The sequence below is a fragment of the Mytilus californianus genome, unplaced genomic scaffold, assembly GCF_021869535.1.
Source record: "Mytilus californianus isolate M0D057914Y unplaced genomic scaffold, xbMytCali1.0.p SCAF_4, whole genome shotgun sequence".
In the NCBI taxonomy this organism is placed as follows: Eukaryota; Metazoa; Mollusca; class Bivalvia; order Mytilida; family Mytilidae; genus Mytilus; species Mytilus californianus.
Window position 1 is genome coordinate 103,222,418 of NW_026262690.1, and position 72,089 is coordinate 103,294,506.

At 32.0% G+C, this 72,089-nt stretch overlaps 2 protein-coding genes and 1 long non-coding RNA gene across 5 annotated transcripts in view; 1 reads left to right on the forward strand and 2 right to left on the reverse strand.

Moving 5' to 3' along the window:
* Positions 1–594: 594 nt before the first annotated feature.
* LOC127738948 (uncharacterized) lies at positions 595–2,776 on the reverse strand. The gene is made up of 3 exons (XR_008000223.1): positions 2,630–2,776; positions 1,969–2,041; positions 595–724 (listed from the first exon to the last, which is right to left on the reverse strand). It is a non-coding gene; the product is annotated as an uncharacterized LOC127738948 (long non-coding RNA).
* A 187-nt stretch (positions 2,777–2,963) lies between these two features.
* LOC127738934 (eukaryotic translation initiation factor 2A-like) lies at positions 2,964–37,301 on the forward strand. 2 transcript variants are annotated; one of them, XM_052250432.1, is made up of 17 exons: positions 2,964–3,001; positions 16,016–16,085; positions 18,608–18,682; positions 20,119–20,237; positions 22,078–22,177; positions 23,748–23,830; positions 25,380–25,480; positions 26,436–26,664; positions 27,265–27,333; positions 28,419–28,520; positions 29,203–29,377; positions 31,099–31,265; positions 31,955–32,062; positions 33,401–33,474; positions 34,498–34,614; positions 35,271–35,336; positions 36,313–37,301. In XM_052250432.1, exons 2-17 carry the CDS (start codon positions 16,039–16,041, stop codon positions 36,373–36,375), a joined length of 1,695 nt encoding a protein of 564 aa, XP_052106392.1. In that variant the 5' UTR covers positions 2,964–3,001; positions 16,016–16,038; the 3' UTR covers positions 36,376–37,301. The 2 variants fall into 2 exon arrangements, with proteins under 2 accessions (XP_052106392.1, XP_052106391.1); XM_052250431.1 differs by lacking the exon at positions 2,964–3,001 and adding an exon at positions 14,662–14,902.
* A 30,965-nt stretch (positions 37,302–68,266) lies between these two features.
* LOC127738947 (mitochondrial import inner membrane translocase subunit TIM14-like) overlaps positions 68,267–72,089 on the reverse strand; it is an 8,155-nt gene continuing 4,332 nt past the window's right edge. For both annotated transcript variants that reach the window (XM_052250451.1, XM_052250449.1), the window contains exons 3-6: positions 71,726–71,793; positions 70,458–70,534; positions 69,328–69,398; positions 68,267–68,524 (exon numbers count right to left, since the gene is read on the reverse strand). In XM_052250451.1, coding sequence (XP_052106411.1) covers positions 68,457–68,524; positions 69,328–69,398; positions 70,458–70,534; positions 71,726–71,793 — 284 coding nt within the window. In that variant the 3' untranslated portion in view covers positions 68,267–68,456. The remainder of the gene's footprint in view (positions 68,525–69,327; positions 69,399–70,457; positions 70,535–71,725; positions 71,794–72,089) is intronic.

The following is a 72,089-nucleotide window of genomic DNA, read 5'->3' on the forward strand; positions in this document are numbered from 1 at the left end:
TCTATTAAACCAATACTAATACCAAAAATCTAAGCATATATTTGACACTGCCTTATCAAATATATGAATATAAAGCAGAGAAAGGCTAATAAATACCAAAGACTGTGTATAGTGGATAGTCGCACGACACAACAACGCCGATTCTATATTTAATACAAAGTAAACATTATTCAAACACATATCTGCATATATATTATATAATTCAAACATCGGTATCAAACAAAAAACTCTTTACATAAAAAACTGAATAACCTTTGGCCACTATCAAGAAAATTTCAACTGTTCAGATTGACGGTGTCGTGCTGAATGATAACATAGGAAATAAAAGATCGGGAATATAATTTTGAAGCTGGAAAACCTAGCACCATATATGCTACATGTGATGAAAACACTTTTGTGAGTTCTTTTATATGTTTTTGTGTGGCTTCTTTGCTTGTGTTTTGTTTGTGTTTTTGAAAGCAATGTTTTGTTTTGTTTTTTTCTTTGGTTGTCGTTTCTCCAGCCTTCCCCATTTGATTACAATGTTCATTCTTACATATAGAGGATGACTCTGTTATTATGGATTAATTTGGAAATGAGTCTGCAAACACTGTATCGGTGTTGTAAACGTTTAATTCATCAGTCGTATATTACAAAATAACGATAAAAAAGTTCTTCGAAAATACGTTTTCATTCCAACTCTTTCTTTATCATCTCAGGAAATGTTCTAAAATTTCGAAAACAGCTGAAAAGAATGCATATATTAAGTATACATATCGATATATATGATTCAATGTGATAGGATAATGTAATATGTCTTATTAAATTGATGCGAGTTAGACAAAAAAAACCGATTCTTTTTTGTTTCAAGTATATTAATAAAAGCGGAATTTGAAATAATATTTTGTTATAAGCAGTCAGTTTGGCCCAAATTTGTAAAAATAAGCTCAAAAACATCGCTAATGGATTATTGACTTGCAAGTCAATAATTTAGCCTCTTTGAATCCGTATTCATGTGACCTTCAATTTAACCCCTCAGCTGGAGATGGGTTACGCATGTCCTAGGCGTGTGTTCAGCTATTAAAAGGACAGGAATGTCAACATTGAATGTGAAACAAGAGTGAACCATTTCGTTGACCGATTCGATCCACAAAAGAAATCCTTCTTATACAGGTTAAAACGATGATTAACATATTTTAACCTATTACATGAAATCAAACAGACCTAGAAAAATCCAATTGCACGTGTTTTTTATCTATTCATATTTCTAATTTTTTTTTATGTTTATATCGGGTTATATAAACGCCGGCAGTCTTCAGAGGTCATCTCGATCGTTAATTAAATGGCGTCTAGACTAAAGTACACACGAAATGCTGATATATATTATCGAAAGTTCGATATCGAGTCCATGCATTGTTGATTGTTTATTTTAGACTTTTTGAAATTTGGACATACGTTTTAGTATGTTTTATATCAAATATGGTAATTTGAATCAAATCGATGAACATGAATTGGATATTTAATGCCCCTTTAACTATACTTGAGTGTACTACAAACACATGTGATATGAATGCACACATATGTTCCCTAAAATCGTTGAGTTTTTAAGAGAGGAAAGATTGAAGGGAAGAAATGTATATATGTATAGATATTTCATTTCTAGGCATTTTGATATGTTCTTGTTCACTGATTGTCTTTTCCTTAAATTCAATATTATATAGCATTGTCGGGAAATAGACAGTATCATTTGTTACATTAATTCACCAGCTATAATGCAATCGCAAATGTCTACTAGTCCCGATCATAAATGTAAGAGTTCAGAGAGTTATAAATGTCAACTTGTGGTCCCTTAAAAACTTGTTGAATAAGTATGGGCGATGCCTTCCTTTGTCAATGAACACCTAAAGTTGTTTTAAATGAAAAACTAGAAATAAAATAACATTATTGTAATCATATATACTTTTTGTGTTTGGTATTCTGTTTACTTACCTGAACCACAGACAACAAAAATAAATAGAGCTAATAAATATGGTCCAACTTGATATTGTTCTTCAAATGATTTCTGAAAATAAAATGTTAGCACTTATTTTGAGTTGCTGAATTTCTGCAGCACCGTACATGTTTACGTTTTTCGTTCATTAGCATAAAGGTTTTAAAATCTTGTCTTAAAATTTAAGAAATAATTCTTTAATGATCTATAGATATAAGAAGATGTGGTATGAGTGCCAATGAGACAACTCTCCATCCAAGTCACAATTTGTAAAAGTAAACCATTTATATGCTTATTTAAAAATCGGTAGGCATTATATTTGTCAATATCTCTTCACTGAGCGTTAGCGAATAAAAAATTTTGACAATTATAATGCCTACACATGTTAAATTAAGCATAAAGCATGCCATGAAAAAATTATTTCGATTTTTTCTTCGAAGCGGACATAAAACACATGTTCGAATGGCATCTATATTGGTTTCATAAAGATTGCATTCTGTAACTTGTTAAGATGCGCCGCCGCTTGACAAACTACAGAATACTAGTAACCAAAATATAAATAAAACGGTCAATTCCATTTACATGGCTATAAATTATAAATTCTTTTTTCGAAATTAGGACTTAGATGAAGAAATAGTTTTGTTATAAAACAATACTTACTAATGTTCTAGGTACATTTCCTCTAATGTTTACATTGTCCCGATGTTTTTTGTTAGCTATCTTCATTTTTTGTTTAGTTGCAGGCATGGTGTTAGAATATATATTTTTCTCGCTCAAATCGAAAAAAAAAACACCTGCGTTCTCTCTCCTTTATTGTCGCAAAAGAATGTAATAATATAATTTCCATCTGTTGCATATGTAAAGTTATGTTTACAATTGTTATCGAATAGTCAAGTAGAAAAATTACGTCGTTCATACAAAGAAACTTCTTTTGTTACCATGTAAAACTGAATTCTTCAGGCAGCAAGTATAAAATTTGCATCTTATATAGAAATAAGTTTCCAGAATGGTTCTACAAGTGTTTGTCTTTCCGTAAGTTAGTAGTTATTTGCTGATCTTTCATTCATGTGGTCCAAGGTGTCAGTTCAGTTGGAATCCGTCGTCAGACCGTTCACGTTTTAAATCTTTTTTTCTGTCTTTGGAAACCAAAGTGGACAGCGAGCGGTGTTGTGACGAGTAACATCATATTATTTACTGACACAGAAAAGAAATTATTTTTCTACCCAGTAAGACTTTTTTTTAATTTAACTGTAGTTACCTTTTGAAAGCACTCAATCATTATTTTATATTTATTTCATAACCGCGACTGTCATTCGGTATATCAAGAAAACTGATTGCGATAGAATATAAACGTTGGTCAAGCATTGCGATTGGATCGTTCAAGATTTGGTATGATCGGACCGTGAATGTAGTTAATTAAAATCCAACTTCAAAATCTGTGAAAAAAATCCGTTTTGTTATCAAATGATAAGTGAAAAATCAGAAAAAAAGAAATATGTATTTCCAAATGGTTCAACTTTTTCAATAATACTGTGCACTAAGGTAAAGAACAAATGCACTTACTTATTTTCTATCAACAAATGTTTTTCTCCTCGAAAATTTGATACTGGGGATCAATTTCAAATTTAATCTTTTACCTTAAAATAAATTGAGGTTGAAATCCTGGCACATAAAAATGAAAATAATAATTTGTTATTTTTTTAATAGATAACAAATTATTATTTTCTTTTTTATGTTTTACGACATTGATATGTTGAAGAACATGCTGCCTTTTGAACAACTGTTTTGGTTCTTATACATCCGCTGCTTTCAAATATTCGGCTTTGAACGTTCCTGATGAAGGTAAATCAGGAAAAGAACCTCAAACGCACGAAATCCATAAAGTGTTCATTTACTATAGCACTAGGTCAATATCACTGTTTGTCACGGGACTGTCAGTCCCAAAGGTTCCAATTCCCTCACCATAAGATGACCTTGGATGAATCTGGCTATTCTTACTAGGTACCTTTTTTCATATAGCTCCTAACGTTTCTGTGTATTCATACATCCCATGCTTTCAAATGTTTGGGTTTCAGCGTTCTTGATGAAGATAAATCCAGAAAAACGGGGTCACCAAACATACTTTTTTAACAAGACATCCTAATAATGATTGTGGCCAAGTTTGGTTAAATTTGGCATAGTAGATTCAGAGAAGATTTTTGTAAAAAAATAACAGAATACGGACGCCAAGTGATGAGAAAATCTCACCTTTTGGCCAGATGAGCTAAAAAAAAAGGTGTTGCCTTTCATCCTTACCGCATATTCTCTGTCGCATCTTGTAGTGTCACCGTATCAAAATATACGGACATCATTACACATGACCTTTTTAATTTTAAAACCATAGCAGATTTTTTTTTCAAATACTATTAATGTAGCCACTATGAACCAAACAACAGCAACAACAAAAATCAAACAAATCAACAAAAACAAAAACAATTAAAAAAATAAATAACACGTAAAAAAACTATTTGGCGTGCATCAGCGTCTTTATAGCATACGGTTATTTCTCTTGGGTACTTGGGGATAGGACAAAATTGTTTTGCTCTCCAAAAATCCGTTATTTACTTGAGGACTGGATAATGTTTTCCCCCCAAAAAAATCCGTTATTTTCTTGAGGACATGACAATGTTTTCTCCTCACCCTTTAAAAAAAAATCCGTTGTTTTTTATTTATTTTAATTTCATTTATTTTCGTGTTTTTCTGTGTTAGACTTACATTAATATACTTGAAACAACATTGTTTACTATTTACTATCAATTGCTAGTTTACTAAGTACAGCGGTAACTGATAATATATATATATATATATGTATCCATTTTGTTAGATCTGGTGATCAATTTATTTGGCAATCGCCAATGGCAGTCAGCAGGGTTTAAGAACATCATTTGTTCGACCTGTTAGTCAAATGCGTTTTGTTAAAATAGACTTTTTCACTTTATTTTTTTGTTTTTTGGAAATTGTTGTTTGTGCTGTATTTAGACCCCTCTACCAAGAAATTTGTTTTGCATGCACACGTATAAAAATTGCGGTTTTTATCCAACGCAATCATAGGTTTGAACGTTGTTTTCAATTTAGACTTTTTATATTTTTTCGTTTGGGCTTGTATTATATTTTCCTTCGGGTTTATATGATCCGTTCATCCTATTTCGACTCTTTAAAATTCAAGAGTCTATCCTAAATTGAGGTAAATCATATGGCCTTCCAAATACCGTTTCGATCCCTAACATCACTGAAGAGACATTTATTGTCGAAATCCGGATATGGTGTACAAATTTTTGCACCTCATGTTTGTGGTATACCATCTTTTCCACAAGTTTATTGTTTTCTGTTTGGTATTTAATTAATATTAAGATCCATTTTGTTAGATCTGGTGATCAATTTATTTGGCAATCGCCAATGGCAGTCAGCAGGGTTTAAGAACATCAGTTGTTCGACCTGTTAGTCAAATGCGTTTTGTTAAAATAGACTTTTTCACTTTTTTTTTTGTTTTTTGGAAATTGTTGTTTGTGCTGTATTTAGACCCCTCTACCAAGAAATTTGTTTTGCATGCACACGTATAAAAATTGCGGTTTTTATCCAACGCAATCATAGGTTTGAACGTTGTTTTCAATTTAGACTTTTTATATTTTTTCGTTTGGGCTTGTATTATATTTTCCTTCGGGTTTATATGATCCGTTCATCCTATTTCGACTCTTTAAAATTCAAGAGTATATCCTTAATTGAGGTAAATCATATGGCCTTCCAAATACCGTTTCGATCCCTAACATCACTGAAGAGACATTTATTGTCGAAATCCGGATATGGTGTACAAATTTTTGCACCTCATGTTTGTGGTATACCATCTTTTCCACAAGTTTATTGTTTTCTGTTTGGTATTTAATTAATATTAAGATCCATTTTGTTAGATCTGGTGATCAATTTATTTGGCAATCGCCAATGGCAGTCAGCAGGGTTTAAGAACATCAGTTGTTCGACCTGTTAGTCAAATGCGTTTTGTTAAAATAGACTTTTTCACTTTTTTTTTGTTTTTTGGAAATTGTTGTTTGTGCTGTATTTAGACCCCTCTACCATGAAATTTGTTTTGCATGCACACGTATAAAAATTGCGGTTTTTATCCAACGCAATCATAGGTTTGAACGTTGTTTTCAATTTAGACTTTATATATATATATATATATAGAGAGAGAGAGAGAGAGAGAGAGAGAGAGAGAGAGAGAGAGAGCTCTTATAATCAAAACAGATGGCACTCATTAAATACCCATAACTACATTCGAACAGATGGGCGCCTGAAGTCCAGCGGCAGTTATAACATAAACATGCAGGGTGAAAGCATATTTGTGTGATATGTATGCATTCAGCTTTTACAAGACGAACACGCAAAATCGGATTTTAACATGATACGTACTTAATGTAGCAGTCCATATATAGACAGAGCACTTGGCGCACTCGGCGGACTGATGATTATTCTGACTCCAAGCGACTAGTACTAGTAGTTGGTCTTACTCTTAAATGCTGCGTGTCTAGCTGAGAAACAGTATAAAGCAGATACCAATATCAAAGAATTTGATTTGATCCGAATGGAATCGAATCCGCAAACTCCCACACCCGAGCCGAGCAAAACATTGCAAAACCATTGATTCAGTATTTAACCTACCGTACCAATACTTAATCGTCATGCAATCGATAAAAAAACTGTAGATGATCGTTCAAAATCTATGTTCAATTATTCGATTTTGCGACATGGATGGAGATAGTAAGAAACCTTAAACCAAATACAAAATATGTAACCAATTTTGAGGGAATATACGTATTGAACCATTTGGTTGATTGATTATTGCTTAATATTTTCATACTGATGAATAAAATACGATATGTAGTGATATGAATGTGAACTTCTTTTTATTAGAACGGTACATTGCGTCATTTTTTTCAAATAGAAGCTCACAAGGTTATAATGGTCGGCATGTTACTCCACCTTACCACATTATTCGGCTCACTGCGAGTTGGTAAACTAGTTTTCACTGCACAGTAACTCCTAAATGCCGGGCGTTTTATCAAGCAAAACTCTGGGGTGAAAGTGTAGGACAAAAACAATAATGGAACGAGAGTAAACCATCCAGCCTTGTATTTCCTTCAGTCAAAAATAAACCAACTTGAATTCGAAATTCGTTGTTACCGTTTGGATAATTATGAAAATAACACATAGTTCTGCATAAATGAATTATCTAAAACGCTTAGCTTCTGTAAGAGATTTTTTTCTAATGACTTGTGTAAAACCTCGTAAATTTCGGAATACTGACATCTTTCACTCATGTGATGTCCTATTTGTTTAAAGAAAAACAACAAGTTTGAATGCAAACTTTTGTTGTCAGAAAAGACATTTTCAAGAAAACCCACTTTCCTTTCAAGAGTACGGGGAATACAGTTTATTTAAAATCAGATATTAAAATAGTATGTCTTCAAATAGTCATCCTCTTCTTTAAATATTTTTTTCTGTAATTAAACTGTATGAATAAATTTGTTTCGTTCTTCTTTAATTATTTAAGAATTTACATCCATACGTAACATACATACATACATAATAAGTCTTATTACTTCTCTATGTATGTAAATTTTATTAATTAATTATCTGTATACATTTGAGAATTACATATATTTAGTCTCCGCTTAGATCCGTCTGTCTCTTGTTTTATTCTTTAAACAAACTTTTACAAAATTTTCATTTCGTTTCGTTTTGTCATATTCCCTTTTGGCAAATTTCGTTTCGTTTCGTTCTTTTCCGTTTCGCACTTTACAGGCACCCGATAACACCACGGATAGGGTTTTAAAAGAAGTATGAACACAGTTATTACGGTCCAATAGAGACTTCAATCGTAACTACTCGGTCCTTCTCGCTACGCCTAAAAATTTTGTCACATGAATTGTAAAATAGTGCAATTTATCCATCACCTGCATACGAGGTTATTGTAGGCGTAGCGGGAATGGCAAAGTAGTTGCGATTGACAGAGACGTATAATAAGACTGGAAACAAACAAATAAAGCACCAGCATTTAAAAAAGCTGAAAATTATAGACCCATCTCGATATTATGTATATATACAGCAAAATTATAATGGAACACACAATCTAACTAAAATTCGGATCTATCGTCACTCGCTTATTCGTCGAAGCTCTTATGAGCATAACGATGCGGAGATTCTTTTTCATAAGAAAGTTACAAATGGATTATTTTTCCTTATACAATAACACAGTCGAACATGCTACCACAAGTCGTTGTAGCAAGCCTACCATCCTACAGAAAACAGATGTCGCAAACTGTTCTGTACAACACAATCAAGCTGTATAAATATCAATGTACATAGTTTTAATCATTTATTTTCTTGTTCATGAACACGTATAATTTAAGGCAGTTCTTAGGTGCTATTTTACTAGTTCCTTTGAAGGCTCCGGAAAAATAGCGATGTATATAGAGTTTTGCTATTTTGCCGGTCTTATTTAAGATTTTTTTCTACATGAAATATTTTTTTATTGAAATCAGTGATGTTCAAAAATGGGAGACTACACTTCGTTGTAAAAAAAAACTTGAAATAAATGCCAAGTTCGACTCATAAGAAGAGCTAGTAAAGCAGGTTTTGCAGCACTTTGAAAAGGACAACTGTGTGCAACTGTGGTATAAAATTCATAATGCAATAAATGGCCGTGTAATTCTGATGGATATCCATTTTGTGGGAGAAATAGTGGCATGGGGGTAAAGTGGCTATATGTATGGACGTATTGTCAATTTTCAGCGGGGGGAGAATGGAAATGATCCAAAATTTCCCCGGGGAAAAACTGGCATGTGGGGGAAAATGGCTTAAGAAACTATTTTGCCGGTGGCGGTACAATAGCACCCCAGGCTATTTTGCTAATGTACAATCCACGCGCATGCAAACAGAACGTAATATTCGATCAGAGGCGGATTTAGGGGGCCCAGGTACCCTCTTTTGTTGATTATTTAGGGACCACTGAAGCATGACTGGAGCGGGTGCCACTCTTATGGCAGTCAGTGGGCCCCCTTTAGAAAATTTCTGGATCCGCCACTGTCGATGTTATGAAGTTGTAACTGTATACTAAAACAAGATATCAATCTTCTCGTTTGTTTTTCTAGAGTTTACACATCAATAAACTCTTAAAAATGTATACCTACAAGTTTATCATGGCTCGTTTACCATTTCAATAATTTCAATAATATGTATATGTACTAAAATGTAACCTTGACCTTCAAGTTATGTCTTTGGTGGTTAAGGTTGACGCAACCTTTGGTTATAAGCATCGTACGACATCTATCTAAGTAGGTAATTGAATTAAATAGATTTTTCATTTTTGACATTTTAAGAGGATTAATCATGCACATGCAGAAGTTCATGCAAGACTTATAACTTGAATTTCTAAGTAGGCATTACAAACTTCATATTTGTTTTTAAATATGAGATTGACAAAATATTTCTTTGATCTTGAAAACCATTTGATTAATCGATTAGCGGATTCACCATCCGTATCCTTTTTATTCCAGAAATGAATTCCAGTTACTAAAACCTCTATAATGTCAGTATTAAAGGTCAATAAATGTAAACGATACAAACTCGTCCTAATGTTGTTTCTCATATTTAACAGTGGTAATAAGACTTTTGAAGTGAAGTTTGATACTTTAAAATTCAGCCAACTCACAGACTTCCGAGTGTGTAAATAAACAGAGCTCACAAATCCATAACTGCGCTCCTTCATTTGTGCTAGTTGATTTTGCTGTGTAAAAAACCTAAAATTATTTAAATTATTTTACTCTAAAAAATATTCTATTATTAAATGTTTCATTGAAATATGGGTTGCAGATAAAAAAAAATATATCTACCGGTACTTGAAGATCTGCCAAATAGTCATGTTTTGCTATGTACCCTTTTTTATCCTCCATAAAAATAGTATATAGCCCTTCAAAAATCAATCAATAGCCAGCATATCTGAATAGTTTGTATACTAGAAATGAGATGGAATTATTCAGTATCTGTCCTGATTCACATGCCTTGTCAGGGTGGCATTTAGATTGCTTTTAGGTAGACCAGTCATTCTTGTCAATATTGTGAAATTGTTTCCATATGAAGCTGTTAGCACTTATTAACTATGTTTCAAATATAATTGGAAGGAAAAGGGTTACAGTATCAAACCAACACCCTCCTTGAAAATGTATTGCTTCTGTGAAACTAATACAATTGAGATAAAATGGTTCCTTGAAGTAATGCAGACAATTCATAAAAGGTCTTTTTTGCTAGGTTTTCAGCAGTCCATTGAACAGACTACTAATGATTATTTACTGTTGCATGTTTGGCCTTTTAAATCAAATATTAAACAATAAGGGAGATACAGTTCTGTAATTGATTGGATATGATAGAAGAACACAATAGATGGATGGCTAAAACTATGTATGTGGGGTTTTCTTTTCAAGATGTCCCTATACCAAGTCGGACTATCAGGACCATATATTTGATGATTTTGTCATTATTTGTATGTCTTTTTTCTATAAGAAGTCCCCCAAAGGGTGACTTGGGAATATTGTCACTCCAGTGGTCTTCTTCTGACCTGCTGGAAACCCCAATACACCCTAATTTTCCAGTGACAGTCCAAATTTCCATGATCTTCCTTCTGCACGGCCTTTCATACAGGACCTACCTATTGTATTTATTGTTAATTTGTTCTCGTCCTGAACATGTATGAAATATCTGTTAATGGAAGTTGAGCAACCAACAATCAATCTTGTAGTCTTGCACTGTTCAGTATGTTTGGTTATTCAATTCTGTTATCCCTTATATTTACATAAATTATTATTCAATTTCATGTTTGTCTAAAGTGACACATATACAAAGGTAACATTAGTTGTAAATTTTTACGTTACAATCCAAACCTTTACTTGCATGATTATTAATTGTAATTTTCATGCTAAAAATGTAAATAATACTTTGTATCATTCTTTTCTGCAAAACATGAATAATTCAAAACTATTTAAATGTCAAATTAATTATCGCAACACTGTTTTTAAAAATTGTGTATTGTACAATACATGCATTTAGATACATTACATCATTTACAATCAGTTCTTGTTTTATAATATATGCATGAACAATTCTATTGGTAAGATAATCAACTAATGCTTAAGACAACAAAGCCTCACGATTATTAAAACATTTTAATTACATTAAATAAAATATCTTGACGTAGATTGCATTCTTTGATATTGACACAACAATGAAAAGTGATCACTCATTCATACATGAACAAATGTATTTTATAAGATTCAGCAGCCTTTAAAACAAATGCCCTCACCTACAGCTATATAGCTGTAACTGAGAATTTACTGACTTAGTTTGGCATTAAACCTGTATGCTGCCACTCATAACAATAACAATGAAATTCAATAATATCCTGATCCGTGGTCCTAAAATCTTGATCCCAGAGACAAAAAAGTTGTTGTTTTCCAAAGAGTCATTCGTTTTAATATGTTCTAAATATAAGCAGCTGTTACGTCATCCTTATGCTTTGGATAATTTGGAATACAGCTGAAAAAGAAGGAAAAACATTAGAATCCATATATATATTTTGAAAACAAATATTGATTTGACTTGTGAATATATAATTTTTTGTACATGTATTTAGAGAAGACTTCATATGGCATTGTAATTAAACAATATGCAGAAAGATTATCAGTATTTATCCTCAGTGTACCATATATGTGAGTAGAATATTTAAATTTGAAAGACCATACTTGAATTATCATTATAGTGAGAGATAAGATTTGGTGATCATGCATTTTCATCCTTTGAAAATGTTATTTTAAAGGGAAACATTGAAATATATTTTACACACATCCATGCAAGGTTAAATTTTTGTGTCTTTTAACAGTTAATTTTTTTCATCAGAAACATATTTGAGAAAACAATGAACATTTCTAAGCGCATAAATAAAAAATATTAAGTACCATAAAATTTGTTAATAGTTGAAATTAAAACAAATGTATGTTATCATGGTTATACAATACTGGTACACATGTACTACTGTTTTGACTAATGGTACTATGTATAAATATACTCAAACATACCTGACCCACACACAACAAATATAAACAGAGCTAACAGCCATGGTCCAACTGGGTATTTTTCCTCTGCTGGTTTCTAAAATACACCAGAAAGATTTTCAATGTGGAATGCTACATGTATTTATTTTTTTTTCATAACTTAAAACTTGTGAATATTATATATGTACATCAGTACAAGCATCATTATCATAATATATTCATTTACTTGATGACACTTTTATTTTTTAATGTATAATCATGAAAATGTACATGTGTTTTGATGGTGAAATCTTTTTAGGGAAAATAACTACATGTATGTCAAATAGCCTCTTGGAATTGATACAAAATTAAAATGACTCGACTGAAATGAAAGTTTAATTAAAGCGATCTCAGATATGACAGCAAATACACAATGTACCTACTTTTTTTAGCTTGTCCCTGCTAGAAACCAAAACAACAACCTTATTTAAGAATAATTGAATCTACTTATAATAAGAAATGACTATTGGAAGATTGAAAACTTGAAATGCAACTGAAGGAATATATTTTCTCCTATTAAACAGTTGTAAACTATAGATCATGGAATGGCGAATTTCAACAAAAATGCATGTGGTGTCGTTCTTAACAAACCACAACTCTCATTGAAGTATCAGAAAACAAGAACTACATTTTGCTGACTAACAATTATCAAACCCAAGCTGCTGACTAAATATGCAATGATTGATTGACTAAATTTAATTATTGTTTGCTTTACATCCAGTGGCAAATAGTTCATTTATGTTGAGAACAAGACCAAAATTGAATCCTAGCTGTCAAGAAGTACTGGATAATTGTGTGATGAAAAATTATAAGTTCATCATATGCAAACAGGAAGTACATTTAAGTGTTTGAAAGATCCTGAAGCATTTGTAAAGTGTGCTCAAATGTTAAAACTCCTTACTGTGATGCTGCCAGTTGAGATCTAAAACTAACTTTAAAGTGAACCTGCTAGTTGATTTTAAACAAATTTTAGTTTAAGAAACTTTATATCCTATTTAGCCGGGTGAGACCAGTTGTCTAAATGGGTTGGTGTTATCCGGTAAGAAATTTAAAGCCCAAATGAGTAATACACTTATATGCAAACATTTATTGAAATGAAAAATTGCATTTGTTTAGATAACCAGATGTAAATTTTGATGTGACTTTTCTAGAAACTGAATAAGAAAATTGTTAACCAAAATGTGTTGCCTTTTATGAAATCACTTGCACTTTGTAATATTTTCCATAAAATCCAGAATTATTTTTGGCATAGTAACTTTATTCCATTAGGGATATTATATCCCAAAATTTAACATGTTACTTGGAATTATAGCCTTTTCTTACAATATAGGAGACCAATACTTTAAGGTTTTGTACCATACTGATCACTAAATATATAATTTATAAACATAAAAATTTACGACTTACTTCTTGAAAACATATTTATTTCAACTGAATTTTGGAAAGACTTCCATTTAAACCCACCTGGTTAACAGATAGCAAAATACACAAGTAAAAGGAGGATTCAAATGGAAGTCTTGCCTGCATTCCTTGACAAAAATAACTCAGTGATTATAAAACTAAAAGCAGATAATCATTCCTTGGTTGATTAATTCTGTTATAAATCACAAATCAATATTGGTTCAAAGTTTCTAAGATCTACAAGAAAAATCTGAATGCATTAACGCAAAAGAGTATATCATATACACATAACATACATGTATGTTTACTCTTTGGTGTCATGCATTCTAAATAAAACCAAAAGGTATATATATGAAGAAAGCCCATTACTGCATTAGGTACCAAGGTGTTTGTTTGGTATGAAATGGCAAATATATGGCACAAAATGGGTATTTTTCTGGGTACAGATTAGGTGGGTGGCCTAATCAGAAAATCACTTTGACACAGAATCCCAAAAGGGCTTATCAATATAGGTGACTGGTCCTGTCAGATTGACGTGGTAACCGGATTGGTTACTTACTACATCTTCGCAATGGGTTTACCACGGGGACAATCACAGATTTAAGTTACACTTGTGTTCAGATGTAGAAACTTTGTTAAAGTATTTCAATTGAGAGTATATAAGGAAAAATCACAAGCAGTGACAATTTGTTCACCGATATATACAGGTTTACACCGAACAGCTGTTTTGAAGTTAAAGTTCAAAAATTATTTATAAGCTCACCAAAGATTTTGGAACATTTCCTCGTGTATTTATATTTTTGCTGTGCTTTTCATTTGCAAGTCTCATTCTTTGTTTTGTGGCAGGCATGATGACGGTTTCAGGTGTTGAATCTGACTGTAATGTGTAAATGATTTCGTGCGAACACTTTACACGTCACTTTTCATAACAAATTGTGTGGAAAAAGGAAGTGTTAAAGTGTCGCGTTAAAAATCATTACGCATATTGATATAGTTCTTTCAAGTGGCTAAGTGAAAGCTGAAGATTAATCATTTTATATCGATATTTTAATTCCAACAGATAGTAAATAATTTTAACAAATGATTCTTCTTGTAACATTTTATTGGAATATTAAAAGTGTTTTATCTTTTTAGGATAGTTAGCGTACGAATTTCATATTTACGTGTCACATAACTTGTTCTCGGACACTTACCTCCTAGCAATGTAACTCCACTTGTATGTCGAAGGGTAACTTCCAAAGGGTATCGAAGCTACAACAACTGGTTTTAATGTGTACTCTGGTTACACCCTTTAATCTATTACGATAAGAAATATTATTGGGAACCAGGTGATTAAAGATGGCGCCGCCCATTACACGTGAGTGCCAGCTTTATCAGATTATGCTGGAAATGATACCGATACACAGATAGAATAGCAAACTGTCTAATAAAATTTATTTCTCAACTCATTTCTTTGAAAAAAAAAATAAAAAATATAATGAAACCTCTGTGTTGAACAACAACAGTTCAGTAAATCTACTATCAGAACTGTTAGGAAATATAAAATATATATTTATATATATCATAATTTTGTTTGCTCGATTGGCATATAATAAGATCAAGAAAAAATTATCCCCTTTGACATTATTCAAATGACTCAAAGGTTTCTGCCTTAATACTTGGAATAGCTGTGAACATTTCAGACACAATTTGGAAAATAAAATATCTTATCATAATTTCAACTTCTGCTAAAAAAAAATTCACATTAGTACATTACCATGATTATTGTAAAAAACTTTGTGTTATAATTTTAGATATCTCAGATATAAACTGAATGTATTACAAAAATACAAGAATGCAAGAGATTGGCATTATGCAAAAATTTGTGATATCTGGTGGCTGATGTGATTTCATTGAAAATGTTCAAGTACAAATAAAATTTCATTGTTTCAATAAACATGATAAATCACAAAAAATAATTAAATTATACATTTATTTTGAACATGCAATACCCTAACAAGCAATCAGATTCCCATGTTTATAACATCATATGTTTGCTATCACAAACAGAAAAAGAATTACCAACCATTGTACCAATACCACCATTTCATCATGTTCATAGTTCATAAGTTTGTTGTTACTGATGATGAAATTGAGGTCAAGTCTGATATTGTTGATTTTCCCTTTTGCTGTTGCCGTGTTGGGAGGTATTGCTCTACATTGCTTTAACAATGTCACTAAATAAATGTAATACTGTAAAAAACCTGTCTGCTGTAATTTTTTTCCTAATATCATGAAAACTATAATGGAAAACCATGAACTCTGTCAAGAAAAACAATCAGCAAGACAAGATTTTGGTTCATACACTACAGTTTCCATTCAACCCAAAATATTTTTGTTGCATTGTACAAATGTTATTTAACAATTCCAGGTGAGCAATTCAGGCTCCATGAAGCCTCTAGTTTTAAGTTTATATATTTTTTTGTTTCAGTTCGTGGGAGTGATGGTATTTGGATGGTAAATGGACCACCCACACTAGGATCTCGTCCAGATTTCCCAGGGTAACTGATAATATAATTGCACTTAATTGCAATTATGATATATATTTAGAATATCTTTATTTTGTAATTTTGTTCATGTTATTGAGATTTTGCAAATACTAATACTTTAAAAGAAGTTTGCCAAATCTCAAAAGTACTTGCAGCACTAAATCCATTTTTTATTACAACTCTTTCAAAGCAGCACTTTCCTCCTTAAAAGTTCTATAAACAAAAAGAATTATATGTTTTTAACCGGATTTTCAAAGTAAAAATCAGTTATTGATTTGGGGATGTACGGCGGGCGGGTGGGCGGACGGGCAGCTGCCAAACAGTGTCTCTTCAATTACATGAAAACCCTTTGACAAAATTTTTTCAAATTTAGATAAGTTGTTTCCTGTGTCTAAATAAAGGTCAAGTTCAATTTTCACGATTTTAGCTTTTCTCGTTTGTGAGTTATCGCCCTTTTTAATATCCATAAGTGGTATTTTTTGTGATTGAGTTATTTTCCTTTGAACAGAAATTGTTAATTATATACATAAAGTTTGTTAACACTAAGCCTTTATAGATAATTTTCACCTGTTTATATGTCCTGTTATCAGTTTACTAAACATATGGTTAATGTCTTATCTTGAGTGACAGATTTATTTGCAAATTTTCTGTTTTCTAAGTGTTGATGATTAAAAGCTATATAGTAGTAAATATAGTTAGAAATTTACTGTTCATTATTAGACATTTTGAAGATAATTACAGATAAGTTCTATAGATTTTTAAAAGACATTGTATTAATGATAAATAAAATTTTTGATTTTTTTTTCTTTTCTTTGGTAAATTGTAAATTGTTTATTATTCTGTAAAAACCAATTTTCTGAATGCTATATATATTTTTTTGATTAGGTGAACTCCTTTGAAAACTTAGCTTATATTGTCTATTAATAAACATATATTTAGATTTCTGATTTTGGGCCCAGTTTTCAAGTTGGTCCAAATCGGGGTCCAAAATTAAACTGTGTTTGATTTCAACATAAATTGAATATATATAGGGTTCTTTGAAATGCTGAATCTAAACCTGTATTTATTTTCGTTATTAGTTAGATAATACCACATCGAGGTACAAAGGGTCCTAAATTAAACCTTTGTTTAATCAACAATTGAATTCTTGGGTTCTTTGATATGCTGATTTTAACAATGTTTGAGTGTTAAATCATATGTAATTTTAGAGAACTTAGTCATCATTGGTTGTTGTTATTATATTATGGATTATATTTTGAAAAATTACATCATATCTAATTTTATAGAACTTAGTCATCACTTTATTGATTATAATCATATCTATTTATCCAATTTGAGTTATTTCCCTTTGCACAGAAAATATATGGATAAAATTAAATTGTGTTTCATTTCAACTTAAATTAAATATATATAGGGTTCTTTCAAATGCTGAATCTAAACCTGTATTTAAATATTAGATTTTTGGGCCCAGTTTTCAAGTTGGTCCAAATCAGGGTCCAAAATTAAACTTTGTTTGATTCACAAAAATTGAATTTATGTGGTTCCTTGAAATGCTGAATCTTACCATGTATTGAGAGATTTTGGATTGTGAGCTCCTTTATCAAATTGGTCCACATTGTGGTCCAAAGGTTCCTAAATTAAACTTTTGTTTGATTTCATCAAAAATTGAATTTTTGGAGTTCTTTGATATGCTGATTCTGACAATGTACTTAGATTTTGGATATTGGACCATAATAGGTAAATGTCCAATTTCAAATATTTCAGTTCTTTGACCACATTCATTTTGTGTCACAAACCTATGCTGTGTCAAATATTCAACCACAATCCAAATTCAGAACAGTTATAAGCTTAAATGTAGTGTCCATACTTGCTCAACTGTTCAGGGTTTGACCTCTGCAGGAAAATCCGGTTTGCTGTCACTCTGACAGCCTCTTGTTTCTATTTTACTTGTTTATTTTGATTAATTGAATAGACATACTTTTCTTGTCTAGAGTCTTAAACAGGAAAGATATGAGTCTAAAAGAGTCATGACAGGGTGAGATGTATATAAAGGGAATGTGCCTCTTTTATTTAAATGGTCAACAACAAAAAAACAAATGTGAAGTCGTGTATAAAGTAAGCAGGATTTCATTATGCCCTGCCACAGCAGAGAGGGCATTAAGTGTTACCCTTGTCCTTCTGTACATCCGTCTATGTACATCCCAAAATTAGTTTCCGTTTTCTAACTTTAGTTTTCCTCAACCAAATGTTATGAAACTTATACACAATGCTTATTACCACAAAACACAGATCAAGTTTGAATTTTGGTGGCATCACTTTTAACTGTTCTTGAGTTATGTCCGTTTATAACGTTATATGCAAACGGGGGCATCATCTGTGTCCCATGGACACATTCTCCATTTATTTTCTTCTGTAATGTACCATTCATAAATAGAACACTTAATTTATATCAAACACAAATCAGCTGAGAAAAACAACGTGAAAATACTTTAAACAATTAAGTTTTTAATTGATTTAATGTTTTTCTTTTGCAGGGAAACCAGTTCAAAGACTAAAGTAGTAGTTTTCAGTTCTGATGGGACGCTTTTAGCATGGTGTAATGGTGACAGGTAAATTCATTAGTTGTGATCATAGACTAAGTGTACCATGACTGTGATCATTGAACAAGTGTACCATGACTGTGATCATAGAATAAGTGTACCATGACTACTCATAGAATAAATATGAATAAGAAGATGTGGTATGAGAGCCAATGAGACAACTCTCCATCCAAGTCACAATGTTTAAAAAGTTAACAATTATAGGTCAAAGTACGGCCTTCATAAAATTAGTTTTAGACATGACAAATTTCAATATTTTCATATGTTTGATTTTTACTATTATTGTTAGTTTTGCCTATTATTCATAAGATTAACAATTTTCAAAACTATGAACCTTGTTGATTTGTCAAATTGATTTTTGGGTAAAGATTGCATGAAAAGCAAACAAGACCCTATGGTACTGACTTGATATCTGTATCTTCCAAGGTTTATCACTACCTTTGATAGTTCAAACAAAATAGTTCTGTGAAGTGAAGTGATCATTATTTAGATCCTATCCAGTCAATGTCATGAAATTTATTGAAGATATGTTATTTCTCGCTGCATTGAAGACCCATTGGTGGCCTTCGGCTGTTGTCTGCTCTATGGTTGGGTTGTTGTCTCTTTGACACATTCCCCATTTCCATTCTCAATTTTATACTTTGATATTTAAGTTACAATATGACGTGTATTTAAATTACCATACTTGTGAATAAAATATTTTTTGTTAAAAATTAAAAGTACTGCATGGTGTATGAATCTGTTATAGAAATAGGTTCAACTACAAATGTACAATCATGAACAAAGGAAGAGAGCTCCAACTTTAATTTTTATTTTGCCTAGCATGTTTTATTTAAAAATTCACAAAATTGCAAAATGAAAGCAATCTTTACCCTCACAAGCACTTTGATTATATTAAAGTGCATATATACCAAAACTGAAAAATTGATATGTAGGATCCAGTGTTCTCCACACAGTCCTCAGTATTTTTAAATAACACTTTAGGACTTGATATTACACTGTGTTCCTAAAATAAAAGCACCACATATATAAATAATATACTCTATTAAAAAATCTATTTAGAGATAGCACCATGGAGAACAAACGACAACCACTAGGCCTAGTATATAAGGATGGAAGTTTGAAATGGAGGCTTGGCATATAGAAAAGTTTTTTTTTAAGTGAAACTCAGTTTTATAAACGACCGACATAGGCAGTAACTGAATTCATGAAAAAATTAAGAAACATCAAAATTACAGTAGAAAACTTGAAACCAGCAATGGATGAAATTTTTGTGTACATTTAGATATATACCAAGGTTGCTAATGTCTTGGAAAACTTTGATTTATGATATGAAATAAATTCCAACTGCTTTAGGAAGTGTAGTCCTATGCAGTAATGAGTACCACTACATTTGAATTCTGTCATCCACCAAATAAAATTTATATATTCTAAAACCTTTTTAGTGTCAAAGTTGTGAAGACACCAGATTACCAACAGTTGTGGGATTTACCTCACGCAAAAGTCCAGTGTATGAAGTTTTCCCCGAAAGGCAGTATTTTGTTAGTATGGGAAAATTATTCAGGTAAATTTCATAAGTGCATTTTAAGTTAAAAAGGAACCTGTTTCTTTGTTTTTTTCTGTCAAGGCAACACAAAATCATACCGAGAAATGTATATGCATTAATGTGAAATAAACATATGTTGGGTATGATTCCATGTGATAACAAACCAAAAACTCAAAAAACTTAAAAATCGTTACATCTAGAGGTCAAAAGAGGATATTCAACACAAGACAATTGTTTACACCAAACAAAATGCTCTTAATTATCAATAAGCAAGTTGTGAATAAATTTAACAGAGACTGCCATCAATGAACAAAGATCTGCCATAAACACCAGATTCATAAAAGGACAAAAAGAACCACAATAAAATATAACTAGAGACTACATATACAATGTTCCTTACTAGAATAGACACCAAATTCTGTAATTACCAAAATCATAATGCATTTAAAACTTATTTTTAGAGTACTTGACCCTCCCTTTTTGATCAGTGAAATAACAGCAGGTACAAAGAATTAATTGTATATTTGTATGGTTTTATCATAAGATGTAACAGTTCAAGTTTTGGTTATCGTTTGGTTGAACAACTTTTTAGCTATTTCCCTTGGTCCTCAATTTTGAGTTTAGTTGGAGTTGAGAAATTTTTAATGGATTTCTGTTCCTTGGACATAGAAAATTGCTTGAATAGAACAGTTCTCCACATTTATTGTCGCACCTTCTTGACTGATGGAGTCAAAAAGCGAGGCATAGGTATGCTGTTTCTGGCGTGATCAACAATGTATTAGTTTATGACTAGGTCAGTTTATGGGAAACCACTAGTGGTAGGTAAATGATATTTGGTTTGCAGTTGTAAATGCATTGGCACATTTTATTTCCGTGGAGATTATTTGGCCCTGCCCCCTCAGACATGGTCTATTGCCTTTCAAACTTTTACTTAGTTTACCCGTATTAGTTTGTGATTAGGTCAGTTTATGGAAAACCACTATTGGTAGGTCAATGATATTTGGTATGCAGTTATATTAATATTGGCACATTTCATTTCCATGGAGATTTTTTGGCCCTGTTCCTAAGTCATGGTTCATTGACCTTGAATATTTTGCATAATTACATGTTAAAGTATTGCTATTTTAATTTCAATATTTGCATTTTACCTTCAAAATAACAAAAAAGGCGTGACTAACTCTGTGTTAACAGTTTATTTCTATAATGCCTGATTAAAATGTTTTAAGTTGTTTCCTTGAAGATGGAAAATTGCTTTGAAATATTAGATCTTTTACAGAAATAAAAACCCTTATGCTTTGGGGTTGGGTTGGGCTTGTAGTTGTTAACAATATCAAAATTGTTACATAAATAATCTGACCCAATTAATGATAAGATGGAAATTTCCAAGTACGTCAGCTTGTCCCATATAAGAGTTATCTCATCCAATGTAAACTTTACAGCTGATAGTGGACAGTATTTTGAATATGCAATACACTCAGACACAAATGTTAGAATGTTATTTTCTGGTGAATAAAACTTAAAATTTGATTCAAAAATTTAACTCATAGAATTACACATTTTTTGTCCATAAAGAAGCAGCAGTGATAAAACACAAGATATGAAAATTCATGGCCATGAAAATTAAAGTGTTCACTTGAGCAGTGTCTGTAAGGTATTTATAACAAATTGACTTTAATATCATTTTTGTCTTGCCTGCAAAATTAGTTAGGAATATGTAGGCAGCAATAACAATTGTTCAAGTTTGTGATTAGGTTACACAGGCAATGTTTTAACAGTTTATTTGTGATAATCTTTTATATATATCTGATCTTTTTGAATTATAGAAACACAAACTTAAGAAACTACATTTATGTTTCAGTAAATCAAGAAACACAACAGGGAAATGCAAATTTACATATATACAACATGCAAACTGGCAAATTGTTGAAGAGTTTGATTCAAAAGAAACAAGCAAATTGGTAAGAAATTTAATACAGGAGACTACCTAATCGGATATTGGCTAAATTAATATATTGGCTATTGTAATATTACTTCAAAACACAAAGCACTTTCCTATATGTTTAATGTAAATTTTATCCTGTAATCCAAAATCGGATACAAGAATATATCAGCAAATCGGATAGGAATATTCACGAAAAATTTGGTCAAAACCATGCACAATTTTCAATGTTTTTCTGACAAGAAATGGACCCAGTAGTTATGCAATTAATATCTTGCAGACAAGGACCGCCACAATGGTCTCGCATGTTCGCCTGCAGTGCATGAGGTCGTGGGTTCGAACCCCAGCCAGGTCAAACCAAAGACTTCAAACTTGGTATTTGCTGCTTTTCTGCTAAGCATGCGGCATTAAGTAGTAAAAGCAAAGACTGGTCGGCTCGAAATCAGAATAGTGTGTCCAGGTAAGGTGACATGTCTTCCTGTGGACTGTTACCTCGTGAACTAGCACGTTGAAAATCGGCTCAGCGTGTCGGTCTAGTAAAAAGCAGGGTAAATATTCATATTACATTAATATGTTCTCGTCCTGAATATGCGTATTAATTTGCCGCTGGACTTTAAGCAGCCATCCATCATCATCATCATCCTGCAGACAAGAAAAACAATTTATTCTTGATAATTTGTTGTCTTAATTCATTGTCGTCCTTTGTAATTTGCATTATATGCCCTTACAGTTCAAATGGTTTGAATTTATTTATAAATACCAGTGCAGTACGTTGGGAGAATTTTGATAAAACTCTAGTGTTTACAGTATCAGAAATATAATTTATACTGAATGTACCTCCTTCTGAATAATTTATTGCAATATAGATATCATCTTCGCTAGCCAAGGGTTACGATCCACTTCCCTCCTCTCCACCCTTGGCAGATTAAGCCAACATTTGTGATAACAATGTTGCGCCATCTATCGGTAGATTTAAGTCACGCCCATTCCGAATACATTATTCTTGACCAATGGTAGCACTTGAACTCTTCAATTTGGAGGTAAAAACACGGTAGCGTCTAGATTCTACACACTTGGGAAAGCAGGAAACGAAAATATACGTTGACATTCATGCATTTGTGCAAGAAACATACACAGGAACTTCTATTAATTGATTAAAAACATTCAAATTGTCACTAAATATAGTCGTATGTTTAGGGATGTAAAGACTTGTTGCACAATAAGCACGTGGCAATTGTTTACATACACTTTCTACATTTACATGTGATCATGTTATAGGCGCTTTTTGATTGGATGCAGCGAGTTTCAACTGCAACCAATGAAAATCATTACCTTGTGTCTCCGAAATTCTATCTCAATCTGCCAAGGGTGGAGAGGAGGGAAGTGGATTGTAACCCTTGGCTAGCGAAGATGTATAGGTATAAATCCCTTTTGGGTAGAGAAATCTGACTTTTGTCAGATATAATAATGTAACATGTGCTTGACCACAGGTATATTTATATTCATTAAATCTTCTGCAATAATAAGTAGACCTAATCTTGAGATGTTATTAGCCCTGACCACTGCTATATAAAAGGGTGTCTTTACAGGGATCCAGTGTGGACGAACGATGAAGGAATCTGTTGCCGAAATGTTAATAATGAACTTCACTTCTTTGAGAATAATGATTTTGGTAAGTCCCTTAAGATTCATAATGAAATAAAAAAAAACTTCGGCTTTTAATTTATAACCGTTCATTTACCGATGAACAATGCTATCTTTTTAATATCAATCATTGTTATAACAAATGTATAAGGCACATGTAAATATAATTTTGTTCGTTCATATAAATGTTGATCCAATGTTGTATAAATGTCTAAATCCTAACCATGCTAACTGCTACGTGACTCAAAAATAGGGCATTAACGAAAAAATCTCTGCAGTGATATTGGTACATGTTTCAATTTTTAACAAGTGACTAAGCTTAACAATTTGTACTGATTTAAAGAGCAGAGGACCATAGAATAAAGGTGTAAAAACTATGGAGTTATTAAATGTATGCAAAGAACTAAATTTTCCAAGAACTTATTGTGTGAAAAAAAAAAGATTTTTTTACCTCGAAAAGACACATCACAGGGGGCTTTTCAGGGGGAAGGAAAAATTACAGAAAAAACAAATCTCAATTCGTACCCCGAAAATTTAACCACAAATGTAAAAATGTCTCAGCTTCGAAACAAGCCATCATACATATCCAACTTTACAATATGGGCTGAGGAATTGAGATAAGGGCTACCATTACCACCTACCTGAAATGAATTGCGCATCTTGACCCAGCTAGCACATTGAACATCAACTCAGAAAGTCAATTTAGTACAGGCCAGCATATAATCATCTTACTTTTTAACATGTCTTATTCTTAAAGTTTTGTGTATTATTTGCCATTGGATTTTATTTAAGAATAGATTGATCAAATATAGTTTAACAAATGACTAAGTTTTGGGCATATCTCCAGAATTTTAAGTTTGTTGCAACAGTATACAAGGGCATGACTCTTCTTATACAAAAGCAGCTCACCTATTCAGAAAGACTTTGATTTGTATGTATGAAATAATTTATATATATATATATATATATATATATATATATATATAAACAAGTCTAAATTGAAAACAACGTTCAAACCTATGATTGCGTTGGATAAAAACCGCAATTTTTAAACGTGAGCATGCAAAACAAATTTCTTGTTCGAAGGGTCTAAATACAGCACAAACAACATTTTCCAAAAGACCAAAAAAGGGAAAAAGTATATTTTAACAAAACGCATTTGACTAACAGGTCGAACAACAAATGTTCTTAAACCCTGCTGACTGCCATTGGCGATTGCCAAATAAACAGATCACCGATGTAATAAATGGATCTTAATTATAAATTTAATACTAAACAGAAAACAATAAACTTGCAGAAAAGATGGTATACCGCAAACAAAAGGTGCAAAGGTTTTTGTACACCATATCCGGATTTCGACAATTAATGTCTCCTCAGTGATGTTAGGAATCGAAACGGTATTTGGAAAGCCATACAATTTACCTCAATTTAGGATAGACTCTTGAATTTTGAGGAGTCAAAATAGGATGAACGGATCATATAAACCCAAAGGCAAATATAATACAAGCCCAAACGAAAAAATATAAACAAGTCTAAATTGAAAACAACGTAATATATATATATATATATATTAACAGATAGTATTAAAACAAAGTTACACATGCAGAAAGTGTCAAGTTTTGCTTTAGCTGTGAGTGGCCCTCCATATTATGTAGCTGGTTATGTACCGGGAAGTAAGGTGAGTCTGATTCATGTTTGTAGATTTTTAATTTTCCTAGATCGATAATTCTTGATAGACATTTTTGGCCTTTGGGAGGTGATATTTTGGGGTTTTTTCTTTGCTTGAACAGACTCCTGCATGACAAAATGGGTCTCAATTCAAAAGAGAAACCAAAAGCCTGATTTATGTTAAAAGTGATCTAAAAACAAATTTGACAGAGATCAACAGCCAATGACAACCATTGAATTATAGGTTCCTGTTTTGGGACAGGTACATAAAAGATGTGGCAGGGTTAAACAATCTTAATTTACATCTTAACCAATAACATGTTTAAAAAAAACTAAAGATTAACAATTTAATTGAATTTAGTCTGCTAATTTGTTATTTTGACAATTAAAGATAATCTTATCCTCAGGATATATCCTTTCATTTAACTTATTTAATAAGTACAAGAATATCCCTTGATTATAATGCCAAAGGCAATATACATTTCTTCCTTGCAAACTGCTTATAGAGTAAAACAATTGATCATTTAAGTGCAAAATGTATATGTATATTGTAAGGTCCACATTCTGTTTGTATACCTTGTCGTATTCTATTGTACACTCTAAAATAGCATTGAAAGTTCACAATAAAGACACAGAAACAGTTTGTCTGACGTCATGTTAACAAACGTTCATTAAATGTTTAATACATTTCAAACAATTTTGGTGCAATGATGGTGAAAAGTTAATTTGCACAATTAAAAGAATGATTTTACCTGCAGTTTTGGTTTTGATATTTGCATTAAATCAATAAAAACTTTTAAATTGCTGTATTGAATATGGTCTCCATTGTTCTTGTATTATATTAGGACTAGTTGTCAAATTAGAAAATCTTAAATTTTCTGTAATAAACTGGAATATAGATAATATATGATACATGTAATTATGTATAATATTGCTTTGCTTTATTTTATTCCACTTGTTTGCAGGGACAACCTTCATTTATTAGATTATATAAATATCCTAATTTTGGTGGACAACAAGCAGCCATTGCTAATAGAAGTTTTTATAAAGCAGAGGATGTGAAGATGTTATGGAACAATGCAGGAACAGCATTATTAGCTTTAACTTCTACAGAATTATCTGATCAGTCATATTACGGTGATCAAGGATTACATTACATGAATATAAATGGTGATGCATGTCTTGTACCTAGATGTAAGTCATATTAGAGCATTAGAAGAGGTGAAATAATATAATTTGATATACATATGTGACATAGGTACACAACTCTAATAGGTGACTTGACATTGATATACATATGTGATATTCATTTTGACAATTGGTGTCTCTTCAGTGCTGCTCCAAGGCAAAAATATTTCAAAACCTAATATAAGCCTTGATGAACTGATAAAGCCAAAAAGGACCAAAAGTAAATCTAAACCTTGACAAGGAATCAGAGCTTTGCATGAGGGAGATACAATAGGTACACAACTGTAATGGGGGACTTGAGATATTAAACAGAAAGAAAAAAAGCTTAAGCCAGACGTTGATTCAGTTATTCTGTTTCAACTCATTGTTTCAACTCGCCGCAATGAACAGCAAACAGAAGCCTATTCTTATTAGGCTGATTTTCAGTGTAAAAAAAAGCATAGCACATATTTTATAAGCATTTTGGCATGACAAGTCATGTTATGATATCTAATTACCAGAGGTTGGCTGGCAACTATGACCCAAGGTGTTAATTGAGATGGCTTTTTTGTAACTTAGGGATATTTTCTTCATTGATGTGATGTCCAATATATTATTTTATTTCAGCAAAGAATGGACCTATTTATAATATTGCTTGGAGTCCAAAGTCCACAGAATTTTGTGTTGTGTATGGATGTATCCTTTTCTACTTGTAAAATGTTATTTCTTATGCATCTTTCTATGCCTTGTTATAAATGATTATATTTCAGAAAGGAGTAGGGGCATTAAGGCATTAAGGCATTAAGGCCCGGTTTTGGCCCAAGAAAATAAAATGTTTGACAACTATTTCAAATTGGCACATAATGTTTGGAAATGCATAGAGTGAAGAAATATAAATGAAAAACATAAGATTGTTTATATGATGACGTCACAGTTACGTCATAATATGTACCGTTTTCATGAAAAAGATGAAAAATGCAGAATTTGTGCAATTTTCCATCGTTATTTCTATTACGGAAAAACATCATGCGCAGCCAAGAAACATCAAAATAATTTAAGAGAAGCTTTATGATAACTATTGAAATAATCTCACCAAATATAAAGTTGTTTCTTGGGTGCGCACATACTTTGCCAATCTTGAATATACTTAGAATTTGATGAAAAACAAGGAAATTCAAGAAATTTTATAAAATATACAAATTTCTTCATGGTTTGTTGCCATGGTAGCTTGTTTAATGTGAAATTTGTTTTTATTTTCTGAAAACCTTGTACCTTAGTCTAGTTAGGACAAATTTAAGGATATGTATGATAACTTTTAAATTTGCAGTAATATTTGGGCCAAATATTGGGCTTATTGCCCCTGCTCCTTTATATACATCAATAAGAACTTCAGGTTAGTTTTCATTGGGACTGATAATAATTGAAACATTGAAAATTTGTATCATTCTGACACATCTAGTTACTGATATGTGACAGACATATGTCTTGTTATTTTAGGAAAGATGATGATTGATAAATTTGTAATACATACTTTTATTATAGTTTAATGTCTTAGTAAAAACTTACCTTCTGATAGCGTTTTCAAAAAAGTATACAATTATTAATTTGTTTTATATTTTCTTACAGTTTTTCATTGTACCAACTGAAAAAAATTGGAAGCACAAAATTCTAGAAATAGATTTGAACCAACATATTTTAGATTTTTTCTGAAAAATACTATGAGTTACAACTTAATATTTTTAAAAGTTACACTTGTTCTTAGATTTCTTAACAACTGTCAGTTATGCCCGCCAAAGCCACATTGTACAACATGAAGACAGAACCTATATTTGATTTTGGAACAGGACCAAGGAATTGCTGTTTCTACAATCCACAAGGGAACAATATCCTTGATTATTTAATAAAAACAAGACACAATTATTTGTCTGTAAATTTGTATAATATATAATTGATAAGAGGAATTACCAAAAATATTGGACAACAGACCACCCCAACCAACAACCCCTAACTCCTCTGGAGAAAAAAATGTAAAAACAAGAACAAACACCACTTTGGACAGCCTGACTTGGTACTGACACACAATGTGGTTAGGTTTAACCAGTCTTACTTCCACATAAACCTCCCTTTTTGCCTATATAGATCTCATTCATAGTCTTAAAAATGCACAATAAAACAACCTGCATATTCTATTTACCAACAAGGAGACCACAAACTTGAATAAGAAAATAAAAGACAACACACAATTTAAAAAAGAATTGAGGCAGCCTGTCGACATAATTTATGTTTTGGAAATTACAGTATTTTAATGAAAAATGTTATTGCTTATTTAAATTAAGTTAAGGTCAGTAAGTTTTATATTCAGTTGAAAGCAATTCTGGAAAAAGTCTATTATATTTTATATGAAAATAAATGGTTTTTTTCAACTTGCATTATTAATGAAAAGATGTAAATCTACAGAAATCTGGAGAACTGTTGACTTTAAATAATTATGGAAATGAAGGAATGACCATCATCATCATCATTTAGCTTGACATGTAGGTTAAATTGTTTCCTTAACTGAGACACTTTTGTGTCTGGCAGGATTTGGCAATTTAAGAGGAAATTTGGAGTTTTGGGATGTCAAACAAAAACGACAGATTACTCAAACACAGTCTCCAGATACTACAAGTTTTGAATGGTGTCCTGATGGTGAACATATACTAACATCAACTTGTTCTCCAAGACTCAGAGTAGCTAATGGGTGAGATTATCTTTCAATGTCATGGTTTATCTAATAATAAATATGAATATACAGAGATAAGAGATACATCAATGAGACAGCAATCCACAAACAAAAATAACAGAAGGACATCTAGAGAGCAACATACAGTCTAAGTATTGTATACAATATGGGTTTGGATATTTTTGAAGGCCATACTGTGACCTATAGTTTGTAAAATCCCGTCATATGGTATCTGGTAATCACGCCACATCTTCTTATTTTTTGCTAACCTGGCCCACAGGGCCAAGTGAGTTTTTCTCATCACTTTTTGTCCGTCATAGTCGTTAACTTTTACAAAAATCTTCTCCTCAGAAACTACTGGACTAAATTTAACCAAACTTAACCACAATCATTATTGAGGATATCTAGTTTAAAAAATGTGTCCGATGACCCCGCCTGCTAACCAAGATGGTCCACATGGCTAAAAATAGAACATAGCCGATGATGTATGATAGGGGTATTATGCAAATTTTGTCTATTATTTTGAAAAAAACTGTTATAAATAGAGAAAATCTGACAGAGCAAAAAAGTTCTAAATATTGAGCTCTACCAATTGTTCATTGATGTCAAAACTGTCAGGTGACTTCTTATTAGAGTTATTGCTCTTAAATGACAAATTTTACCATTTTTTTCATTTTTGCCTTTTATCTTGAAAACTATATTAGAGAGAGAGAAATTTAAGTTGCAAAAATGATCAGCAAGACAAGATCTACATTTAGTATGCATGGTCTTAATTGTCAATTGACTCCCAATTAGATTTATTGCCCATTGATGATGATTTTTACCATTTTTTTGCGTTTTTGCCTTATATCTTAAAAATTATAATAGATAGATAGAAACTTAAATGAGCAAAAATGATCAGCAAGACAAGATCTGCATTTAAGACAATATGGAGGAAATTTTCCAAACAACTCCTTATTGGAGTTATTCCCCTTTAATGACGATTTTTACCAATTTTTTTGTGTTTTGCCACATGTAGAGCAGGATCTGCTTACTCTGCTGGAGCACCTGAGATCACCCCCAGTTTTTGGTGGGGTTCGTGTTTGGTCAGTCTTTAGTTTTCTATATTGTGTTTTGTGTACTGTTGTTTGTTTGTCTTTTCTTTTTTAGCCATGGTATTGTCAGTTTATTTTCGACTTACGAGTTTGAATGTCCCTTTGGTATCTCGCCTCTCCTTTGCCTTATATGATAAAAATTATAATAGATACAACAATTATAATCAGCAAGGCAAAATCCACAAACAAGTCAAATTTTGCCGATATATTTAGTAGACTGTCATCTTCATAAGAGTGATTACCCTTAAATAAGGACTTTTTTACCCTCTTTTGTGTTTGAGCAAAAACTACAGTAGATAGAGAGAAACTAAACAGACTAAATGATCAGCAATACAAGATCAACAAAAAAGAAATTTTTGTCATGAATTCTATTCTTGTCTACAGTGTTGGAGAGAGTCCATTGTTGATTATGGATATAGACCTTGGTGAGCGACACAGGATCTTTAGAGCCTCTAGTTATATTTAGCAATAAACAGGTGTCTACAAAATGTCAAGCTGTAAATCATATTGAGTCTATAAAAGTTCGTTAATCATTGATCTTTGTGTACAAACTACTAAAATTAAGTTAACAAGTAAGGTTAGTGTAGCATCATAATTCATTGTATTTAATATTGCTCTCAAGAAACTAATATTTTATTCTTACAGCTACAGAGTTTGGCATTATACAGGTACCTTGTTGCAGCAAGTTTTGTTAGAGCAAAACCATGAATTGTGGGAAACAGCATGGCAACCAGCACCTAAAGGAGCTTACCCAGAGAGACCTATCAAATATGGTGTAGTACAAGCTCCAGTTGATGTACCTCAACCTGATGGTAAAAAGCTTTTTTAGATTCATAGCTAAATCCCCAAATCCCACTTGTAAAGAACTATAAACTAAGTAGTACTAACATGTGTTCTGGAAAATTTTATCACTGAATTTTGATTGTTTTTTGAGGTGTAGAGAGTTGCTATCATTTTTTCAGAATGTCAATACAAGTCACTACATTTTTCACAGTTTTACAATCTGGACTACATGCCATTTCACACCTGTTTTTTAATGAAAAAAAGTTGAAGAAAGATTTGATGCATGCAACAGTTCAGAATTGAAATGATTTTAATTACGAAAACAGGATTCCTTCTGTGACATTGTGTCCAACTTATTGTTATATTTGCCATTTTCTCTGCAAAAAGCTTGCTTTGTTTGTGTTTGTTAAGCATAACATTGCTTTAGGGAACAATTTTTTTAGAATATCAATAATTGAACAGGTTTCATCTTTTCTTGTTCTTTCATTCTAACAGATTGTTATTGATATATACTGTTCTCATTTGTTTAAATATCAAAATCAATTTGAAAGTACACAGGACAGGATTGTGAATGGCCAGTATTTAAATCTTAACAAGTATATGTGCCTTTTATTCATCCATTTATATGATATAATTTTGTTGACAAAGGTAATCCTTTGTGTCGTTTTGAATTTTTGCACTGACTTTCTTTTTAAAACTGAAATATATATAATTTCAGCCAAACAAAAAGCATACCGTCCACCTCAAGCAAGAGGAACAGAGGCATCAGTAAAACTACATGAATATGAAGCTGCATCAGATCCAACAAAGAAACTAAATCCTGGTGGTTAGTTCATATATTTTATTGATAAAAAAATCTGAAGCAGAATTTGTCACATAAATACTTTTCAAGTTTTTATACGCCCGTTTAAGGGACGTATTATGGTATACCGTTGTCTGTCTGTCCGTCCGTCGTCAACATGTCGGACATTAACTTAAAAAGGCTTTAACCAATTTGCATGAAACTTTAGTGAATTGTTTATATCTATTGACGTGAGCTCCCTTTCGTTTTTTATAAAATTTTGATTATACGTTTCCGAGTTATGAGGTTTTATTCATTAAAAAAAGGGGGGTTTTCCACTTTTCGGACAATAACTCATAAATGCTTTTACCAATTTGCAGGAAACTTTGGTGAATTGTTAATATCAATTGAAATGACATGAGCTCCCTTTTGATTTAAATAAATTTTAGATTGTACGTTTCCGAGTTATGGGGTTTTATTCATTATAAAAAGGGGGATTTTCCTGTTTTCAGACAATAACTCAGAAATGCTTTTACCAATTTACTAGAAACTTTGGTGAATTGTTAATATCTATTGACATGCGCTCCCTTTTTATTTTAATAGATTTTACGTTTCTGAGTAATGGGGTTTTATTCATTAAAAAAAGGGGTATTTTCCAGTTTTCGGACAATATCTCAAGAATACTTTCAGCAGTTTTCATTAAACTTTGGTGCTTGGTTTATATCTATTAAGATAACCTCCCTTTAGTATTTCATAAATTTCTTACATTGAAAAAGTTATTGTTTGTTTATAGTCTGACAACAGATTTACTAAGTATTGCGCAACAGCACAGTGTATTGCACAACAGCAAGAAATCTTTAATTGAATATAAATTCAATTCATATAACCAATTTCAAGTTCTTTGACTACATTTATTCAGAAACCTATAATATGTCAAATATTTAATTACAATCCAAATTCAGACCTATATCAAGCTTGAATATTGTGTCCATTTTATGCCCCAACTGTTCAGGGTTGGACCTCTGTGGGCGTATCCAGCTGCGCTCAGCGAAGCAGTTTATTCTTTATAATGTTATTCATATAAAAATATAAAAGAATATTAGGTACCTATTCCTTTATTGAAGAAATGAAAATTGAACCCATTCCATGTTGAATGATAGCCTGATTATAATTAAAGCAAAAATGATAATCAGAAAAATATGCACTAGCTGCATGAACAAAATATAACAACATTTTGAATCATCAATATTAATAACTAATGACATGTGGGTCAACTTTGTGACACTGGTGACTTAACAACGACTACTACTGGGGTGTTTACTGACCTATGCTATCCATGAAGGTCTTGCAGAGTTAGTAATGGCATAACAAATACTTTTACAGAAGAATCTAAAGCAGCAAGTAAAAACAAGAAGAAAAGGGAGGCAAGGAAAGCTAAGTCAGCACAGGAAGATGGTGTAAGTTATATTGATTTACTAGAGATTCATTTTATATGTAATTGATATTCTTATGATAAAAAAATCATTCTTTGATGAAAAGGTTAACATGGTTAATATTAGTATCAATACGATATATATTTTGACAAAATTGAGAAAAATTTAGGATTCAAACTTTTATTGAAATGCAATCATATTTCAAAGTTGTTTGATTTTGAAACCTATAAATATAATAGATTTTAGATAGTGTTTTAAAATAAAAATGGACTGAATTCAGCTTAGAATGCTATATACAGGTTGGTTGGAACATTTGTGTCTATTATATTACGTTTTGTTTGTATAAAATGATTTAGAATTATTATTACATGTATCAGTTGAATGTAGAATTAAAGTAAATATAATGTTGAATAACAGTCATACTCTGAAATGACATAGAACAAATTACCATTGTTGCAGTAAAATTGATCACCATGAGAATTTACTTGTTTGTTGATCCTTTCAATAAATCTGTTTCACATGTATCTATAACTTTTGATCTGAATGGATGATTGAGTTCAACTGGCAAAATACATACTTGTTTGACCAGTTACAATGCAAAATCGATACTTGTTTGACCAGTTACAATGCAAAATACATACTTGTTTGACCAGTTACAATGTAAAATACATACTTGTTTGACCAGTTACAATGCAAAATACATACATGTACTTGTTTGACCAGTTACAATGTAAAATACATACTTGTTTGACCAGTTACAATGCAAAATACATACTTGTTTGACCAGTTACAATGCAAAATACATACTTGTTTGACCAGTTACAATGCAAAATACATACTTGTTTGACCAGTTACAATGTAAAATACATACTTGTTTGACCAGTTACAATGCAAAATACATACTTGTTTGACCAGTTACAATGTAAAATACATACTTGTTTGACCAGTTACAATGCAAAATACATACTTGTTTGACCAGTTACAATGCTACTTCTGTAAACAATAACTGACAGCATTAAAATACATTTGAACTTTTTTATTTGATAGCAAGCAGAAACTGAAGCTACAGCCAGTGTTCCAGGGGGACCATCACTATCTGACTTAGGACGACCTCAATTAACTGGTGATCCAGAGGTGGACAAGAAAATTAAAAATATAAACAAAGTAGGTCTTAAGAAAATGTGTACATTTTGTAGCAACAGATAAGGGATAACCTGTTCAGAATTTCTCATGTTGATGAAAACAGCTTGGAAGTGCAATAGTTCTCTTTAGAGTTAGCACCTAAATTTGCCTTGATACTTCTTATTTTTAACAAAGGTTTCTAACAGAAATCCAGTTTAATATTGATTTGCAGTCTGGTGGATGGATGAATGGGAGGCTAGTTATTTCTGTCTATATGGAAATGAGACAGCAACCCAGCAATCACAAATAACAAAAAAATAACAAAAAACCAAAACAAAAGATATATACCGGTAGATGTCATGTCGGGTTGTAATCTTATATTAAGATACCCACCCTTAATGTTTTTGTTTCAAGGGCTATTTTATTTTATTAAACATCACTGAAGGAATATTTGCTTCTGTTGTATGCTATTTTTTTAATAAGGTGTCAATATGACAAAGTAATCCCCTCATCTCTTTGTGTCCAGATAAACTTTTACATGATAAGAAAAATATTTGAAAAAAATCAAAAGGGCAAAGCTACTAACCTTGCAATAGAGAGTTTATGTGTTATTATTGAATACAGTGGAGTAGAATGTAATGAATAAAATTTAATACCAATTTCTCTTAATTCATTGGTTTTGATTTTTTTTTCATTAGAAATTAGCTGCAATACAAAAACTCAAGGAACAACAACAGGCAGGAAAACAACTTGAAAAAAATCAGGTAAATATAATAAAATCAAGCCAGTTCCCTGGAACTTTGCAGGAAGATTGTAAATATGTTGAAATTGTGCATCTGCTATTATGGAATAGTTTGAGGAATTTTTCTCATTTTCCAGAACTTGGTCATTTGCTATAACTTGGTCATTTTCCATTTGAGACTTTGACTTAATTTTAATTGTGTCCAGGGAACACAGTTGTCGTCCTTTGATTTCCATTGTCTACAAATATGGTCCCTTGTGTAGTGATAGTGTATAACCTTGAAATTTTTTCATATACCTTCACAATTTATTTCCTCCTGTTTTAATGTCTCAAATAGCAAGTAGGGGGATAAAATTATATTGTAAAAAATTTTTTGGTCATTAACTCTCAAGTAAAGAAGTGATTTGGTCCAGTTGAAAAAAGGCCAAAATTATGTATGTCTGAAGCTGTCAAACTGAATTCATGGGCTTAACATAAAATTTTCTATATTTTGAGTCAGAGCTGATGAATTTTTCTATGATTTTGATACAATATGTCATAAAAGTAGTATACCATACTGTAAAAATATTATTGAGAAAGCACAGGTGCGTTTTTTTTAATTTGTATTTATGATCTATAAGAAATGCACTACAAAATATCTCTGTTCTCAAGGCATTTTGTTGTAAAAAAGTTATGGTCCTTTATTGATTTGAAAATGAAACTTTTATGTTGTATTGTGCAATAATTTATGAAACCTTCATTCAAATGCTTTTTCCATTTTAATATGTTGTTACCAATGACAAAATTGAGGTCAAGTTTGATGATTGATGATAACTTACTTTACAACTGTTTAACCAATGCTTTTCAATATGGCTGGCTTAATAATTTGTTTTGGTAACCATAATAGACTAATACATTGTAATAGTGGTAAATGTTTTACTGATCCTGCTGCAGTCATATCATGCTGCACCAAATCGAAGTCCCTTGTTTAATAAAATGTCCTATTGTTTTCTTTACAGTTGGACAAATTAAAGACAGAAGAATCTCTGCTAAAGGAACTGAAAGATCTAAAAATAACTTAAATAGTTCACTGCACATTTTCAATGAATTGTTTTACTCTACAGCAGATATCAGATTTAATATTTTGTTGCATGTAATTTACCTTGTTTAAAACTGAATAGATAAGTGTTCAGGTTTGTGAGTTGGTTTTATAAGAGAAAAGACAGAGACAATCTTTAATTTAATAGTTTCAAGTCTTTGAATAACTTGTCTGTCTACTGGATAATAAGGTGCATTTTCAAATTATTTTGTTTTATCTTAAAATGGCAAATAATCCAGACTTGTATTGCATAAATTGATTATGGAGTTCATGTTAAAACTGTTATGTTCAGAAAGATTATTAATATTATCAGAATATTTTGTTTTGAGTGATTTTTGTAATTTTACTTTATTTGCTCAATTAGCTAATGTTTCAAAACGTATGGCATGTTAAAATTTTAATTTGAATACATGAGTAGAAAATGTCCTGCTCTCTTAATTTGTATCAGGATTGAAGGTATATTACAGTTATACTATTGTAAGGATTTCATATGATTCTCTAAGATACATTGTATTAAATTCCATGGAATGCTAATGTTTTGTGCAACACCAACCAAATTTTAATAAGTTCCACAGAACATTATAACCTTCCACAGTAGTAAAAAAGGATTATTAATGTTATGATTATTGATACTAAATTTTCAAAATTCTTTGTTCATTTACTTTTAAAATAGTTCAATCATGTCAAATTAAAAAATCTCAATAAATTGGTCACTATTATACATGTATACACTATTAAAGATCTACAAAGCTTTCTGTTAGTCTACTAGTACTAAAAGCTGTGATATATAAACTTGTCAGTAAACTAAGTATTTAAATTATTGCTTTGTTATTGAAAGAAAAAAGGTTTGTTCAAACAGTTTGTTTTGTCTGTTTATTCATATTTATGAAAAATACAAATGCAACAATTTGCCAGTGTTTTCATTTAAAGCCATTTAAGTAACTGTTGTACCCACACATTATGTGACTTATTTTGTGCCTTAAATAAAACTAGAAAATTTTATATGGCTGTTAAATCTTTTGCAAATACAAAATGTAGCTTGTTGTTTTCACCTCATGGAAGTTTAATAAAGACAAGCAGTTTCAGCAATGACATTTTTCAACAGGCTTTGAACATAAAAACAAGATAATCAAAAACGATAAGTTAAAGATATTTTTTTTGTCATATAGCTCTTCATCTGTTTCGGTTCTTATACAATCTCCGCTTTGAGCGTTCCTTATGAAGGTAAATCCACTCCCCAAAGGTATCATCAGATCAGTAGTCAGTACCTTGGTACTGATATGATTTATAACAAACCTTTCTAAAAATTTTCCATTTATAAATTTTGAAATTATAAAAGAAACTAAACTTTCAACTCCCTCAGGCAAAGTTGACCTGTGATGGATTTAGCTATTTTCATACGACCGCAAAAAAATTTTTGTGGTCGTATATTGGTATGACGTTGGCGTCGTCGTCTTTCGGCGTCGTCCGAAGACACATTGGTTTTCGCACTCTAACTTTAGTTTTAGTGAATGGATCTCTGTGAAATTTTACCACAAGGTTCAATACCACAAAAGGAAGGTTGGGATTGATTTTGGGGGTTATGGTACCAACAGTAAAGGAATTAGGGGCCAAAAAGGGGCCAAAAATAAGCATTTTTGTAACTTCCAGACATAACTTGTGTGTTAGTGTATGGATCTCTCTGACATTGTACCACAAGGTTCCATATCACAAAAGGAATGCTGGGATTGATTTTGGGGGTAATTGCCTCAAAATTTTAGGAATTAGGGGCCAAAAAAGGGGCAAATAACGCATTTTTCTAGTTTCATGACAATAACTTGTGTGTAAGTGTATGGATCTTTATGAAATTGTACTACAAGGTTCCATATCACAAAGGGAAAGCTGGAATTGAGTTTAGGGGTAATTGCCGAAACGTTTAAGGAATTTGGGGCCAAAAAGGGGCCAAAAATAAGCATTTTTCTAGTTTCCAGACAATAACTTGTGTTCAAGTGTATGGATCTCTCTGAAATTGTACTGCAAGGTACCATACCACAAAAGGAAGGCTGGGATTGATTTTGGGGGGTAATTGCCTCAATATTTTAGGAATTAGGGGCCAAAAAGGGGCAAAAAACAAGCATTTTTCTAGTTTCAGGACAATAACTTGTGTGTAAGTGTATGGATCTTTCTGAAATTGTACTACAAGGTTCCATATCACAAAGGGAAAGCTGGGTTTGAGTTTGGGGGTAATTGCCCTAAACGTTTAGGAATTTGGGGCCAAAAAACACATTTTTCTAGTTTCCAGACAATAACTTGTGTTCAAGTGTATGGATCTCTCTGAAATTGTACTGCAAGGTATCATACCACAAAGGGAAGGCTGGGATTGAGTTTGGGGGTGATGAATCATAAGGGGGTTAAAAAAAATTGGAGGGGAGGGGGGATTTTTTTTTTTTTCCTTTTTTTTCTTTTTTTCCTTTTTTTTTCTTTTAAAATTTTCCGTTTTAAGTTGGTTATTTCTGATTTATATTTAAAAGCAAATAATAATGATATGGTAGGAGATACACACCAAACAGGATGTGTAAATTATTATATAATAAGTATTGTGCAATAGCAAGAAATTTTCAATTGCACAGTATTGCACAATAGCAAGAAATCTTCAATTGCACAGTATTGCGCAATAGCAAGAAATCTTCAATTGCACAGTATTGCGCAATAGCAAGAAATATCCAATAGCACAATATTGCGCAATAGCAAGAAATTGTCAATTGTACAGTATTGCGCAATAGCAAGAAATATTTAATTGCACAGTATTGTGCAAAAGAAGATACTTCGTATAAATTGCTTATTTCTTGACCAATTTCAATGGGGTTTTATTGTTGAATTCTTGGGGTTCTTTAATATGCTGAATCTAACCGTGTATTTAGTTTTTGGATTTTGGGCCCCGTTTTTAAATTGGTCCACATTGAGGTCCAAAGGGTCCAAAATTAAACTTTGTTTGATTTCATCAAAAATTGAATTATTGGGGTTCTTTGATATGCCGAATCTAACCATGTATTTAGATTCTTAATTTTTGGTTCCGTTTTCAAATTGGTCTACATTAAGGTCCTAAGGGTCCAAAATTAAACTTAGTTTGATTTTAACAAAAATTGAATTCTTAGGGTTCTTTGATATGCTGAATCTAAACATGTATTTAGATTTTTGATTATGGGCCCAGTTTTTAAGTTGGTCCAAATCTGGGTCCAAAATTAAACTTTGTTTGATTTCAACAAAAATTGAATATATGGGGTTCTTTGATATGCTGAATCTAACCATGTATTTAGATTTTTGATTTTTGGGCCCCGTCATCAACTATGTCCACATTGAGGTCAAAAGGGTCCAAAATTAAACTTTGTTTGATTTCATCAAAAATTGAATTCTTGGGGTTCTTTGATATGCTGAATCTAACCATGTATTTAGATTTTGGATATTGGACCATAATAGGTGAATGTCCAATTTAAAATTTTTAAGTTCTTAGACCACATTCATTCTGTGTCAGAAACCTATGCTGTGTCAAATATTTAATCACAATCCAAATGCAAAGCTGTATCAAGCTTGAATGTTGTGTCCATACTTGCCCCAACTGTTCAGGGTTCGACCTCTGCGGTCATATCAAGCTGCGCCCTGCGGAGCATTTTATTAGGTATTTTTTTTTGTCATATAGCTCAACTGTTTAGGTTCTTATACATCCTCGGCTTTCAAATATCCGGCTTTGAGCGTTCCTGATGAAGGTAAATCCAGAAAAGGGCTTTGGATGCATGAAATTATTTAATGTGTTTTCATTTTTTACAGCACTGGGTCGATACCTCTGCTGGTGGACAATCAGTCCCCAAGGGTATCATCAGCTCAGTAGTCAGTACTGACATGATTTATAACAAATCTTTCTAAAATTGTCCATTTACTGTAAATTCAGAAATTATTGCGATGTTTTTATTATTGCGAAAAATGCGACAGGGTAATAATCGCAATAATTTAAACCTGCATTTTGAAATTTTTTATATGAATTAAACGGGATTTTTCTCAATTTCGCGAAAATTAAAATCGCATTTTAGTCTAAAATAACAAAATCGCAATAATTTCTGAATTTACAGTATAAATTTTGAAATTTTAAAAGAAACTTAAGGTTTCAACTCCCTCAGGCAAAGTTGACCTTAGATGGATTTGGCTATTATTTAGGTATATTTTTTTTTTGTCATATAGCTCCTCGACTGTGTCGGTTCTTATACATCCTTGGCTTTCAAAGCCTTCCTGATAAAGGTAAATCCAGAAAAGCACTTCAGACGCATGAAATTATTTAACATGTTGTTTTCATGTTTTACAGCACTGGGTTGATACCTCTGCTGGTGGACTATCAGTCCCCGAGGGTATCATCAGCTCAGTACTTCGGTACTGACATGATTTATAACAAACTTTTCTAAAATTGTCCTTTTATAAATTTTGAAATTATAAAAGAAACTTAGGTCTCAACTCTACAAATACCAGTGAAAAACCAGTGATTTAGCAACACAAACCCTATCAAAAACCAGGAGTTGACTCATATGCTATGGATGAGTAAGTTGTTCCTGATCCACTAGCAATGTTGCTCATGTCAAGTAAAAATATGGTGATGAGTATCAAAACAAGGACAGGAGGATAAGATTCTGATTATGACAAGAGGATAAAATCTAGTCATTGATACTATTAATCAAATTATGGTGTCTGTAAATTTTTAGTAGAGATGACAATTTTGCCATTGGTTCAATAGCTTCCTTTGTAGCAGCAACCCTGTATCAAGGAAATTCTGAAAGGAACCAAGCCTTGAAACATGGTATCAACTAGGAAAATAAAAATATCCATCCTGTAAAGATATGAATTAGATGTAACTATTTTTTGTTTTCTTTATTTCAAGTTCCATATAGAGTGTATTAAAAATCACCAAATTTCGAAAAATTCAGCAAGATCTACATTTTCTAATCCCTTTTATGATACAAAATTGGAATACATTCTTTCTAAGTTTAGAATGATGAATAATTGTGTAAAGGGTACAGAAATCAAATGTTTTATACTTTTGCATGAAGAGTGGGACATAGATTGTAAGAACTCTAGTCTTGGGAATTGTTCTAAAATCTACATCCGATAAAGAAGCTTGTTTCACAGAAACTAAATCCTGGTTTCAATTGTTAATAAAAAATATGTTATTAATTTGTAAAAAGGTTGCTAGAAGCATTTGGCAGACCCTGATATAAACTGTTTGTAAGGACACTTATGTGATATTGTATCAGTACCGGATCCAGGGGGGGGGAGGGTTCTGGGGGGTTGGAACTTGGAACCCCCTTTTTTTTTACGATTAATGCATGTGAATGGGGACATATAGTTGGAAATCCCCCCCTTTATCCTGGGTTGGGAACCCCCCTTTTAAAAATAGCTGGATCTGCCCCTGAGTATATAAAGAGAAAATTTAGTTTTTCACCTTGGGTTGAAAGTCAAAAGGAATAGTAAGAATTGTAGGAGTATATGTTGGGATTCCTATTGACTTTTAAAAGCTATAATGTTGACTATAAAATATTTTTGCTTCCTGGATGGGATTGATTTGCTCATTTGTTTTACTATAAATGGTCTTTATGTGTCTTTAGTTTAGATAAAGTTGTTATTTTTGAATTATCAAACCAAGACTTACCGGGTACAGTTGTAAGAAAATGTCAAAACAGCCTACCATGTTGTAATGAGAAAAATATTAGTTTATAGGTTTTCCCTTTTCTAGGAACGTAAACTATATTGATAACCCTATGGATAGTTCAGAGACCTAATACAATTATTATACGTCTCTGGATAGGTTAGAACAATAGTAAACAATAGTGCACGCTGAAATGTCTCGCCTGTTTTACTTACTACTGAATTCGTGTTGAAAGTCTGAAATATAAAGTTATGCTGCAAGTATCACATCAACTTAACATTATCAATGTTCTATGAAAATGAGGTCATGGTCAGATAAACCATGCCAGGCAGACATGTACACCTTACAATCATTCCATACACGAAATATAATGGTACCTGAGAAACAGATAAAACCACAAAATCTTAATTAAAGGGAAAATTCGCGATTTTTTACTTATCATCTTATTATGTTCATAATACCATAAAAAACATATTCACCAAGTTTTATCTGGATATGAAAACTAATATGCCAGCTTTAGCTGGCACTTATGGTAGAAGCATCGAATTGGAATAAAGAACGATAACTCTCTCTACATGATCAATCTAAAAAGTTTCGTCACTCTCGTTAAATCTCGTACGATTTTTTTTTAAATTTTTTTCGAAGTTGATCAAGTCAAGTTATCTAACTCTTAAAATTTCGTTTTTCTTTTTTTTTTCATTATATTTATTAAATAAATATTGTATTCTTGCTTGGCTACAAATATAAAGTCAATTCTTCAAATAATGAAAACGAAATTAGCATTGGAATATCCGTCAGGACATTTTCAGGACATTAGTTTAACCCATATATTTTTAATGGCTGTCAGATTCTCGTTTAATCGCGATCTTGAAAAAACGGGACAAAACGGAATAAATTCGATGTTTAATACGACAAGAATTTTTATTTGTTTACAAAAACAAGAATTTAGAAATTTTAGTAACCTGTGTAGTTTATTTAAATTTTATTGTGCCACGGAAATAACCGAAGTTTAGACAACAACATCTTACGCCATGTTTTATCGTCTGCTTCATCTTTCCATTATCAGTGACAAATTTCCTAAATATTAATAACCACAGGTACTTCATTTAAAAGTTACAATATCATAATTTATGATAACATTTGTAGTGTAAAAGTTCCGTCCAGCCATGGGAACACAGAAAAACCCTCTGCAAGCAATAAATTTCGGGAGAAACGTAGCCGGAGGAAGTAAAATCCGGTGCTCTGCCTCTGGTTGACCATGACCACTATTATTTATCTGCTACAGAATTTCCCATATCAAGTTACAGTGATAATGAAGTTGGTTAAATGTGATCACGGTTTTTCCTGTAGCTCACAGACAAATGCAGGTGAAATTCAAAACTTAACAAAAGTTTTAAACAAAGAAAATATATTCAATTCACTATCTGTAGACTGTACTTCCTTTGACAACCTCTCAACAAATCTTGTCATTAATTATGACACATATCTACCTTAAACAGTCCCAGGAGTTTCATCATAAATTAAAACAGCTGTAAAAGGAGACTTGAGTTTGAGTCAGAGTGATACATTTATAGGTACATATATATTGTATGCACCCATATTGTCCAAAATAGGATTTTATGGGAAGATGGAGTTATAATAACCCATGATAATACCATGACTTTTGATAGGTATAGAGCATGTTACTTGGAAGTATGTGGGCTACATCCTTTGAAATTCAAGCTGCCGACACATTATTTGGATGCAATATAAATAATTGCCTCCCGCAGTCGACTGTATATTTTATGCGTCAGTTTAAACCTGATCAAAACATTTTCCCTCTACTGAATACTTTTATCAGGTGTACATTTCAACCTATTAAAGCAATAAACACTTATGGCTATAACGTCACAGTTCCCAAATTGCACCGAGTACCCAATTTGCACCTATTCAACAAAAATAATAACTGCGGAAATCTTACAAGTTTTCTTTGAGACTAAACAATTTGTATTGTTATGATTTGACATTATACATGTCTTTTAATATCGGTTAATATATTTAGATATACACAAATCGTTCACAATGAGAATATATCAACAGATGAAGCATTCCCGGGAAAAAGTAAATCTACGAAAACGTCAGTGTCGTCACCATGCAAAGTTATCTAATTATCATCTTTTTAAAACGTTAGCAATTTCACAACTACAATTTAATTTTCATGACCAAAATAAAATAAAGTACAAACAAAAAAGCAATAAAATGCTTCGCCAAGCACAGCCTGTCAGATACAACAACAGATGTAGATTTAGCATATAAAAAACACCAAAAATTTTATGTCAATTGAAATCAAACATATTTTAATTTTGGACCCTTCAAACTTTAATATGGACTAATTTGAAAACGGGTATCATGTGAGCCCGAACATTTCTATTCAGCAGCAGTCTCCAAGTACATATCTCCTTAATTTTAAATGATAGTCCCACAAAAATGTTGAAAATGTGTACATTTAATTTTTTTTCTAGATTCTCTCATGACATACATGTGAAAGCAGTACCTTTTTGGTCACTATTTATGTGTTGCGTCTAAATATGAATTGTAACACTTTATAGTGACTGACCAGGTCAAACAAATACTTCTCAAGAAACATGCAGAGAAGAAGACAACTTGAACAGCACCAGCCATGCCAGACTATGTATGAATAAAAACTCAGATCGGAATAGCATGGACGATATGTTAGTTATATGTCCTAGTGAATTGTAAGGGAAGCTATCAATAATTCTGCAGATAACGCAATTTTATCACTGAGGTTTATTGTACATTTTCTGTTCAAATTTTCACACAATCAGTGAATCGTTCAAAAAGGCTAAACTAACTTTTTATTACCAGCTGATTACTAAAAGTTTCAAACAATGACAAGTGTTTCATTCATGAAATAACTTGTGCGTTTCTGCGAAAAAAATCATATGCAATTTTATGAATTAAAGGGAAAGAAGATCCTTTTGCGGTGCACTCGTGCATGTCAATTGCGAACTGACCCAATATATTTTCTTTATCATGACCAGTTCACTGATACTGACGTTGACATTATTAAGAAGTACACATCAAAGGAAAAATGCACAGATTACCGTTAAAATAATTTACACACCCTGTTTAGTGTGTATCACCTGCCATATCAGTATTTATTGCATTTATATATAAATGAGAAATAATCAATGTAAAAATGGTAAATTTTTGGAGAAAAAGACCAAAAATTATGGAAAAAACAACCCAAAAATGTTGTTTTTGACCACTGACTCCTAAACTGTTGGTACAATAATTACGACAACCCCCAAAATCAATTCTAACCTTCCTTTTGTGTATTGAAGTTGAACCTTCTGGTACAATTTCATAAATTGTCATAGAGATCCATTTACTTAAACTAAAGTTATTGTCCGGAAACCAAATGTGTCTTCGGACAACAACAGTGACATGATTGCATTACTCGAAAGCGAATTTTTGACATATTCCCCATTTCCATTCTGAATTTTATTTTGCCGTCGTATAAAAACTTGAAAAGTAAGCTAACAAAACAAAATGCAAAAATGACATAAAACTGACTCTGAATAAGTACATGAAATTGATGTAGAAACCCACAAACAGAAGATGATCAGGAATACATTTATACTGCTGAGCAGTGTTCTCCCCTCAAATTTTAATTAGCATCCCAGCAAATAGCAAAATCTTTAGATTATCAACTTAACAATCCTATTTATGGTTCCTTATGCTTAGATCAAAATGAAAAACCTGATCAAAACATTCTTCTAAACAGGCTCACTGTAAATTCAAACTCTTCTTTTTTAACAATCAGAATGATCCTCTTGCTGATCACATATATATGAGATGCAGGAAACTGGGAATACAATATGAACAACCAGCTAATTTAGAAAGTAAAAATAATTCAACAAACAGAAAGTGTTGTTTGCATTACTAAATAAAAAAACAGCTACAACTTTTAGATATTGATGAAAAAGATATTCCAAATCCTCCACCTTTTCATGAAAATCAACAAAAAATTAATTTAATAAAGTTATGGATTGTATAACAGTATTCATAGTTTTGAAATTAAACAAATGTCTTATTGTTTTAAATTTTGTAAAATTTGCAAAGAAAGAAAAAATGGATATGAAAATGCAAAAGATAATGAATGTAAGCATTGTCATTTATATAATCACCAACAAATTCATTTTCAGCAGAAAATAATGAGGGAACAACCATTTAGCTTCAAAGGGGGAGGTATGGTTTTTTGTTTGAGTCAGATTTTTTACACCTGAAGCGCTTCAATGCTATCAATCAAAATTATTTAGTCAAAATATAACACTAGAAGGTAAGGGGAAAATCTGGATTCAGAATATTTTTTTTTGTCCTCTGCTTGAACAGAGTATTTTTTTTCCACCATTTTTTTAAGAAAAATACTAGTCCATATAATTATGATGACGTCTAGGAAGGCTATTTTAAATTTTTGCTTTGACGCCTTCCTGCAACGCGTCAAAGCAAAAAAATACCATACCCCCTCCTGCCTTTTGAAGTTCAATGATCTTTCCCTAAACATTTTCCATCTGAACTTATTATTTTATTTTAGACAAAAACTATACAGATATGTAGGACATTCGTCCTGAACATGCATGAAATATTTGCCACTGGACGTTAAGCAACCAACAATCAATCAATATATAGGACATAGTTTTGGTATAAAGCTGGCATTTAAGGTAGCGCCTTCCTCATATTAAAGAAGAAAATTGGGAATTATTAATTTTATTTATTCGAACTTCCTGACTTCTGTGACGTAGTTTAAGTCTTTTTGCATGCCTGGAGTGGAATTAATCTCACTTAAGTCTTGTTCGTTAATCATCTAATAACGCGATTTAAAGCGCATCGACGACTTTTGGCGTAGCTATTAACCAACTAATAATTAAGAAAGTAAAGTGATCAGCCGTGCAACTTTTAAAAATAAAATGTACGATTTATATTTTAAGGATTTCTGATATGATTATAGTCATTATAGTAATAAAAGTAAATCATACAATAGAATATTTTTATGAATTTTTTTTCCGACGGATATTTTCAACAAACATATTTAACTGATAGTGTATTAAAAATGCATGTTTGTATTCTCACCTTTTACTTCAGTCTAGCAAACATTTTCCGCTAGTACCGTGTAAATACAATGTGTTTTGTACTGTGACACTTAGTGACTACCTGTTGAATGCGTGGTTAAATTCAAGGTATTTAAAGGTTTGCATTCTGTAATTCTAATCTTTTGATCTTCACTCAGTGAATTTTAGCCGTCACGGTTCACCGTTCCAGGTGTGAACATCATTTCGTATGAATGATAAACGGGAGTGATAGTTTGAGACAGAAAATAAAAAAAGAAATATAATTATTTTGAGGGAGTAATATGGTGGCACAATAACTGGATAGCCGTGGTATATTTTTATATTTTCCGTAAGCTCAGTTTAAAATGAATTATGACTGCTGAATATTTTTGTAACAATGAAATACTGAATTAATTTAATTGAATAAATAATAATGGCATTCTAAACACGAGTGTATGAACTAAAAATTGTACTATTTTAAATTAGAATCGGTAACCTTGAATATTTGAAATAGATAATTACCAATTGCAATTATATAATTTGATCCGTCCAAAGCGATCTTTATTTACATATTCAGGAATTAATGTCCTTATCAAAATATTTTAAATCTCACAACGTATAAATACTTCAGCCATTTGAAGAAAGATAATTAAAAAGTTGACAGGAAATTTAAGGTCAACTTTGTCTTATTGGAATGAGATCGAATAATTAAGAACAAAAATTATTTTCCGGTTTGAAAAACATAAATAAAAATGATAAAAGAGAAATGTGGGTTTGAGACAGAAAAAAATAATTATTTGGGGAGGAATATGGTGGCAAAATACCTGAATCGCCGTTATATATATTTTTTATATTTTGCGTTAGCTCAGTTTTTAAATAGATGGGTGAGTACTTTGTTGTAACATCGGAATTCGGAATAACTTTCAATGAAATAATTTTATAAATAAAAATGGCCCACGAAAACGAGCATATAAACCAAAAACTGTGCTATTTTGAATTATCATCGGTAACCTTGAATATTTAAATGTGCAGAGAAAATTATCAGTTACATTAATATAGTTTGGTCCGTCCAAAGCGATCTACATTTACCTAATCGGGAATGTCCTCATTAAAATATTCTACATCTCACAACAAATACTTTAGCTATTTGACCAACGATGTTTAAAAATTTTTTACAGAATCAATCTAACGTCAACTTGCCTTTATTGAATGGAGACAGACCGGCGGATTCAATGTTCAATGTGCTTTATATCTTGTACCTTTGTAAGACTTATCATTCATTCATAAACCATGTCTATACCGCAGACATATATATACATATGATTATATGTCTGTCTTAACTGACAAGAATACTCCTGGTTTTACACTAGTAATTTGTTGGGGCCCTTTATAGCTTAATTGCTGTTCGGTGTGAGCCAAGGCTCCGTGTTGAAGACCGTACTTTGACCTATAATGGTTTACTTTTATAAATTGTGACTTGGATGGAGAGTTGTCTCATTTGCACTCATACCACATCTTCTTATATCTATAAGCAGTATTATCTTTAAATTTCTGTGATTTAATACCAAGAAAGAAAAAAATCCCGAAATTAATTTGATACTTTGATACTCAATATTTTTCCTGGAAAATATTCACATCCTCATTCGGTCTGAAAATAAGATAAGAAACTGGTATACAGAACATGCAGAAGTGTGAATGTCATAAAACCTTGTTATATCAGAAACCATTATAAATGTGAACCTGTATACGTAAGACCTCATGGGACGATGTACCTAACCACATGCAGGTAATATACAAGTAGCTCTGTTATACCCGGAAATGTCAAGGTTAATCACTACCGATACAGAATGTACCAATGCAAAGTAAATTCTGATGATTGTGAAGCATGACCATTCATGATTTTAGAGGAGTATTAGGTGGGGGATTGTCGGAACGATTTAAATTCTGACTAGATTTTTTCTCAATTTAAATCACTGAACTAAAAAAAAAAAGAAAGGAGTAAACAACGTCCAAGAACAGAATTCTTCTTGTAAATTCATAAATACAACGTTCTTATTTTGTAACTTTCGATAGACTTGACCTCCAACCCCCACCCCCCACCCCCTCAAACCTGGGAACATTATATCTAACAATGTTTATGTTCCTGCCCAAATAAAAAAAAAAAGAAGAAAAAAAAAGAAAGAGATGAACCACTAGAGATGAACGGTAAGTCACATCAGATTCAGATATTTATATAGTTGATTGTCGTTAACTAGAGATGTATAGTTACATGTCTCTGCGTTAACTGATAAGAATAACAGGAAAGTATAAACTTGAAATAGATTTATGATGAATAATATGCAACTGCGGCACCCCTTTTTATCAAAGCGTACATGCATGTATTTTAATGACTGTCCGTTATTTCGATCATAATGACAATTGTACGTGAAATCCTATAGTTGGTGAGACTTTTTTTTTTACCAGATATGCGACTTTTCGTATTTATATTTTCTCTTATATTACTCTTATTTAATATTTTATGCATAAGTGCAATAGTGGGAATGGTTTATTCCCCCACAAGCTAACGTAATAAATTAATCAACCCTCAAGCTGATCAGACGTTAATACAACTACTATCAGTCTATCCGGAGTGATGTTTCTTTATTTCTTCAAATAAACTTTTGGGGATCATTAGTGTACGTCCAGTGGCATATATATTACATGCATGTCGGAACAGGAAAATTGGCATAAGGTTCTATTAGAACCATGTTCACATTAATATACATTATACCCAACAATTGTGATGATGACGAATTTCTTCAACTGTTCGAGAACAATCTAATTGAAATATAAATCTGTGATTTTACTATGTCCATAACTTCGATGAACCAAAGCAAGTTAGATATCGACCTGTATTTAAATCAAATTGGTTCTAGATGTTCTTTCTTATATTCAATATACAATTTTAAATTGCGACTATCTATAGTTCCGTAACTTTCTATCTAGGCGTATAAACCAATGATCGACAAGTGCGTATTTTTTAAATCAATAGTTTTTCATGTTTCAAAATGTCCATCATTATTGACAACGAGTATATACTTACATTTTCCCCAATTTACCCTTGGAAAAATATGTAAATAGATTTTTATTTTATCAAATTTTTTTTTGGAATTATTTAGATTTTCATAAATATCATTCTTTACACTAGAAATGTTATTTATAAACAAGCGTATGAGTTTAGTAATGACTAGTATATCACTATCGGACACGCAAGACAAAGATGTATATTACACCTGATATGCCAGCTTTAGCTGGCACTTATGGTAGAATCATCGAATTGGAATAAAGAACGATAACTCTCTCTACATGACCAATCTAAAAAGTTTCGTCACTCTCGTTAAATCTCGTACGATTTTTAAAAAAAAAATTTCGAAGTTGATCAAGTCAAGTTATCTAACTCTTAAAAATATTTTTTTTCTTTTTTTTCCTTATATTTATTAAATAAATATTGTATTCTTGCTTGGCTCCAAGTATAAAGTCAATTCTTCAAATAATGAAAACGAAATTAGCATTGGAATATCCGTCAGGACATTGTCAGGACATTAGTTTAACCCTTATATTTTTAATGGCTGCCAGATTCTCGTTTAATCGCAATCTTGAAAAAACGGGACAAAACGGAATAAATTCAATTTAAATACGACATGAATTTTTATTTGTTTACAAAAACAAGAATTTAGAAATTTTAGTAACTTGTGTAGTTTATTTAAATTTTATTGTACCACGGAAATAACCGAAGTTTGGACAACAACATCTTACGCCATGCATGTTTCATCGTCTGCTTCATCTTCCCACTATCAGTGACAAATTTCCTAAACAACCACAGGTACTTCATTTAAAAGTTACAATATCATAATTTATGATAACATTTGTAGTGTAAAAGTTCCGTCCAGCCATGGGAACACAGAAAAACCCTCTGCAAGCAATAAATTTCGGGAGGTAGTAAAATCCGGTGCCCTGGCACTGCCTCTGGTTGACCATGACTCACTACTATTATTCGTCTGCTACAGAATTTCCATATCAAGTTACAGTGATAATGAAGTTGGTTATGCAGTTACTGTTGAATGTGATCACAGTTATTCCTGTAGCTCACAGACGAATGCAGGTGAAATTTAAAACTTAACAAAAGTTTTCAACAAAAAAATATCCTGTACTTCCTTTGACAAAACTCTCAACAAATCTTGTCACTAATTATGACACATATCTACCTTAAACAGTCCCAGGAGATGGAGACTGTTTTTTTCACTCTCTAAGTTTAATCATAAAACAGCTGTAAAAGAAGACTTGAGTCTGAGTGATACATTTATAGGTACATATATATATATTGTATGCACCCATATTGTCCAAAATAGGATTTTATGGGAAGATGGAGTTATCAAAAGTCATGGTTTTATCTTGATAATACCATGACTTTTGATAGGTATAGGGAAGTATGTGGGCTACATCCTTTGAAATTCAAGTTGCCGACACATTATATTTGGATTCAATATAAATATTTGCCTCCCGCAGTCGGCTGTATATTTTATGCGTCAGTTTAAACCTGATCAAAACATTTTCCCTCTACTGAATACTTTTATCAGGTGCACATTTCAACCTATTAATGCAATAAACACTTATGGCTATAACGTCACAGTTCCCAAATTGCACAGAGTACCCAATTTGCACCTATTCAACAAAAATAACTGCGGAAATCTTACAAGTTTTCTTTGAGACTAAACAATTTCATTATTTGTATTGTTATGATTTGACATTATACATGTCTTTCAACATTGGTTAATATATTTGAATATACACAAATCGTTCACAATGAGAATATATCAACAGATGAAGCATTCCCGGGAAAAAGTAAATCTACGAAAACGTCAGTGTTGTCACCATGTGAAGTTATCTAATTATCATCTTTTAAAAATATAAGCAACTTCACAACTGCAAGTTAATTTTCATGACCAAAATAAAATAAAGTACAAACAAAAACACAATAAAATGCTTCGCCAAGCACAGCCTGATACAACCGCAGATGTAGATTTAGCATATAAAAAACACCAAAAATTTAATGTCAGTTGAAATCAAACATATTTTAATTTTGGACCCTTCAAACTTTAATATGGACTAATTTGAAAACAGGTATCAGGTGAGCCCGAACAATTCTATTCAGCAGCAGTCTCCAACTACATATTTCCTTAATTTTATATGATAGTCCCACAAAAATGTTGAAAATTATGTGTACATTTAATTTTTTTTCTAGATTCTCTCATGTCATAAATGTGAAAGCGGTACCTTTTTGGTCACTATTTATGTGTTGTGTCTAAATATGAATTGTAACACTGTATAGTGACTGACCAGGTCAAACAAATACTTCTCAAGAAACATGCAGAGAAAGAAGACAACTTGGAACAGCACCAGCCATACCAAACTATGTATGAATAAAAACTCAAGATCAGAATAGCATGGACGATATGTTAGTTATATGTCCTTGTGAATAGTAAGGAAAGCTATCAATAAATCTGCAGATATAACGCAATTTTATCAGGTTTATCGTACATTTCCTGTTCAAATTTTCACACAATCAGTGAATCGTTCAAAAAGGCTAAACTAACTTTTTATTACTGAAAGTTTCAACCAATCATGATCATGACAATGACAAGTGTTTCAATGGAAGCAGGACAAATCGCCCCACTGGCAAATCGCCCCACACCTAATCGCCCCAATTTTTCACCAACTCGCCCCACTTTTAAAAAAATCGCCCCAACTGGTTTACCAACTCGCCCCACTTTTTAAAAAATCGCCCCACTTTTGAAAAGGGTTAAATCCCGTTAATATTACTCCTGCCAACTCGCCCCACTGAACGTACAACGTAAAGGTAAACCCTTTTATTTTAAGACTTAAAATAGTAAATTTCTGTGACAAATCATCCCCAGGATAAAATATCACAGAGGAAGAAATAAACCGTTACAATATAATGTTATTGAGAATAAGAAATCTACATAAAAATAAGCAGATTGCTATAATTGCCAATGAGACAAGTATCCATCAGAAACCAATATGATAACATTTAAATTCCAATTTATATTAAGCACTCCTAATGTAGTTGAATGTTAAAATGTCATGCAGGAAAAAAACGTCACATAAATGCTGATGCTACCTTCTTTCTGTTTTATTTCAACCAAAAGAAAAGAACCAAAAAAAAAAGATGCATTTCTAACGTTTTCATAAGTGGGCAGAATTGGAAGGCCTACACTCATTACAGTTTAATCATTTTATTCATAAGTGGGCTAGTTGGTAGCCATTAATTCTATTCATACTTTTATTTATCAGTTGGGTACGTTGGCAGACATAAATTCAACGGTATTACTTCCTTTTTCATAAGTGTAGAGAGTTGGCATGACTCAATATTAGGATTTTCCTATTTTTCATAAGTGGGGCGAGTTGGGATAACTCAATTCATCAGAATTTTTCTATTTTTCACAAGTGAACAAGAGTGGGGCGATTTTTTTAAAAGTGGGGCGAGTTGGTGAAAAAGTGGGGCGATTAGGTGTGGGGCGATTTGCCAGTGGGGCGATTTGTCATGGATTCTGTTTCAATCATGAAATAACTCGTGCGTTTCTGCGAAAAAAATCATGTGCAATTTTGTGAATTAAAGGGAAAGAAGATCCGTTTGCGGTGAACTCGCGCATGTCAATTGTGAACTGACCCAATATATTTTTTTGTTATCATGACCAGTTCACTGATACTGACGTCGACATTATCAAGAAGTACACATCAAAGAAAAAATGCCCAAAATTACCGATAAAATAATTTACACACCCTGTTTCGTGTGTATCTCCTGCCATATCAGTATTTGTTGCATTTATATATAAATGAGAAATAATCAATGTAAAAATGGTAAATTTTTGGAAAAAAAACCCCAAAAATTATGGAAAAAACAACCCAAAAATGTTGTTTTTGACCACTGACTCCTAAACTGTCCATATGATAACCCCCAAAATCAATTCTAACCTTCCTTTTGTGTATTGAAGTTGAACCTTCTGGTACAATTTCATACATTGTCATAGAGATCCATTTACTTAAACTTAAGTTATTGTCCGGAAACCCAAATGTGTCTTCGGACAACAGCGACATGATTGCATTACTCGAAAGCAAATTTTTGACATATTCCCCATTTCCATTCTGAATTTTATTTTGCCGTCGTATAAAAACTTGAAAAGTAAGCTAATAAAACAAAATGCAAAAATGACATAAAACTGACTCTGAATTAGTACATGAAATTGATGTAGAAACCCACAAACAGAAGATGATCAGAAATACATTTATACTGCTGAGCAGTGATCTCCCCTCAAATTTTAAATAGCATCCTAGAAAATAGCAAAATCTTTAGATTATCAACTTAACAATCCTATTTATGGTTCCTTATGCTTAGATCAAAATGAAAAACCTGATCAAAACATTATTCTAAGGCTCACTGTAAATTCAAACTCTTCTTTCAACAATCAGAATGATCCTCTTGCTGATCACATATATATGAGATGCAGAAAACTGGGAATACAATATGAACATCCAGCTAATTTAGAAAGTAAAAATAGTTCAACAAACAGGAAGCTTGTTTGCAATACTAAATAAAAAAAAAACAGCTACAACTTTTAGATACTAATGAAAAAGATATTCCAAATCCTCCACCTTTTCATGAAAACCAACAAAAAATTAATTTAATAAAGTTATTATGGATTGTATAACAGTATTCATAGTTTTGAAATTAAACAAATGTCTTATTGTTTTAAATTTTGTAAAATTTGCAAAGAAAGAAAAATGGATTTGAAAATGGAAAGAAGATAATGAATTTAAGCATTGTCATTTAGATAAATCAACCATGCCAAGAAATTGCCTCCGTTGAAATTTTGCAAACATCCCATAGAGCAAATTACATGGATGATTAATTTTGACCATTTGGTATATGGCTGTGTTTTAAGTGAGACGTACACGCGGGTCATAAATTAATTTATTGAATGAAATAAAATCTTTAACTACTAATGGATGCCGTAGGAGGTCGACCGGAATTTTTAGCGAGGATTTCTTGGCATGTAACAGATTGAAAACTCAGGGTAAACATTCATAGAACCGAGACAAGGGGCAGTGGCAAATATTTCATGTATATTTTGAACACAAAGAGGATTACCCCGGTACCCTTTGCCAAAAATAATCTTCCTTTTCTTCTATTTGCCAACGGACTTTATGTTATGAATTGTAGTTTCACTTTCCATATTCGGTATTTATTCTAATTTAAGCTCCACGTAGTAAAAATCACGTGATTCAGGAATATAGTATCTTGGAGTTATACTTTTTCTTTCTTTTCGGGCGGGGACTCCAAGCAATCAGCATGCATGTGTATAACGGCACTGTAGATTTTCTTATTAAATAAAAAAAGTTGCCGGTCCGGTACATGAAAAGATCGGTTAGAAATCAAAGTTTTAATTTTGATTAGATAAGAGGGTTGAAAAAAGAGAGCACAAAAAAGGGGGGGTGGTGGTGTTCCACAGGGAATATTTCCTTCTTATGAACTCTACATCTGAAAGGTTTAATTTTTTTTTATTTAATTGAAAGAGAGAAAAACAAATGTAAGACAAATTGTGAATGGTCTTTCTTCCTTTCTCCCATGCCAAGAAATTGCCTCCGTTGAAATTTTGCAAACATCCCATAGAGCAAATTACATGGATGATTAATTTTGACCATTTGGTATATGGCTGTGTTTTAAGTGAGACGTACACGCGGGTCATAAATTAATTTATTGAATGAAATAAAATCTTTAACTACTAATGGATGCCGTAGGAGGTCGACCGGAATTTTTAGCGAGGATTTCTTGGCATGTAACAGATTGAAAACTCAGGGTAAACATTCATAGAACCGAGACAAGGGGCAGTGGCAAATATTTCATGTATATTTTGAACACAAAGAGGATTACCCCGGTACCCTTTGCCAAAAATAATCTTCCTTTTCTTCTATTTGCCAACGGACTTTATGTTATGAATTGTAGTTTCACTTTCCATATTCGGTATTTATTCTAATTTAAGCTCCACGTAGTAAAAATCACGTGATTCAGGAATATAGTATCTTGGAGTTATACTTTTTCTTTCTTTTCGGGCGGGGACTCCAAGCAATCAGCATGCATGTGTATAACGGCACTGTAGATTTTCTTATTAAATAAAAAAAGTTGCCGGTCCGGTACATGAAAAGATCGGTTAGAAATCAAAGTTTTAATTTTGATTAGATAAGAGGGTTGAAAAAAGAGAGCACAAAAAAGGGGGGTGGTGGTGTTCCACAGGGAATATTTCCTTCTTATGAACTCTACATCTGAAAGGTTTAATTTTTTTTTATTTAATTGAAAGAGAGAAAAACAAATGTAAGACAAATTGTGAATGGTCTTTCTTCCTTTCTCCCATGCCAAGAAATTGCCTCCGTTGAAATTTTGCAAACATCCCATAGAGCAAATTACATGGATGATTAATTTTGACCATTTGGTATATGGCTGTGTTTTAAGTGAGACGTACACGCGGGTCATAAATTAATTTATTGAATGAAATAAAATCTTTAACTACTAATGGATGCCGTAGGAGGTCGACCGGAATTTTTAGCGAGGATTTCTTGGCATGAATAAATTTTTTTTCAGCAGAAAACAATATGGACAATAAGGGTGCAAGTTTTTAGCTTCAAAAGGGCGCGTGGGGGTATAAATTTTTGTTTAAGTTTCACGCAAAGGGCTACAACGCTATCAATAGACGTATTTACACTTGTATGCAAATTTGTCCGCCATTACGTAAAATCACACAGGTTCCCGTAAACTTTGACATCATAATTCAAAACATTTGACGGCATAATTAAAAAGTGATTGTTGCCTGACGTCAAAAGGTGATTCGGAGTAGATCTAAGGTCATTTGGAGGCAAAATTTAGCTAAATACCAAAAGTGTAAATACGTTTATCAAAATTATTTGGTCAAAAATTGACACTAGAAGGTTTGGGAATAATCTGGATTCAGAATATTTTTTTGTCCTCTGCTTGACTAGAATATTTTTTTTTCATCGATTTGGGAATCAGAATATTTTTGAAGAAAAAAAACATACTCCATCCTGCCTTTGGAAGTTCAATGATCGTTCCCTTAACATTTTCCATCTGAACTTATTATTTTATTTTAGACAAAAACTATATGTTGGACATTCGTCCTGAACATGCATGAAATATTTGCCACTGGACATTAAGCAAACCAACAATCAATCAATATGTAGGACATAGTCTTGGTAAGCTGGCATTCAAGGTAGCGCCTTCCTCATATTAGTTTTAAAATGGAAAGTTACAAGTTATCGGCCGTGTACACTGACCAATACCCTCAGAAGTGAAGCGATGCATGAACATGCTTTATGTAATTGTGTAATAAGAGTTTTTAAACCCGACAGGAAATCGCTTGAATACCTGGACGTGTCACCTCACAATACCTCAGGGAATAATTCCTTTAGCCATGCTGGTGATCAGATAAGAGAAGGTCCGAATTTATTTAAATAAGTTTATTACATAAAAGAATTATGAACAAATAAGAATTTCGAAAACGATTTTACACGGAACACTTATTTATGACTTTGAACTTTGACTTTTTAACTAATTCCCATATAAATTTCTTGTTTCAAAAACTTCGTAAAGAAAAAACAGTTTTAAAACGACAGACCATAGTTATTTAAAAAAATAATTACACTTTCCGTATCAAGTTAGTTAGTCGGATAAATGCGACTACGTTAGGTTACTGCTGGTTTTGGTCCTTTGTGGTTTATAGATATATCGGGGTTTCTAAACCGAGAAGATGTCAAAATGGCCGCACGCAGAGAATTGATACTCTAAATTTAAAATCGATGGTGATCTCTTATCTAGCAGAATAAAACTTTAATATCTATGAATTTGTGCTTTTTTATACAGAATGGACATAATATCAATTTTTTATTTTTTTGCGAAGTTTCCCTTTAAGACCAATGAACCATGAAAATGAGGTCAAGGTCATATGAACCCTGCCAGACAGACACCTTACAATCATTCCATTCAACAAATGTTTTTTACCTATTGCTTCTAGTATCTGATAAATTGACAAAATTACTAAAAAACCTTGCCAATGACCACTGAACCTTAAAAATGAGGTAAAGGTCATATGAACCCTTCCAGACAGACATGTATACCTTATAATTCTGTACACCAAATATAGTGGCCCTTATTTCTTAAAGTATCTGAGAAATAGACCAAACTGCAAAAAACTAAACATTGTCCAATGAACCATGAAATTGAAAGGAACCCATATACCATATATATTTATCCTATTACTCATAATAAGCTAGTATTTCACTTGATAAAAAAATAAATAAAAAATTTTCAAGCACTCACTGAACAATGAAAATAAGATCATCAATGGACATATGACCGACCGACAGACACTTCATAACATAAGGTACCTGTATACAAGGTATGAAGCATCTAGGTCTTTCTAAATCATAAAGCTTTTACAAATAGTTTACGTGGTTTATGCCGGTTTGTAAATTCCTATGTCCAGCAAACTAGGCAACAATTGGAGTGGGACATGTAAAAAGTCTTATGCATTAACCATATAGAATCATGTGCATAACAGTGTAGCCGACACCATTGATTGGCGCGCAAAAATATCCCATTGACTGGGTCAGATTAGGTGAACGTTCGTCTGTAACGCCCAAAACTCACGACGTATTTATTATAGACATTTAAACTGTGAGGTCACCAAAGGGTATCAACGCCTAAATAAAATAATTCGAAAAACTAATCAGGAATAACCTTTGTGTTTTGATTTATCTTGAATACTTACACTGAACTGCGGTCAAGCTTAGCGAAAGGTCGTGCAACATAATCAGTCAAACAAACTTTATTAGATTAACTCGTTAAGGAACGATCGTTTTCATTGGTCAATTCAAACCTTCGACCTCACACCTGCGAAAATAGAACACGCGTACTATAAAGCTGAATGGACTGATCAGTATTCACGTAGCCGGTCAAGGTCGTTAAAAACTTCCATCGTCGTATTCCCGAACATGATTGTGTTCTTGATTATCGCATGGCAATTCTAGCTTTTATACATGTACATGTAAAATTTTAAACTTTAATCTTAACAGTCACGTCGAAATATTTAATTCAACTGTCTCCTCTCAATTGGTCCTGGATTAAGGGAGCTACCATTTTATTTTGATTGGGGGTGAAGGACTTGGATGAAACATTTTGTCCTTCATTTTTTTAGTTGTTATCTCTGTCCTGTCTTTCTATTTTTCAGTCTGTTAGGTCCTGACTATATTCATTCGTTTATCCTGATTTTTTACATAAATCGTCATCCTGCCTTTTTTTTTGTCAAGTTGCTCACCCTGCCTTATCTTTTATTCAATGGACTTGATGAATTAACGTTGTACTTGAAATGAAACCGTACTTAACTACAAAAATAACCAAATTACATACTAAAGATATTGCTCGATTTTTATAGTAAATGGGTTTGTGTTATAAACTGTCATGTTCATTATTCATATTCTTTCATAAGTTTTAGGATAGTGTGATTTTTTTTCTGATTTAGTTTACTTGATTTTGAAAAAAAAAATCCCGAAATTCTAAGTAAATTCAGAACATGTAACCAGCCATGCTTTGTTTAGAGAAAAAATGGAGATGGCAAACCATGGCACAGTGGAAGGAAATGTACTTTATAAACTCCAGCGATATACTTTCTTAATTTATAATTAACTGTTTTGCTATCCTCGGTTGAAAATTATATATTGTAAATATTTAAATAGTTGCATAGAAAACAATCAGTTTTAAACAGTGTGGTTATTCACTAAATGTATTGATAAAGGGTGACTCCATTTTTGTACATACTTTTACAGTAGTCATCCTTAATTTCTTAATATTTCGTTTATAAGTTTATCATACATGTATGATTTTGTATTTCATTTTAATACGCACGCATGCCACACGTTACTTTGGCGGATTGTTCAACAATGTTATGCAAAGCTCTATTCTTACGGTATGAAATTAAAGGATAAATTTTCAACCAATCAAAATCGAAAACAGTACATTTATATAGTTCCTTATAAACTACGACATTTCTCACAAGTATTTATTTATTTTTTAGTTCCACACATGCAAAAATAAAATCTTCGCCGATGAAACATTTCAAACCTTTTTACACCAACATGCCTTCACTGAATTCATTTGAATTTCGTGGTGACCATGATAGTACATTGCATAGTACATCTATATTCACGTGCACACATGGTACGATCTTTCGGGGACAATTTGCTCGTTTATGACACGTCATTTCTGAAGAACAAACGCTTAGCTTCTTTATTTTCGTTTTATAGCATGAAAACAATAAAAGAGGAATGTGCAACCCATCATAAATTTGAAATGGATCAGTATTATGAGATCCTTATTATAAGTAACTACGACATTGTCTGGATAATAACCTAGCGTCAATATGAAAGAAATTAAAGCGGTTCATACATTCATCCGTATAAAAGCGGCACATGTATTTTATTTTATCCTTATATTTTTCATAGTGCGGTACAAGTGCTGCATGCATAAAGAATATTACTTAACACAAATTATTAGTATAATATTTCGACCCCACTATTTGAAATTCACAAAATACTTATTTAATTATTTCGACCAAAAATCATTGTTTTTTACGTTCGTAGTAACGTAGTACATTCCATTGTCGGTCACCTGTGTCAATTCACGTGCACACAACAATTGTTGTTGTATTTAAATCTTTCGGCCAATCAAGCGAGACGTTACAAGTTGTTTGTTTGTGATACGCCAGAATGTTATCAATGAATTATCAATCGCTAAACTTGACTGCATTTCAGTGTAAACGTTCTTTACTTGTGTTTTCGTTATGTTTTGATAATCAATTTTTATGACATCGCACGTTCTTTCAACAACAAAAAAAGGATTTAACTGGTTTTAAAAGTTACAATGCATGTGTTGATTATTATCTTTTTTTTCGGACGTCAAAGCGATTTAACAATTGCGGTTGCATGTCCAATTATGTCATCTTTTAACTTTTATCTGGTCAAAATTTTATTTTAGAACGAATGCATGATCAACTTTATAAAGTGTGCGTACACAAAACATATAGACAAAATATACTTCTGTCCTGTCTTTTTCGTACTTGCAAGTTATTAGACAATAAAAAGGCTATTTGAATCAAGCCTTGTGGAATTTGCATTTACGTTTTTGAATAGGTAAAATGTATAGTTTGGAGAACTTTTCTGCTAACTACTATACTTGTGAAAAACCTTTGGCAACAGAAACATTTTCAGCTTTTTTTTTAATCGACCCAATTTACATAGTAATGGACGACTTCGTACATTTTATGATCGCAAATAAAATATGTATATAATATACTGTGCACTGTAGTTCGTATATATACTGAAACCCTTTGGCAACCCCACAGTTTAAATGTTTATAATAAATACGTCGTGAGTTGTGGGCGTTACAGACGAACGTTCACCTAATCTGACCCAGTCAATGGGATATTTTAGCGCGCCAATCAATGGTCTCGCCTACACTGTTTTGCACATGATTCTATGTAGCTCCATAAGGGGGGACCTTGGCCCACTAAATCCACCTACATTGATAGTAAACAGATTTTTATGGAGCTTCCTGGGACAAATTTCATTGAAATGGTACTTTTCAAAATTTCTTTAAACTACACTGTCATTGAACACCCAATCAGCTGAGAAATGTTAACCCCATCTGCAAGTATGTTACCACTCAGAAATGAAAAATGAATGCAAGTCCTCCAATAGACTGATTTTTATAGTACTGACTTTTGACTCAGTATATAATTATTTGACAGGTAACCTGTAAAAAGTCTTATGCATTAACCATATATATGTAACTCCATAAGGGGGACCTTGGCCCACTAAATCCACCTACATTGATAGTAAACAGATTTTTATGGAGCTTCCTGGGACAAATTTCATTGAAAAGGTACTTTTCAAAATTTCTTAAAACTGCATTGTCATTGAACAGCCAATCAGCTGAGAAATGTTAACCCCATCTGCAGGTATGTTACCACTCAGAAATGAAAAATGAATGTGCAAGTCCTCCAATAGACTGATTTTTATAGTACTGACTTTTGACTCAGTATATAATTATTTGACAGGTAACCTACTCTGTAAAAGGACATTCTGGTACTGTCAAGTAAGAGCAACTAGAAGAAATAAAGTCAAGCACCCTTTGTAAGCTTGATTTTACTTCTTTTAGTTGCTCTAACTTGACCGAGTACCAGAATGTCTTTCCACATGGTAAGTAACCTATCAAAAAATAATGTTCTTCAGAGTCAAAAGTTGGTAATATGAAAATAGTCTCACAAATTAACTGCTTCTATTGTTGACAAATTGGTCTAGGAAAATTGGGTTTATTTTGTGTAGGGTTGTCATCTTCTGATGCATACTCCACATCTTTCATCAATACTATGTAGTAGTTCTAAATCTTAATATGAAGCAGACTTTGTTTTGTTTCCATCCTTTGTTTGAAGCCACATGTGTATCAGGATTTGTTTTACCGTCTGCAGCACCAGAGATCACCTCAGATTATTGGTAAGGTTTGTGCTCAGTCTTCAGTTTTGACTTTTGTCATGGTATTGTTTGTTTTTCTTCAACTTAAGGCGAAGTATACGTAATTGCACGCCTCTAGCGTAATTTAGGATAAAAAACGTGCGTCGTTAGTTACGCGGGTTATCTCCCCTACTCCAAGAAAGGAAAAATGGGCACATGAAAGAGAAATAACTTCGTGCGGTCTATCATGAATTCAAACAAGTATTCATGTGCTATCTCAAAATTTCAAAGAAATTATTAGAATGACTCTAATCAGAAATCTGAGTATCCTATTGTGAGTTAGTATGACTATATTACCACTGTTTTTGTTTTAGTTAAACACGCAGGAGCAGGTACACAAAACGACTCGTGTTTATTTCAACAGAAGGTAAAAACGCCTAAACAACAAAATTATAACCAAATAAAAAATAAACCAGTGACAATTCTGCTTCTATTCGTTTCAAATTCATTAAAATCAAACCTGAATTGACCCCCACAATATTTTTTTGAAAAACCATAGTTTTTATTGAATTTCACAGTGTACTGTAGCGTAAAATTGTAGGTAACAAATAATTATATTGCATGTGAATTTGTGTTTTGAACAAGAAAGACGTTGGCATGTCCGTTTTTATGCAATTGAAAATTTTTATGATGTTTTATATTTTATTATTTAGGTAAAAAGTATAAAAGATACGGGGGTAATCGACCACTAGTACAACATTTATAAGCCGAAGAAAAAGCCAACAGCAAAAAAAAAAAAAACCCATCAGATTCCGTCCACAAAACATTACACTCTCAGAAACTAAGAATTGAGCACTATTACATTTATCTCAGAATAAGTAAAATCTATGTCATCCAAACCTCAGTTTTCAAGGTGCAAAAAATAAACAGGTGTCTTCTCTTCCGTCCGCAATTTTTGGGGAAAGTAAAATCTAAATTTAGAACCATGGTTGAAACTGAAACTACACATGTATGATAAAAATAGAACGTGTTATTTTTTTCTTTATCAAATTCAGATTTCAAAGGGATAGCGAAACTTGTTTTCTTTTTTGTTGTGCTTTTGTGTATCATTCAGCAGTAGTATGAGGTAGGGGAAGAATGGGGAGGGGGTGAAGAAAATTAGTTCTACAATGTCGGGGCTTTTTATAACCGACTATACGGTATGGATTTTCTCATTGTTGAAGGCCGTATATATGATTGCCTTTAACAATTGCTTACATCCACATCCTTTAAGGTAGCTGGGGTGTCTAAATGTTGGATGATAGATTTTTCTTAAACTTCTGTAAGACTTCTGTGTCAATGTTATATAAATTTCAATATAAAAACTGGGGATCACGGACCTTGTTTTTTCGTAATAACACATTGAAATTAACGAAATTTGGGTTATTTTATATTGTTAATATAGGGGAAACTTAAGTTTTCCTTATTGCAGAAACATTAAACGATGGAATCAATTGGCTAAAAGTCGATGAGAGAATTGCTTTTCATTAATAACTCCGAAATATCAAATAAAAATAGGGTGTCACATGCCTTATTTTCTTGAAAAAAATCCCCAAATATTTTAAATATACTTTACGACACTTAATTTCTTGATAGTTCAATCTTTAAATTTCAAGTTTTAGGTATTTTGTTGTATATTGAATGATACTTGGTAAAATATTTTTAAAACAAAAAAGTTTTTGCAACATGATCAGAACGGACGCTCAGAAAAAGGAACCCGATCTACCTTAAACGTGGCAGATAGTTGTCTCATTTGCAATCATACCACATCTCCTTATGTTCATATTATATTAACAAAACTGCAATTCAAATTTGCACTATATACAGGAACAATTTGTATGGCACTATACTAGGTAAACTCGTATAGCATCGCTCTTGGTACATTCTTATAGCATTACACCAGTACATTTATAGCATATCACTATGCACAAAGCTTTAGCATTACACTATACACAATGCTATAGCATTAAACACGATATACACAATGCTAAGGCTAACACTGGGAATGATCTGTGCTACGTGAAGTTAAAACTCCAATCTGTTTTACCTTGCTAAAATTCATATGCGGGTTCTTCTTTTGACCTTATTACAGCCATAAAAATTCTCAAGATAATATGCAGATGCAGTTTTCTTATTTTTTGGAGTCTTGCATGTGGATATTTAACAAATAATGGTACAAAAAATTATTTCCTTTTTTACTTAAAATCTCCAGCAAACATTATATCATGCTTTGTCGTGTAGTTAAAGAAAAGGGAAAGCGATCGAGACAGGAAATTTTTTAAATAAAATTGCAGAGTTGTGTCACGTGCACGCGTGTGAACCTGACAAATAAAATGGGCTTTGTGCGCAATACCTCGAATAGCGCCGGAAATGGTGAGGATGAAAAGATGCAGCAAATTATATTCACTTTTTTAAAATACAAACATGCAGAAATAAGATTTAAAAAAAGACGTGTATACGCGATCCCAATATTATAACCGATTATTTAAATACGTATAGAACCATTCTGCCAACGCTGTGTTAACTGGGACAATTTCAAACTTGATATTTGATTCATAATTATTAAAACAATACACTATAAAAAAAAAAGAAGATGTGGTATGATTGCTAATGAGACAACTCTCCACAAGAGTCCAAATGACACAGAAATTAACAACTATAGGTAACCGTACGGCCTTCAACAATGATCAACGCCCATAGTCAGCTATAAATACATGCATTTCAAAAAAGATGTGGAACCCTGTCTAATTAAAAAAAGATGGAGTTAAAGTCTATACAGTAACTTTCTTTCACTTGCAGTATATTTATTTGCCAATTTGTTTTTTTTTTTTGGCAGCAGAATTATCCTTAAAAACAGTTAGTTTATTTCCTTATCAATTGATTACGCTTGAGCATTTGCAATAATTAGGAAAATGGGTTATACACACTCACGATTTTGTTACAACACTGTACGGTATAATAGCGTTATAGAGTAGAAATTGTGATGACGTTACAGTAGACATCAATAACGTCGCCGAATGTTTTTATTCTTTCCGCTAAAAATCAAACTTTAACAGGATATAGCTTGAAAACTAGCACGGTTGCTAAGGACTTTCTTTGCACCAATGGGTTCGTCGTTCATCTTTGAATCGCATATCGATTTTTAAAAAAATTCTGTGGACCAACGAATTAGAAAATCTTAATAAAGTAAAAATATCTGCCGATTTTTATGATTTTCCCTATATATCCTTTGTATTTTTGGCGTATCATGCTGTTAATTTCAACAGCTTGTATTTGAAAAACGAAAACGGTTACCCCTTTTTTTTATTTTATTGTCTGGTGTATTTTTACAAGCAGAATCCACATGTAAAATTTAAAAAAATTCTGTGGAGTAGTTAATTACGTACACTTTGCCTTTAGAACTTTGATTGTTCCCTTTGATGGCTTTGGTTCTTTCTTTGTTAAAATAGGATAAAATTTAGGAAGCTGACCATAATATGTTAACAAAATTAGTCTCCCAATAAACTAGAGACTCTAAAGAGCCTGTGTCGCTCACCTAGGTCTATGTGCAACAATGGACTCTCTCCAACATTGTAGACGAGAATAGAATTCATGACAAAAATTTCTTTTTTGTTGATCTTGTATTGCAGATCATTTTGTCTGTTTGGTTTTTCTCTATCACCTTTAATTTTTGCTCAAACACAAAAGAGGATAAAAAAGTCCCCATTAAGGGGCAATCACTCCTATGAAGAGTGACAGTCTACCAACTATATCCGCAAAATTGACATGTTGTGTATCTTGCCTTGCTGATCTTATTGGTTTTTCAAAGTTTCTACTTACCCGTATCTATTATAATTTCTATCATATATGGCAAAATGCAAAAAAATTGGTAAAAATCGTCATTAAAGGGCAATAACTCCAATAAGGAGTTGTCAGAAAATTTCCTCCATATTGTCTTAAATGTAGATCTTATCTTGCTGATCATTTTTTTTCTTTAAGTTTCTATCTACATGTATCTATTATTATTTTTAAGATATAAGGCAAAAATACAAGAAATTGGTAAAAATCATCATCAAAGGGGCAATAACTCTAATTAGGAGTCCAATGAAGATTACAACCAAGCATACTTATTCGAAGATCATGTCTTGCTGATCATTTTTGCAACTTAAAGTTTCTCTCTTATCTATTATAGTTTTCAAGATAAAAAAATGGTAAAATTTGTCATTTAAGGGCAATATCTCCTATAAGAAGTTGCCTGACAGTTTTGACGTCATGAACAATTGGTAGAGTTCAACATTCTGAACATTTTTGCCCTGTCAGAATTTCTCTACTTATAACGGTTTTCAAAATAATAGACAAAACTTGCATTTTACCCCTTACATTCTATTTTTAGCCATGTCAGCCATCTTGGTTGGCGGGCATGGTCATCAGACACATTTATTAGTCCCCTACCAACGAAGTTGAAGGGGACTTTAGGTTTGCACTCCATCCGTCTGTCTGTCTGTCTGTCCATCTGTCAGTCCGGCAAATCAGTTTTCCACACTTTTTTTCTTCGTCCTTGAAGATATTGATATGATATTTGGTGTATTGTTTTATCATGACAAGTTACAGATCAAGTTCGAATTTTGTTCCGGTTTGATGATTTTGTGCAGAGTTATGGTTCTTGGACTTAGAAAATTCACTCAAATAATCAGTTTTCCGCACTTTTTTTCGTCATGCTTGAAGATATTGATTTGATAATTGGTAAATAGTTTTATCATGACAAGTTACAAATCAAGTTCGTATTATGTTCCGGTCTGATGATTTTGTGCAGTGTTATGGTCCTTGGACTTAGAAAATTCACTCAAATAATCAGTTTTCCTCACATTTTTTCATCATGCTTGAAAATATTGATTTGATAATTGGTATATAGTTTTATCAGGACAAGTTACAGATCAAGTTCGAATTTTGTTCGGGTCTGATGATATTGTGCAGAGTTATGGTCCTTGGACATAGAAAATTCACTTAAATAATCAGTTTTCCACACTTTTTTTCATCATGCTTGAAGATATTGACTTGATATTTGTTATATAGTTAACACCATGACAAGTTATAGATCAAGTTAGCATTTTGTGCCATTACAATGAATTTTTAACCGGTAGGGGACTATGTATTGCCATGCAATACTCTCAGAATGCTTGTTAAACTAGATACCCAATGATGATTGTGGCCAAGTTTGGTAAAATTTGGTCCAGTAGTTTCAGAGGAGAAGATTTTTGTAAAAGTTAAAGTATGACGACTGACACCAAGTGATGAGAAAAGTTCACTTGGTACTTTGGGCCTGGTGAGCTAAAAATCCAAGACTTGGCATCTCATACAATTACAAGTGTTTTGTTCTTGACACATCTAAATAGCATCTCATACAATTACAAGTGTTTTGTTCTTGACACATCTAAAAAAAAAAAAAAAAATTAATGAAAAGTGTTTTATTATCACAAAGATTTCTCGACAATGCTGGATGACTAATCAATTTGCAATGGTAGTGACATAATTGTAGACCATCAAATTGGTTGTATTCTTGGCCTGTCTGTTATATCTTTTGAAAGCAATAAATGCCTGTTTATTGAAAGACTGAGGTATTGAATAGATCACTTTGTCTCTTTATGCCTTGTTACTGTCAAAATAGTCCTTTGCTTCATTAATCTTTGATGCAAGATATGGTGAACCACCTGAAACAATAAGAAACTTTCTGTTTAAATTCCCTGCTGCGTTTATATCTCAAACCTCTGTATATTATTGGAATGAATACAAGGAGCAAGGTAGCAAGGGTATACCGGTAGGTCAATGAGACAGAAACAGGAGGTTTCCACCTTTTATGATTTTAAACATTCAGCATGGAAATCTTTTAGTGATAATGTTGATTAGAACATAAGAGTAGCATAGATTGACAGTTTTTGGTTATTCTATTTAGACATGTTTGCTAACATTACTTTTGATGTTTTTTTGAATATCCAAACTCAAGAATTTAATGAATTAAAATTTAGAATAGCTGTCTCAATGCAGTTATATTATATGTTTGATGTATGTCTTGTACTAGAATAAGAAATTCAACAATTTCTACGGTATATTGGCATATGAGCATTTCAAAAATAAAGAGTCTGCTTGAAGATGTCTCCTCTTTGACAATTTATTTTAGTCAACCAATCATTAAAAAAAAAGCAGTGTTCACACAAAGATTTAAAATACTTTTACAGATTATACATACTGTACATGTGGAAAGTTCAGCACTGGGATTATTTTCCCTTATTTGGTGTTCAAGTCAAATGTACAAAAATGGTAATATGTAGTGTTAATTCACAATTGATGTGCAAATTAAACCTCGGCTTAAAATATTTCAGAAAAAGAGAATTTTTCACAAATTCTGTTATATTATTGAACAATGATACTTCCTACACACTTTTTCCTTGGATCAACTTTTGTCCACTAAAACTCTTTTAGATTTAAGAAATATCATTTCCATAGTAAAGATTACCTCTGTCTGGATGATTTAATAACATTATTCTTTTATGTGCATCTTTCACCTTGACTTTACTTGCTGATGGACTGAAAAAGACATGCTTAACAATGAATTAAAAAAGGTATATAAAAAAGTACTTAATTTACATGTATTGTATGACAGACAACTGTGATTCAAAATATTTTCCACCCTTTTGTATGTAGTGAGTCTTATCCTGCAAGATCTTTTGCCAGATTTTTCATTTTCAGTGGAAGAAAAGGGGAGCTTTGTGCACATGCTCTGATCTATTGTCTTACTAGAAAAATTGTGTAGATTTATAAACTATATATCAGTGAAAGTCTGTCCTCCTGGTTAAATTACATTTATTTATGTATATTTCACACATGCAAAATATGTTGTATTTTGTTTATATTCTCATCTCTGTAACTATGTTATTTAGTTAATGAGGATAAAGATCTATCTAATAAAAAAATGATTTAATTGTCCAATCAAGTCTTACTAACTGATCCTGTAATCAGAATAATTTTCTGTTCAAGTCTTACTAACTGATACTGTAATCAGAATAATTATCTGATCAAGTCTTACTAACTGATACTGTAATCAGAATAATTGTCCAATCAAGCATACTTTCAAGTCTTTGGTCATCTCTGCTTAAAATGTCTACCCTCATCAAATAATCAATTTGTGATTTTTTTCCCAAACATAATCTTATAGAAATAGAGGTATGTCATACTATGAACCAACTTATTGTTTACAGAATATATTTTTCTTTTTTAACAATTACACTGCAATATATTTTCCATGACTTTTTAACTTTGTTGATGTATTTACATAAAAGTGACATACACATATTTCCATTATTTTTCTGATCTTGATCATGTTGATAGTGATATAAAATAAATCATTCGTAAAAATTGGTTGACTTACAGTATATTGTTGCCAATTTTGAGTATATGTATATCTATTACGGTAGTGGAATAATGTGGCCAATTTTGTATATTTTTTTTAGTGGCATCATGTATAATGACAGGACATTTTCATTTGAATGGCAAATATCTATTGCTAGCAAAAGCTTACATGTTCAACATCATATCATGGATGCCTTTAATGTTAAATAGTATTCATATTTCAATTAAAATACCAACCTTACTCCTAAAATTAAACCAGCTTCTCTTTTTGACATTTTTGGATCAAATCCCCCTTTATAGTACTTGCTCAATGCCTGGAAAAAAATAAACAATTTTTAAAATGTTTTTTTTTTAAATTAACCTTAAACATGTTAAAATTTAATTGAAACTTTCCAGTGACATACCACTATTCCAACTTTATCAATGCCCACAACTGACCACAGAAGAACATGTATTGTTCATCAAATAGGTAGTATGTTGGGTTTATTTTGGATCTAATTTAGATAAGACCCTTTACAATGGAAGTAAAGCAGTTGGTCCAGGCAAAATGTTTAAATTTAAACAAAGTTTCAGTATTCAAAATTAATCAAGAAACATTTTTTCTTTTTGGCTTACTATAGACATACCAGTATTGTTTGGAATAAACATCAATTCAAAGTTGGAAGCAATACTTAAGATTACCTACGTTTTAAGACTCTAATCTATATTCATGTTAGATTTTTAATATATTAGCGAAGTTTTAGTTTCAACTACATTGTTTGTATGTAATGTTTTGTTGCATGTACCTCAATCAGAGATGTATGATGCAAGAGATAGGCATCTAGGCCAAATCTTGTCATATCAATTTTTTCATTAAATCAAGTTCTAAATACAAATTCAAATGTTAACATTTGAGAGGAAAAAAAACAAAAATTCAAATAATACCAGAAAAATCCACCAAGAAAATCATTCAGATTTTAGTTTTTATTCAATCATTCAATACACCATACATTTGTAACTGTAACACAGAAAATAAAATAGAAATATAGAATAAAGTTCCACCACAACCCCTCTTTTCTTAACTTCTAAGAAATTTCAATATTTTTATGTAAATTTTTAGGAGACTTTCATTAATAATTCATAAAATCTTTATTCTAAAAATGTTTCAAACCTTTTGAACAGTATTTGGAATATACGAAATATTTAAAACAAAGTGATTTTTTTCTTACTGAAATAGAAATTTGAAAAATAATGAGAGAACTCACTTCAACTGTATGACATTTTAGTACATAATCATGAAACAAGTTGCCTTTTAATTCAATAACCCAATCTCTGGTATTGTATATCAATGCATCTACCCGTCCCAATGCTTATAATGTCTTGTGTTGTCCCTCTTCATTTTCAACACAGTCAACAAGATTTATACATAATTAAGTAACATATATTAGTCAGTATATTGTTGTTGTTGAACTTGTTATTTTATTCCAACAATATCTCATTTAAGTTACAAAAGCAATATTACATACCCCAGATGCATCCATCTGTTTTTTCAGTGTCTGTGTTACAGTTTTAGCATGTCTGGTTAGATATCTCCCTATAATTATATGAAGTATTCAATTTAAGAATCATAATTATTGTGGATACATATCTTTGTGGTAGCCCAAAAGAACATATCAAAATTAATCATCACATCCATATAATTTTTTAAAAGCAAAACCATACAAAAAAGAATGTCAATCATGTTTATTGTAGTCTAATGTGCATCTAATAAATATTATGCATGTTATAGAATATTTGACAGTGAAATGTTGATCATGTATTGAGCTCATTGTTCTATAAAACAATGAATTTAAGTTCTAAACCCATATTGGATGTTGTCAAAAATACACT

Bases quoted from the DNA above. Each gene is read 5' to 3' on its own strand.
- LOC127738934 (XM_052250431.1), top strand. The intron at 22,178-23,747 runs GTAAGAAATTTA...GTGTCTTTACAG, and splicing joins CAAAAGAAACAAGCAAATTG to GGATCCAGTGTGGACGAACG. The intron at 35,337-36,312 runs GTAAATATAATA...TTTTCTTTACAG, and splicing joins AACAACTTGAAAAAAATCAG to TTGGACAAATTAAAGACAGA.